The following is a 55,478-nucleotide window of genomic DNA, read 5'->3' as shown; positions in this document are numbered from 1 at the left end:
CCCAAAGCCACATCATCAATTCCATCGCCTGAGCCGGTCCTGGCCCCGTCTCTCCAAAAGAGGAAAAAAAAAAAAAAAAAAAAAACTACGTCACCGTGTGCCGACTTGACAGCGCCTCACACCTTAAATCACCCGCCCAATGGCATGGACGAAGCATTGGCAGCTAGCTGTCAGGCACTTCCAAACACAGAAGGTGTCGTTGCGATGCAAAGCGGGCGTGATCTGACGACTCCGAGACGGGCCCAGGATGTGAGCCCATCTTCATACGGGCACGATGGAGCCGAGCAAGTCAATTGGCCCCGGGGTACCTATAAAGGGGAAAAATTCAATCACCTCGTTTTCCTCCCTTTGCCATGGAGTCCGGGGCAGCAGCAGCCAGCCGTACGGGATATTATCATGGAATAAGCGCCCTTGTCGCCGCTTTTGATGACGATACGCCGGAGCGCCAATGGGCAACGATGGCGACCAAAAAAACGCCGCTTGGGATGCAAGACGACACAGTTCCGCCCTAGCGCCCGCCGGTTGGCCCTGTTGTTTCTCACCTCGAACGGCCAACAACTAGCTCAAAAGAATGAGGCGGGGGAGCTTCTGTCGGATGATGATTGCTGTACATAATACTACTGCACAGGTACGAGCTGCCTGCATCGCAAAACGGCGGAGCAAGGGGGGTCAACTTTCTCTCTTCTGCGTATGGCCTTGTCCGTGGCTCGTGACCCCCTTACTTGTGCCTCGGGGAAAGGAACAGGCCGTTATCAAGCTCAAGCATGATCGAGTTTCGATTGGCGATCCGGACATGGCCTCATTACCCTGCCCGTTATCACACAGAGTTCGAGCAATTCGCGCTCTGCATCTTCTCTTCCCCCCTGGACCATCCTAGCTATGTACTGCCAGCCGGCCAACCGACGGAAATATCTTATTACATTAGCAACTGGTTCGTGAGGCTGCAGCTTAGCTTCTCAACACAACCGCTACATGACTCGTCAAGGAAGAACGTGCTGTGAGATAAGCCTTGTTCTAGAATTCCTCTAGTACGCATGTGCGAGTTAGCAAGACTCAATTATGGCTATGACATTGTGCTTTTGGCTAATGGACACGAGCAAAGGCTTGAGATAAGACGAGTCAAGCTCATCGTGACCAATCAAATGATTTGTTTGTGTGTTGCAATTTGCTGCTCAGTTGAGCAAGAGTTACAAACCCTCACAAAGTAGTTTCCTATCCTTACGTCCTTGTCTTTGATACCGAGGATATCAGTCATGGCTTCAAGCAGTGAGTTTGCGTTTTCGCCATTACATAACACGGCTCCTAGATTCTCCTACTATCCCAATTCAGTAAAAAGGGGAGCCCTCAATTTAACCAATCATATCTCTCCATCGTGACTCTCTATCAAAACCGAAAAAAAAACTAGCTCCATCTTTATCTTATCGCTTACCCTCGTGCACGTGACCCACAACCATCCGCCCGGAAAATCACACACACCGACCCTACCCACACGCATCGCCAAAAAAAATTGCCCACTAGCGCTGTCGAATTTCCTTGTGGGAAGGGGAAAAAAAAAAAGAGACGTCTCTTTCTCTCTACTCCTCCTCTTCTTCGACAACGAAATTTCTCGACGAGTCGACAATTCGAATAAGATGGCTAAGGAAACGCCTGCAAAGACCGGTCTGGCCGTCGGCCTGAACAAGGGCCACGTACGTCAAAACTCGCGATCTCACCTCGTGGAGGATCTCTGCCCCCCCATGATCTCGGCAGACGATGGACGCTGACGTTTTTTTTGGTTTGTGTTTTGCCTCAATATAGAAGACCACTGCTCGTGTCGTCAAGCCCCGTGTTTCGCGCACCAAGGGCCACCTGAGCAAGCGAACCGCTTTCGTGCGTGAGGTCGTCAAGGAGGTCGCTGGGTGAGTTTTTTTTTTCTCCATCTCTTATCGCTGTTTGGTCTTGGGATCAAACAAGAAGAAAGATATATAATTGGAGGGATGTATACTGACGTTGAGTGTGTGTTGCTATATAGCCTCGCCCCCTATGAGCGTCGTGTCATCGAACTGCTCCGAAACAGCAAGGACAAGCGTGCCCGTAAGCTGGCCAAGAAGAGGGTACGTCAAAACAAACTCCCCAACTCCAATGGGCATAACCAAAAAAAAAACACCACATTCTAACCAAAAGCTCAACTTTCTAGCTCGGTACCTTCGGCCGTGCCAAGAGAAAGGTCGATGAGCTCCAGCGCGTCATCGCCGAGTCTCGTCGTGCTCACTAAACGATTTCTTCAAGCGAGTGGGGAGATTTCATCTTGGTAATGGGGAAAAAACAAAAAGACAAAAACCTTTTTTATTCATCAGGGAAATGAATTAAAAACACTTATGGGTTTCGCATGGATTTTGGCGTGGTCATGAATTTTTGATTGAATTCAATGGGGCTTTGATGCGGGCGCAGCAGCGGTTATATAGCTGCGATTTCGTTCATCGAATTTCTTAAACTCTTCAAGACATGCCGTCTTTATGACCCAACCTAGAAAATTTTCTTCTTCTTCCCTGAACCTCAACCGCCCAGCATCATGGGTACGAAATGCCTTGATTAATGTTGTAAGGAGCCTGTGCTGCCTGTCTTGAGTAGTGTGCAACTTCCGTCCTTGCGTCTTTGTTGTAAAATTGCCCGTGATATATGGGTACATTATGCTATTCAGTCGTACATCTTCTCTGGATGCGGAAAAAAAAGGAAACTAAAACAATTCTACTCCTCGCTATTGATTCATCATTTCTTTCCAAGCTTGAACCACTTTGGCATCTTCTTCCCAGAACCCTCTCCCCCGTCTCTATTCGTCGGCGCCTGCTGAGCCTTGGGTGCCACCGATGGTCCATCTTTATCATCCTCAGCCGTCGGTATCTCAGGCACCTTGATTGTCTGGCCCTGCTGGGCAAAGTTGGACTTGAGAAAGGGCCGTTTTCGAACGTCAGCCGGCACACCATCATTCCACACTAGACTGACAAGCACCCTGCCCGAGAGCTTATACGCCCGGATTAGATTGTGCTTGGGGGTGTCGTCGTCCTTAATCACCGTCTTGCTGCCGGGAATGACGAGATGGAAGGAATGCTCATTGCTGGCCATGACGTGCCGCACGGCTTGATACAAGAAGGCACCCGTGTCTGACGGACCAATTTCCCAGTCGCTGCTGGTATTGTCTGGGAACCGCACCTTGATGAGCACGGACTTGACGGCGTCGATCTTGGCTTGCTCGGCGGCCTCTTTTTCCTCGATTTCTCTGTCGGATAGGAGCCGCTTGTTGCGAGAGCTTTCTAGCAGGCGCGCTTGATGCAGCTGGGCATGAGCGACGCTCGGTGTGAAATCGCTGTCTTCAGCTGGGACGAGAGCAGCGGCAGGGGTCGAATTCGTAGGGGCGAGAAATACATTGACTGGTTGGAGGCGTGACTGGGGATCCGAACTGTTAACTTCGGGCAATGTCTGATGTGCGTCGGGTTGTAGTGAGGATGAGTCCTGTGTGGCTTGAGGAGCTGCATGATCTGCTTCTCGGGCTTCAGCCGTATTCCTCACGGGCTCTGCTGGAGCTTCAGCCATGGGCACATCTTGATCCGCAGATGAGCTCTTTGGTGTATCCTCTGGAGCGCCTGATGCCGCGCTCTCCTTTTCCTCTTCCTTCTTCTTCGCCTCCTCCTTGAAAAAGACTCCAATCTGCTCCATCGCCTCGTACAGCGTCTGTTCAGTCCTCCTAAACGTCAGCCGTATCAGGACATTGCCAGAGTTGTGGCCCAACTGCGACAGCGTCTTCTGGAAGTCGGCAAACGACCCGAGCTCCCTCCCCATGATGTTCAAAACCGGTGTTTCGTAGTACAGCTGGCCGGCGCCCGAGTTGTTGGTGGCGACTGTCTGGGCCACGCCCCTGGCGGTGATGTTGATGTTCTTGCCCGCGCTCGCCTCGCCGCTCTCAAACTGTCGCATCACCTGCCATATTGACAAGTCGGAGGGGAACTTTTTGATTAATCGGCCGCCGGGGATTTCTTTGGCTTCGGGTTGGGGGATTTGCAGGGCGATTTGCACAGCGGAGGGAGTCTTTGACTTTAGCACAAGCTCGAGCTTGGCGCCGGCGATGAGGCCCGAGGTTCGGAAGGGCACAGAGAGGTCGACTTGTTTCTGCTTGTGTCTGGGGCGGTCACGTTAGATATGGAGAAGATGCAATGAGAAGTTCGTAGTTTGCTGGAGTTGACACGCACTTTAGCAGGAACTTGTCGCTGTCCAGGCTGAGCTTCTTGCAAGCTTCCTGGAGAACGTCTGATAGGTATGTGCCGGGGTTGACTTTGACGGTTGTGCGCCTCAGATCCGTGGCGATGACGACGACGTGCGACGCCATGATGAAGGTTGGATATGAGAGAGTTGCTTTGTTAGAGAGTTGAGCGAGCTCCCCGAAGGAAGAGACGGGGGTAGAAGCGGTTTAAGTGGAAGCACGAAAGTCTACGAAGCAGTCGCGGAACTCTGCCGGATTGTAGTTCTATGGTGGGGTTATAATAAGGTGAGGTAGCTGCTCGGCGGAGTACTTTGGAACTGGAGGAACAAAGCGACAAGCTCAAGTAGCACACAAACAGGCAGCGAGGTATATGGTGACAAGTGACACCAGCCGATGAATCGAAGAGGTGAGAATGGCACAAAGGGATTGGAATCCAAAATATCTACAAGTCTCTCTTCCACTTAGTATTTCTTGCCCGTCTAACCCTCCAAACTGTCTGAAGCTCAGAAGCCACATTAGATATCAAATCCAGCCCCACCCTCTTCTCGAACAATCCGCAGGCAGCCTCCAAGGCGACGCAGATACGTAACAAGCACCAGCCACAGCGGCAGAAGCTCGGACAGCCTGCGCCACAGCGATCTTGCAGCCAAACGGCCACGCCAGACCATGTTTGCCTGCCGCTTTTGCGTGCCAGTGATGGGGGGAGCTGGGGCTGGTGCAAGCTTGGAGGGAAGCTGTCTGGCAACTTGAACTGACTGCTTCATACACCAAACAACTGAACGGAACTGAACCGACCTGCGCATCTCACGAACGGCCATTGATTCGGACGAGGCTCTAGAGAGATACAGAGAGAAACAGGCTGTGACAATCTCTGGTTGGAGCTCGGAACTCGGTTTACTCGGCCAAGCAAACAGAACAGAAGCATCATGGTATGTCGTATCGTATACCCAACCCAGCCAGCACCACCACCGGCATCCCGATGATGGCACATGCTGACATTACTCCATTGTAGTCTTCTCCCTTTTCGATCAGTCAGTTCCCATCTCCAGCTCGAATCCCAATCCAACCCCGTTCCCCCAACTAACAAAACCCACAGACGGCGGCGCCGCTGTCGCCATGGTCGGCAAGGACTGCGTCGCCATCGCCTGCGACCTCCGCCTGGGCCTGCAAGCCCTCACCATCTCCAACAACTTTCCCAAAATCTTCCAGTACGGCGACGTCTTCCTCGGCCTGACGGGCCTGGCCACCGACGTCAGCACCGTCAGCGACCTCTTCCGCTACAAGGTCAACATGTACCGCCTGCGCGAGGAGCGCGCCATCGCCCCGCGCACCTTTGCCAACCTCGTCTCCTCCTCCCTCTACGAGCGCCGCTTCGGCCCGTACTTTGTGTCTCCCGTCGTCGCCGGCCTCGACCCCAAGACGGGCAAGCCCTTCATCTGCGGCTTCGACAGCATCGGCTGCATCGACTTTGCAAAGGACTTTATCGTCTCCGGCACGGCGTCGGAGCAGCTGTTTGGCATGTGCGAAGGCTTGTGGGAGCCTGATTTGGTACGCTCTCTTCTTAATTACTCTTTGCCCTCCTCTTGTTTACAAAGAAATCATTACTGACATCTGTTTGCTTCTTTAGGAGCCCGAAGCGTTGTTCGAGACCATCTCACAAGCCCTCCTAAACGCCGTCGACCGTGACGCCCTATCCGGCTGGGGAGCCCACGTGTACATCATCGAGAAGGACAAGGTCACCAAGAGGTTACTAAAGGGTAGACAGGACTAAGGTTGATTATGCATGCCACGTATAGAGATGGGGGAATATGACATACGCCTCGGTCTGCAAGGTGACTGAACGTGTGTATGCTGTATGAAATAGAGAGTTTGACTCGAAAACACCCAACGAGTCGAATTACTAATACATGCAAAAAGAAAGCAAATGAAACAAGAGAATAACAAAAAAAATCCTGAGAAAAGTTCCATCCAAGTTATTGCGCCACAGTCTTTTTTTCACGCCATACCTTGGCTTTTCCCAACTTTTGGTCACCGTAAAACTTATCACAGGCGGATGAGGCAACAATCCCAATGCACAGCACTGAAATCATCCAATTACAATAAAGCCGAGTTTGTGATGCCTTTCTTTCCGTCTATATACCTGTATGCATTGTATGTGTATAAATGTGTATATGTTTTCTTCTAAGCTCTCGTCTATTCCTCCTTCTTCGCCTTGATAGTCTTGGCAGCCGGCTTCTGCTGCATGAAGAACTGTCTCTCAACAACCTTGAGAATTTCGTCAAGAAGACTAATGTCTTGTTAGTTTTCCATACATACGAAAGAGAGGATTGGAGTCGTTCAAAACTTACATTACAGGCGCGCTGATAATTGTAACCGCCTGCCATTCCAGCGCATTCAGCGGCAAAATGGCAAACAGGTTCTGCAGGACGGGGGTGTAAAGGAGGGCAAAGTGCAGAGCCATGGACAAGGCGATGGCGTACACGAGCATCATGTTGTTCCACAGCGGCAAGGTGAGGAGCGACTCGCTGGACGACAGGGCATTCATGGCGTTGAACATCTCAATCACAACCAGGATCGACAGAGACACGGTCGAGGCAGACTTGGACATTTCATTGCTGAACATTTCGCATCCAATCTCGGGGAACTCGGTCGAGCAGCGGTGGAAGCTGGATAGCTGTCGGAAGGTGATCTGGGGGCCCTCGGGGTTGTACATGAACCACCAGGCGTAGCCGGCAACGGTTGCAAGACCGACGTAGGTGCCAATGATGAGGTAACGCAGGAACAGCCATCCACCAATGAGGGGCTCGTCTCTCCTACGAGGGTGGCGCTTCATGATGCCGTGGTCGGGAGGGTTAAAGGACAGTGCCGTGGCGGGGAGACCGTCGGTGACGAGGTTGACCCAGAGCAGCTGGACGGGGATCAGTGCCTCGGGCATGCCCAGGGCGGCCGTCAAGAAGATGGAAACAACCTCGCCAATGTTGGAGGAGATCAAGTAGCGGATAAACTGTTGGGTGTTGCTGTAGATGGAGCGGCCCTCTTCGATGGCCACCTCAATGGTCGCAAAGTTGCTGTCGGCCAGAACCATGTCGGCAGCCAGCTTGGAGACGTCCGTTCCAGAACCCATGGCCACACCGATATCAGCCTTCTTCAGAGCGGGGGCATCGTTGACACCGTCACCGGTCATGGCAACAACTTCACCGAGAGACTGGAGGAGGTCAACCAGCTTGGACTTGTGGCCGGGCTCAACGCGAGAGAACAGTGATGCTTTCTTAGCCGCTTCAAGCTGCTCGCTGGGGCTGAGGTTGTCGAATTCACGTCCGGTGTAGCTCTTTCCTTGGAGATCTTCATGCTGGCCAAAGACGCCAATCTGTCTGCAGATGCTCTCAGCGGTGTTGCGGTTGTCGCCAGTGATGACAATGATACGGATACCAGCATCCTTGCACTTCTTGACAGAGGCGGGGACTTCGGGGCGAGGGGGGTCCAGCATGCCAGTCAATCCAAGGAAGGTCATGTTCTGTTCCAGTTGCGCATACTGCTCAGTAGTCTTGGCGTGGCCAAACAACGGGTTTTGGGAAACATCATCGATGCTAGCCAGGGCAATGACGCGAAGACCTCGGTTACCATATTCAACAACTTCCTTGAGCAGGGTGCTACGGAGCTTTTCGTTCAGGGGGACTCGGTTACCGTTGGCGCCGACGACGGCGCTTGTGCAGCGCTCAATGACAGATTCGGGAGCTCCCTTGACAAGCAGCTTCTTGGCAGAACCATTCTGAACAGCAACCGACATGCTCTTCCTGTCACGGGAGAACTCATAAGTGGCGAGCCGGGGAAGCCTCTTCTCGTGAGCAGCGCTAGCAAAGTGTCCACAGTCTTCAAGAGCAGTTCCGGTAGGGGCACAAGGGCCGATTTTCTCAACAAGGACTCGAAGGGCACCTTCGGTCGACTCGCCAACACTGGAGAAGGCAGCAGTGCGTGAATCATAGGCCAAGTGTGCGTCGTTGCAAAGAGCGGCGACCTCGGCCATCTGGAGAATCGTAGAAGAAGTGGCAGTAAGGTTCTCGACAACCTGGCCGTTGAGGGTGATGTTACCCTTGGGGGCATATGTTGTACCCTCGACGGTAAGTTCGGTCAAGTCGGTCCCGGCTTCGTTGAGGTAGACGACCTTGTTAACGCTCATCTGGTTGGTGGTGAGCGTACCAGTCTTATCGGAGCAGATGACGCTGCAGCTTCCCAGGGTTTCGACAGACGGCAGGCTACGCACAACAGCATTCTTAGCCGCCATCTTGCGGGTACCCAGAGCGAGACAAGTAGTGATGACAACCGCAAGACCCTCGGGAATGGCGGCCACACCCAGGGAGACGGCAATCTTGAGGTAGTAGATGGCGCCCTTGGCCCAGCTGCCATGGCTGGGGTCGTTGAAGTTTGGAATGTTGATCAGCCAGACGAGGATGCAGATAACGGTAATGACCTTGGCCAGGTTGTCACCAAAGTCGTTGAGTTTCTGCTTCAGGGGAGTGGGCTCAGAGATTTGAGCAGTGATGCTCTCGTGAATATCTCCAATGGCAGTGTTGGAACCAGTCAGGACGACAATGGCCTTTGCGCGTCCAGTAACAACAGTGGTTCCCGAGAAGAGCATGTTCACCTGATCCTGCAAGACAGCCTTATCATCGTTGACGACGGCGGTAGAATCTTTACCAACGCTCTCGCTCTCTCCAGTCAAGATAGCCTGATCAACCGAAAAGCTGTTGCTCTCGATGGAAACGATACGGCAGTCGGCGGGGATTCGATCTCCGACAGAAACGGAAACAATGTCGCCAGGAACAAGATCGTCGGCCTTGACTCGGGATACGTGGCCACCGTTGCGGACGACGTTGGCTTCGTTGGCAGAGTATTCTTGCAGAGCGGCAATGGCCTTCTCGGCACTGCTTTCTTGGGATACACCGACGACGGCGTTGAGGATGAGGATCGTGAGAATCTACATGTACAACGAGACACAGTTAGCGACCATAGCCGAACGGGTTGAAGCCAAGCATGTCCACTTACGACAGCGGGATCGACGAACGCACTCCAGCCGCCCTCATCTTCAAACAGAGCGAGGACGAAGGAGACAGCGGCGGAACCAAGGAGGATGATGACTAGTTGATCTTTGAACTGTTCGAGAATCAACTCCCAGAGGGGAGTGGGAGGCTCTTCGGGAATCGCTACGCCCATGTTAGCATCATTCATATCAAGTCGAGGCCTGGCCCGTGAGCCTTGATATGGCGGGGTGATTCTGAGGCTCCGGGACTCGGGACTGCGCACCATTGCGGCCGTGCTTGTTTCGAAGTTCCGTGACTTGGCTATCAGTCAAGCCGTTGTGCTCCTCGACTTTGAAGTTGGAGAGGACCGCGTCGATGGGGAGGGCATAGGCGTTGTCCATGATGGCGGGTTGCGCCGAGAGCGGCGGGGCGACGAGGTTTGGATCCTTATCGTGCTATCGTCCGCTCGAGATGAGGCTATACGCAAGACTCGAGGCAGTCAACTCAACAGAGGGTAACGGGACAAGGCAAGAAGAGAAGAGGATGTCAGGGTAAAGAGAGAGAATCACAATCAGCAGGGCCACTTCAGCGATATGCCAACATGGCCGATTTGTCAAGGCTTCCGCAAGGCTCCACGTGGCGGGCAGAGAAGGCTACCCTCTATATTATAGGTCCGGTCCAGTCTGCTAGCAAGGGAAAAAAAAAAGTTGGGGGGTCTCATCGCCGTCGCCTGAAAAAGTTCAACGTGTTCGTTTGGACCGAAGGGGCGGAACTTTGCATTGCCTCGCGCAAAGGGCTTGGGCTTGCCCCTGTACGGTTAGCTTCAGGGCCGTTTTGCAGCGCCCGGCTAGGCGAGTCGGCCCTGGCATGGTTGGACTGGGATCAATTGATGGTTAATCGCACAGTGGCTGCGGCAGGTCGCGGGCCATCGGCGGCGCCCTTTTGGCGGGTGTCGGTCCACTGAAGTGCGGCGGTGCCACAGTGCGATCTCTGGTTGTCGTGTTTGGAGGGCATGGGTTGTGATTGTTAGGTTGAGGTGATGCTACGGAGAAAGCTGGAGGGCTATGCAACACTACGGACTCGGCAAGGCCCTGGCCATGTCAAGCATGATTGATGAAATCGATTACCTGTAATTAATTAATTCATATTAATTAACTCGTACTCTTGATACGGGTAGATGTTGTTCTATTTTGGCTCTTTCTCCCTTGGATGGCAAAACGCGGCAGATGCCTGGCATGCAGCGCATTCAACTGTTCCATTACTAAGATCAGAAGCCACCGTCACTTACGAGACGAGACGCGATTGTCCACCAATCCTGGACAAACCGGCCGTCAAATCGCCGTGCTGCATCTCCACAGACAAAGTCCCTTTCTCCATACAGTAGGGCCCAGCTGAAGCCGCCCAACTCCACAACTTTGCTCCGTGTCGGTCCGCATATCATGGCTCCGATTCGAGGTGGCAAAGCGAAGAATTCAGATCAACAGCTTGAGGTTTTGCCGATATCGTGCTTCAGATCCAGGTATGTCGTTCTTTTCCATGTGCAATGTCACCAAAGACTCAAAGGGCCTGAAAGAGTCTCAAAGAGCCCATTAAATACAGGTAATGGTAATGTATATTTCTACCAGATGCCAAGCATCACCGGTGCTACTATTATCAGTTACATTAGCTGTGTATTCTTCAATATCGTGATGGCATCAAATATTCATACATCACTATTCACTGATTTTACAGTGTTTTCCATTTATTGACTACTGAGCATGTGACCACGATGGTGCAGGTTTATGCTCAGTTATTGGAAAGAGCCAATGCCCTGCCAACCACATTTGATCGTTCCTGGAGCCTCCATTACCGCTATTGCACCCTTCAAGTCCTCCATTCTGTCTCTAACTTTCTCCTCCTCTTTACACGCTCAAATGGTTTCTATGTCCATATTATTCTTTTCCCAGTTTCCGCACCACGTCATGTTTGGGTCTTCCTCTCCTACTTGTCTTTCATCCTTGACGTATTGGAGTCTATTTTGCATCTCCTTTTTGGGCCCCGTCTTTCTGCTTCATTCTTGATTTACTTTCGAAATGGTTCCCGTCGACTCATCTTCGAGTCCCAGCGACTCCAAGTCCAGCTCTCGACGCTCCAGCTGGACTGCTCTCATGCAAAACTATGAAGATGCAGTCGAGTATCCAAGTGATGATGCCGTATATGACGCCGACGACGCCCAAGTGGTTACTAAAATGGCCAACCTTGATATCGAAGCGACTGGGACGATTCCATCCGGCCCCCAAGATACTGATCCGGAGCTTCAGACAATTGTCGAAACTACCACTATGGATATCACCGCCGAGGTGCCCCAACTTATCATTAATGAGAGCTGTGCCCCCGAGACCGAGATAGAGCCAGAGAATCATGAGCAGCTCAAATCACAGGGGCCATTTCATAAATGGATGCGAACGATTCATCGTAGAGCACAGCATCGACCCACACGGTCGGACGAAAGCTTTGGTTCTCTGCGGCCGTCATTCGATCCTGATGTCCACAGTCGTACAGCTCATTGGAGAAGAACACACCATCGACAATCGTCCTCTGAATCTTCCTTCGCTTTTGTTTCGGCGGTCCGAAGTGCTAGTACCAGTCTTGCCAGTGTCAGCGTCAGTGTTGTGGCACGATCTCGAAGAAACGCACCACGCTCACAAGGCTTCTCTACAACGGAGCGCAGCAGCAGAGCATCCATCTCAGGCCCTCGTGCATCTGAAGATAGTGGGCTCCGGGAGAATCAATCCCTAGCCAACTTGGCTGCGATGGAGAGATCACTGCAGCGACGAAGAGTGCTAGAAGAGCTCATCAGTACGGAGGAAGGGTACATTGGCGACATACGATTCCTCATGAATGTGATTTGAGACCAATCCGTGGCATTGTGGTGCATCTTTTTTCCAACTTGTTAACTGGTATCTAGGTATACGTCACAATCTTGGCTGCGTTACCCTCCATATGCGTCGGCCTGCGGTCATCCATCAACCAAAATTTGACAGAAATAGTCAAGTTACACGAGGAACTCCTCGGCGAACTGCACCGAGCAGTTCCACACTCGGAATACACACAAGCCGACGCAACTCCCCCATTGTCTCATGTACCGAATTTCGATTACCCTTATTCTCACAGACGATGGTCTAGTCTCGGTGCCGTGCCGGAGCAGAATACGAAAGCAAGGTGGCTGTTGAAAGCCCCGGGCATGCTGTCAGATCCTCAGGTAGCGGCAGAAGTCTCAAAAGCCTTTGGGAAGAAGGTAGCTACTTGCCACATCATATCAACTTCCCATACTCCGGAACTGTGATTGGACTGACCTGCTTTGCTTCTAGATAAGCCGGTTCTTCATATACGAGGAATACGGAGCAACATATGAGATGATGATCAAAGACATCGCTTCAGCCCAGCAAACCATACCAGATTGGGAGACGTATCAAAAAGGCCTCGAAGCCTTGGCAATGGCGCTGGGGTCCGTCAAAGGCAGCGAAGATGGAGCCAAAAAAGCTCTGACGATAAATGACCTGCTTGTCAAGGTGTTCTCCTTCGGGCAATGCCACTCTCCATGTGAAAATAGCTAACACATACTCCAGCCCATCCAGAGGATCTGTAAATACCCACTCATTTTTTCCGAGCTTCTCAAGTGCACTCCAATATCAGACTGTCCAAATTCTCATATGGAAATCGACAATACCCTAACCAGGCTTCGCGAAGCGACCACGGAGATCAACAGGGCATCGAATGACGAGAACATCAAGTCTACACTCGAAAAAACATGGATACTACAGGATCGACTAGCGTTCCCTGATAGAGTACATTCGAATTGACAGTCCATGATAGGGTCTAAAGAAGCTGACTTTCAGTCTAGAAATTCGATGCCATTTCTAAAAGACAAATACGGTCTTTTGGCCACATTCGGCTTTGCGGAACACTTCACGTATGCTGGCAGACAGATGAAGGGGTCGATGGTCAATATTTCATTTGTCTGCTCTATCGCGATATGCTCTGTCTTGCCTCTGCGGGCAAGGTTGATCCGATCTACACCATCATGGCTTGTATCAATATTGACGGACTCAGGATCGAAAAAGTGGATAATGGACGAGGTGAGCCTTTCAGGCACCCACCTAGCACTCGAAATAGCAGTCAGCTCCGTCGACGAGAAAACTAACAGCTACCAGGGTTGCAGTGCCACACCGCGCCTTTTTCTTGGAAGGTAGTGTTTGAATGCGATCACCAATTATACGAAATCATCATGACAGCTTGTACATCCAAGGAGGAAACGGAATGGAGAACAAGATTATCACGGCCACCGAGCGATGAGCAAGGGGTAAAGGGGCCGGATGTGTTTAGCACAATACATATGAATATAAAGAGTTTGGGGTCTGTCTTTGGAAAGCAGGGTACGCAATACCACATCAACATGAATGAGCTTGTTATATGCTAACTGAGACCCAAGGCACACTCGTTCGGCGAATATCTATACAGCGGGCCACCACTGTGGGAGGAGCCAAATCGCCTCTATGCCAAGTCATCTTAAAGAATACCAATGTACTTAAAGATCACAACGGGAATGCCTCTGCGGCTTCGACCATCAACCGCTCTCAGTCTCTACTAACAACCACAACTCGAATACCGGTGCTTGCGCCGCCCAGAGGTGAGAGAGCTCGACTAGAGGCTCTCTTGTCAGATGTGTGGAGTAGAGAAGTACTCCCGTTTCCCGGAATGACGATGAAATCTCGAAGTGAAAATCTGGTTCGCAATTCGGCATCTACGGTCATGAGGAAACTCAGCGTGGCTAGCTTCGCCAGTACCTTTACAAAGAGATCGGTCTCTTCTGCCCACAAGAATCAATCTTGTGAACAAATTGCTATGGAAACCATCAAGCGCCGGGGTATTCTACGTCCAATGGATTCGATTACGAGTGACGATGCGTATATAAGTGAAGAAGCAAGCAGAAAGGTGAAGAGACAGCGCACCGCCAAGGGGCACGCACTACTGGGGACGCCCGCTCGTAGCATGAAGGAGGTTACGGGAAGCCTTCGACGACGCCAGGCACAAGAGAATGCGCCCTCAAGGTCAGATCCCACCAGCGGCACGTACATGTTTCCCACTCGCATAGCATCCACAGCCGTTCCACGATCGACAAGGTCTACAAATTCCCAGGCCGCGATGCCTCCCGAGAGTATGGGCAGGACGAGAAGGCCAGCAACGGACAAAGCCCGATACCTTGGACAATGGGCCAAGCTTGGTGTGGGGAAGAACGATGGAACTGGCAGTTTCAGGAGGTTTCTTTCAATTGGCAGAGATTTGTAATTGAGAGGATGTTGTCATGCGTGGGGATGGCCAAACAAGCTGTTGGATGCACATTACTTGGAAATGGGGAGCGTGGGACTGTGGGTGGATAGTTGGTTTTTTTGTCTGGCTACTAACAGAATTAAGCATATCTACGGGCTTTGTGTGTGTATTCTTAGCTCCCTGGTTCTACAGATTCTCTGGAGAAGGCAGGGCATAGATGGATTATTCACGTGAGAATAAGATTAAGCAGATCGATTATGGAGTACCGATGGATGGTGATGACGCTATTCCACAACAAAGGTGCTACAACTTGCACTTGCGACAGTACCTTGAGATAATCTGGAGCTAGAGCAGCTGGCGTGTCATCTGCCGTGAGCCACATTAGCAGGGCGAAGTATGCAGGCGAGATTGTGAGACCGTGCCCGTGCATCCATACCTGACCTTGGCCATATCACAGCTTCAGACCAGAGGAGTGGGAGGTGGGACCGAGGATGCAAGTAGAAGGCGGCAGAAGCAAGCAATTGACGAGCTTTGACTGAAGACGGTGAATGTAATGTCAAGAGCTGCCATGGAAATGCTGAATTGTTCCTGGATCGCCGGCTAAGACGATCCACAACTGGTTGAAACAAAGTGCAACTCTTACGTATTGCGTGTGTCGTCAGTGCCGGATACAGGCAATGATGAGGTCATCATGTACCCGTGCAGTGAATCAGCTACGGTGAGCCGGGGAAGCTGCAGCCTTGGTACCAACTGCAGGTGTGCGCAGACGTACACAGTCTGCACGCCACGATGACGTAGTAGGCCGTTGCAGCTCCCCTCTTCGCAGCACTTCTTTAAGACTGCAGCTTCTTCCCAGTTTCGAATTCTTCCTTCTCCATCTTCATTAAACATTGACCTCTAGATAAAAAAGAATAAGAGCAACTCTCTTCTGATATTTTTCCATCATCTTCTTCGTATCTTATACAACTCCAAACAAGAACTTCCTACAAACACTCTATCAAGCTACCTCTCTAGCGCAACGTCACGCGACCTCCCCCAACCGCTTTAAATTAACAAACACACCCCTGTCTTCACGAACAACCGCCAAGATGACTCGAGGAGAATCCACCCAGTCCAAGATTCACTACAAGGGAAAGCAGGAAGACTTCCTTGTCTTCGTGGACGATGTCGACACGTACAAGAAGTGGCAGAGCGACAAGAGCGTTCCTCTAGCTCATTTCATCTCGACTTTCCAGGTGTTTCAGACACATCGGTATGTTTTTTTGCTACATCTCTCCAATCAAAGAAGAAAAAAAGAAAAGAAAAGAAAAGAAATGGTATGCGCAGGCGGCTAACACGATACTCGTCTACAGACAAGGTGCCCAGGGAACCTTTGACTCTGCGTCAAAGATGTCACTAGCGGCCGAGTTTGACACTGAGAATGCCGATGAGGCGATTGAGCGGATCCTTGAGAATGGTACTATGCAAACTATGGAGGTAAGCCACTACACTCACCAGATCTAATCCCGCTCCTGACGGAAGACTAATCGTGGTGGTTCTTGAATAGATGCCTGGTCGGCAAGGAGTTACAAACGAGTCTATGAGCTCGATGAGAGTGAAATAAGGAGTTTTAAAGAACTCGAGGAGCTCAATGAGGCTGAGGTTTTAATGAGGCCGAGGCCGAACTACCACAGCACTTAGTGAGCTCTTTTGAGTGCGTCTCACTCGATGCCTACCGCCTTGTCATCTTTTTTCTTTTTTTCTCTAGCGGTATTATGGCAGCGAGATGGTGGTCCGAGGGATATGGAATATGAGCTGATTGAGCGACGAGGAAGCTTCAGCTACAGCGCTCCGTGACAGAGGTCATGCTGTGAGCCACGCCTGCACAATGTCGCTCTTCTTACGTAATTACAGTAGGAATCTCTTTACAAGGGAATAATCAAGCATTGAATCCCCAACGTCTCTCTGTTCATCTCTCTCGTGCATGTTCAAATCAGGTTAAATGAGAAACAATCGTGACTATAAAAAAGGACAAGGAAAGAATGACGAAATACAGCCCGTCAACGTGAACAACAATAATCATACACTGCAGCATACGCTACCAAATGCCAACTGACTTAAGAAAATTGCAAAGAAAAGAAAACGGATAGAGACGGAGACGGAGAATGAGATGGCTCTCGTGAGGCCTCTTGTAGAGAAGTTCGATTTGGCGGTTTCATCGCGGGATTCCGAAAAAATAATTACTGTACATACAACGCTGATCCTTGACTTGTCCCTTCTTTTCCCTTTCCTCTGCCTTGCTTCCTTTGCATTCCAATGTGTTTCCCTTGGTATTTCTCTCTCTCTAACAAGATGCGAATCGTTCACTGCTCCATTTCCCACCCCCTTTCTTGTCCTTGTTCTCAGACTTTGCCGCCTGAGCTGCCTTTTCGCGGAGGTAGAGTCCAGGGTTTTGCACAAATGATCTACAAGGGGGACCATGTTAGTCTCTTTGAGCATGATACTAATTTAACGAGAAGGGGGGGATTCAAGAACGTACTTCGCCTTCACTGTAAGCCCAGAAATAAGCACCCATCCCGATGAGATAGTACAGGCCGGGGTTTGTCGCCTGATACATGAGCAGGCAGGCGAGGGCGGTGAGGGGGAGGAAGGCGAGGCGGAATTCGATGGATCGGTGGATGCTGGTTCCCGCGATGAGGGGGAGGGGCCACTCCAGGGCGAGCATGGCGATGCCGAAGACGAGGTTGATGGTCTGCAGGATGGGGGCGGGCCGGACGGCGGCGTCGAGCGAGTGTGTGAGGAAGTCCCAGAAGATCTTGGGCCAGATGTAGCCCTCGATGGCGGCGCCGATTTGGTCTGGCGGGCGAGGTGTTAGTTATTGCGCATGTTCGTATTTGTATGTAAGAGGAAGCACGTACAGGTGGCGGCCGTCAACATGATGAGGCGGGCCCAGTGGTTCTTGATAAGCTTTCCCATGGTTGCGGTTTAGAGAATGGAAGAAAATAAAAATTGTCGTCGTGATCCGGGATGCTTGTTTGTATTCCCGTTACTGTTTTTTTTCTCGTCTCAGGCGTTTATGAGAAATTCCCAGATGTTCTCTTCCTTTGTTTTGCTTTTTTTTTCCCTTGGACCCTTGAACAATAAAACCACAGCCAAAATCGGATCTACCGAAATACTCCTCGAAGACGAAGAAAAAAAAAAAGAAAGAAAAAAGGTTAAAATAAAGTTTGATTAAAAAATGAAAACAGGTACCGGACCTGTGTATCAAGAGAAAGAGAAGTGAAAAGAAGAAGAAAAAGGACACCGAGCAGACTCGCAGCTGGGTGACACAAAGGAAAACGAAAAAGAGTGGCCAAGGAAGAACCAAGTCGAGACAGCAGGAGAGGGCAGGGCGGTTCGAGTCTATATTGGAAGCAAAACCCGCCAGAGCGGCTGGGCTGTCCTCCGGTTGACCCTGGTTTGGTTTCTCTTTGGTGCCTGTGCGTCTGGCGCCGATTGGGCAAATAGGACGGTTTGAGGCCTTGTGTCAGGTCCCGGGAACTAGCGAGATGGGCAGCCGAGGGATCGACTGGTCTGCCTCAGCTTGGTAATAGTGGCCGTGCTGGCGATGCTTGTCGAGCTTGGATCATGAACTTTTGGTGGGAGATGCGATGGGTGGCCAAGGTCGAATACGGATAGATGGATATCCGTTTCGAGCCAAGGGGGGTGGAGATGGACCTGAGGCAGATGTCTAACGAGGAGCTTGTTTGAGGTTTGTTTGGCGACGAGGGTTCACGAGATGGCCAGCAGCTCGAAAATGCCAGATCCGGGGGGGTGAGAGGGGGGGAGGTTATTTAGACGGGAGTTTCAAGTTGCTGGACTAGGCGTAGTAGCAAAAGTAAACGAAAGTCGTCGGGCGGTCGTGGTCTCGTGCAGGGGAGGAGAAAGAGAGAGAGAGAGAGAGAGAGAAGGGCCTGCAAAGGGAGGCCGTGCAATCTGGATTAACGCTGGAGGGGGGGGGTATCAAAAAGGACGAGATTTTTTTCTGAAGCAGTGGGAGCAAGAGAAAATGCGGGAAAGGTCGAGTACATGTACTGTAAATGCACCGGTAAGCGCTGGGGGTGAAATATCCCGTCCATTTCCATCTATACGTGTACAGTACAGACAGTCTCAGCCGATCGGACGACAGAGAGCCAAGCCGGCGGGCGCCAGTGGGACTGCAGACGAGCTACTGCTAGGCATGCATCGTCACACAAATGGCGTGTGCGAAAGGGCCTCTTGTCTGTCTTGCTGTGCTGCTTCTTTTGGTGTTGTGCCTCTGGAGAACAGCGGCGATTGGTGCATCGTCGGCGGTTACAGAGTGGCCCAGGGCCAATCAGCGCGCATGCCGCTGCTCCTGTGCGTTGGAGGAACAGGGGGGGGGGATGGTCCACTGGCTTATACTGGACCCCTGCGATGAGACCAAATTCAATTCAATTCAATCCCATGCCTGTAGTCTGGACATTGGACATTGGAGCTTGATGGACGGGCAGTACTTGCGAGATACCACTGGCCGAGCGGGATGATTGCCGTTTCCAGCGCATGTCAACCAAGTATTCCTGCGGTAGAGCGTGTCGAATCAAGTCCGGTTGCTGCGACGCGATGTAATGCGATGCCACTCTCCGCTGCAGCCGCACATTGGCGAGAGAGCGAACAGGCACGTCGGCATGTTGGGTCAAGTGTGTTTTTTTCCCTTGCAGTTCGGAGTTGCGATCCGGGCATCCTGTTGCTCCGCATGCCTTGCATTTGGGATGCCATCAACATTACTCCGTACATGAACTAACGATGTAGCTCCTCTCTCCCTCCCTCTCTCTTCTTTTTTCCGTCATTTCTTCAATACAGTAGCAGAAAGAAAAGAAAAACGGGAAACAGACAAAAGACCCTTTTTTCGACCCCTCGAACAGAGGCGCGACCATGGCAGTCTCACATGGCCCAATTGTGAAGCACGCCGCGTTTGACCTGTTTCGTCTAGGGCAGCAAAAGCCTCCTCCTCAGCGGGACTCGACTCTTCCCTCCCCTGTCCGTCTTCGCGCAAAAAAAAGAGCGAGAGAAGGAAGATTACAAGCTACTGCACCCATGTGCCTGTGCATGATACCTTCGTCCCGGGGGGGTCCTGGAAATAGAAACTTGCGGGTCGCGATACCAGTCCGTCTCTTTTTGTTTCTCTGTGGCGTCACTCATCATTTGTTGCCCTTTGAGATCTTTGCTGTTGGTTGAGCGTCCCCTTCAATTTTTTTGGTGCTTGCATTTTCCATGTCCCGCTTGCCACGTTGGCGGGAGCAGGCGGATGCTACATTGTGTTTGTTCGCCTTTTTTTAATGTTTTCTAGATTTCTTGTTTCGCATGAATCAAGATAAATAAGCTTTTTTTTTCTCCTCGTAGAAACGATCTCTGCCATCGACTTGATGCTTGGTTGTTTATTCGGCGGGACTTGATGGACCAGCCCAAAATCAGCTTCTCTATTATTATTAGCAACTCGATGGCCATACATCACTTATCGCTATCTATACTTGTTCGTCACCTTTTCTCATCACATCAAATCACTCTACATTAGCATGCCTAGAGCAAGCCGAGGGCCCTCCGTCGGATGAATGACAGACCGCTTAAACGGCCTTTTTTTGCTTGACAAGAGAAAGAGAAGAAAAAACCATCTCGTAGCCAGACAGACCGTCGAAAATCGTGGCCCCGGCGCCCTCGCCGGATTACCATGGAATTGCCCTCTTCAGCCTCAGGGCGGCTCTACACGCTCGCTGATTGGCTCCCCTCTCGGTTCCCCCAGCCAACCACCGCCGCCATCACCATCTACTGACCAGCACTAGGTATTTGCCCCGTTACAGTTGAGAGAGCTGTGCCTACTCGTACATTGACCGCCCTGCTGGCCCATTTTCATCAGATTTCTTCTTCTTCACGTGGGCTCGTACTCGTAGCGCATGGATCATGGCCGTGATATTGGCAATGGAAATCTGACAAGCAATCACAGCTCCGTGACGAGATATGTAGCCCGGGACTGACGGTGTGAATGAGCAGGACGGACCGGATGACACGGCCGGGCAGACATAATTGACAGGCAGCTGATTCTGGGTGTCTGTATCCCCGCTCAAGCATCCACTCGTACAAGTACTGTAGTAGGCATCATTCATCAACTGCTTATTGATCTTCTAAAAAAAATAGACGGATAGAAGAAACCTGCCATTCGCCGCAAAACTCGAAGCTCTACCGGTCCCGTTCGTCTCTCTCGCCCTGGAATGGCTGTGCCTGTCCCCAGATGCCCAAACGGCGATTGGCCTCGTGCCCATGCGTGAAGAATGAAATCACCCTGCCGCCCTGCGCATCGCCGAGCAGGTCGCAAATCTTCCTCTGTCCGTCTGCACTAAACACGAGCTGTGCCAAGCTCCCCAATCCCGCCGAAACGTCAGTCAGGATGTCCACATGTTCCCGAGGGAGAGCCTGGCCGTGCACGCAATGCGATGCGAGCCCGCGTATCTCTGCCACCGCATCGGCACGGCTGCGACTGCGACGGGAAACGCTGGCGGTATGGGCTTGGGCACATTGCCGGCGCAGGGCATCCAAGCGTCCGACTAGTTCCGCTGCAGACGACATGGGGATTATGGGGACGGAGGCCATGCCGTGCGTCACGATGCTGGGGGGCTCTTCTGTCAGGGACGGGCGCTTGCGGCAGATGCCCTGCATTACCTACGGAGTACATGTAGGTGCAAGGTCAGGTATGGATGTGAGCTCTCACCTCATCTGCAATTCAACCAAGGAGTCCACACGTCCGCTCTGGTCTAGGAGCAGCATCACAGCTACATTCTTTCCGCCGTCGAGCATGGAGAGCCGTTCGATCTTGGCTTTGGCAGCTGTCGTTTTGGCCTCTTCAGATGAGAGCAGCAAGATCCTGAAGAAGCTCTGATGGTGCTTGCCTTGCGGTGCTAATGCGAAAGAAACATCGTATCCATCGAGAGTTGTCTCTGGCGAACAATTGACATCAGCTTCTGCCTTTTGGGTATCAGGGTCTTGTTTCAATAGCTTTTGACTCGCCTTTCCAACCTGAGCCAGTGGTTCGTGAAAGAGCTGGGACCACTGCTGCCCAATCCTTTCGCTGCCGTAGAGATGAGCAAAACATTGCCGTCGTTGGTTCTCTAGTGACAAGCAAAGTTGACAATTCGGCTGTCTTGCTCTTCAAGTAATTTCTAGTTTCCCTCTCTTTTCAGGGTTCTATTCACGTTGTATGTATGAAAGATGTCCACTGTGATATAGACTACTAATGCTCCCCATGACAGCTGGCATGGGAATGAGCCTCTTCGCTCCTTCCCCACGCCATTCATGTCCAATTCCTTTCCCATTGATCCTTTTTCATATCCATCGACCTTTATTCCACACGCTCTATGTCCAGTATAAGTAAAAAACTGAAGAATAAAATCACATTGCTTGCGACGTTGAGTGGAGTGTTGAGCGGCCCAAAAAGACCGAGTTCAGTCGCCGTACGCTGTTTAGGAGCTGACTTGCAATGACGGCAACAGCGGCTGCTTCGTCTTTGGATCCTTCAATGCCCTGAGAGCCTCCTCGAGAGATTCGAATCGTTGTCTCTGCTTCTCCTCGGCATCTGCGAGCTCCTCTTCCTTCTTCTGGAGCTCTTCGAACCTTCTATTCAGCTCATCAAACCGCTCCTTGTTGGCATCGGGCTTTTGCGACGATTTCCAGTACTCGTATATAATCAATGTTCCCGCCACGGTAAGTATAAACGTGTCGCCAGCAACATCGGCAAACAGGTCGACGGCCTTGGCTTCTGGCAATGGCCGGAATTTACGCCTCCACACGTTTTGGAGCGTAAACCTGGGATAGTTTGCCGGTTCGGGCTCGTTCTTCTTCTTAGCCTTCTGCTTGGCCTCTTCGTCTTTTTTGGCTTGCTCTTGCGTCTTGACTGTAGGCGCTTCGGCAATCTCCTTTGCTCGTCGCTCTGCTTCGGGGTCTCTGAGGAGGGCGACGGACATCTTCATGTTGAGCTGGTGGATCGCCTGGCCGTACTTGGCTGCGAACGCCCGGAATCGCGGGTGGTCATGGGCCTGGGCCTTGATACGGTTCTAGAAGCGGCATGGCATCAGCATCAAAACGACGGCAGCGAAAAGCTTCACAGGGTCCAATACGTACCGCGCCATACTTGGAGACGTGCCGCACAAGAAGAGAGGCGAGCTTGAACAACGGGAGGGGCACCATTGCGAGGTCTGGGGCCGATGCCGATGCCGTCTGCGGGGTTCCCTGTCCGGTTCAATGAGTTCGGGCGGCGTCGTCGCTGCCAATTACTCCATCACGAGTTTCAATCCTGTTCGAGGCGCGAGGTTCAAATATTTGGGCTGAGCATGTGCCTCTCATGGAGGCCTTGCGGGAAGAGCTAGCCGGCCATCGCCATGAATTTGCCTCGAGTCTTGTCCGCACCGGAGCCCGCGATTATTCCGGTGCCCACCGGCGCTGGCCCTCGGGAGAGCATACAGCCCAACTATGTAACTTGAGCCTTGCTTGAACTGATTTGCTGCCAGCTCACACTGGAGCAAAACGCTAAACTGGGTGCCTAGAGTACGGCTATGCTCTGAATGTGTCGAGGCACCAACCACACCAATCTCAATGCCAGCCTGATTCGCCAGCGCCGACTCGTTGTTGACATGACAGCTGTCTAGGCATGTGCTTGTACATACCTTACATTCCTCGCCCGTTATCTGGTGCTTAGTGGGCAGAGCTTCAGTGGGAGCCAGGCGCTACCGTCCGCTAAGCCCTCCCTCGCAACGCCTCCAGGCCCCTAACGGCAGCCAATCTGGCCGCTGTGGGCCCCCCCCCCCCCCAATGGCCCAAATCCCTCGCTACGGCCACTTATCAATCCGGCAATGGCGGTGAGACCCGCAAGATGCCATGCTGTTGCCAGCAGCAACCAGCTCCCACAAAGTACACAAATCACAATATGGGGTCAACGTCAACTTGCCAGGGCTTCTGGGGCTGCGACTGGTCACGCTTGCGCTCACCTTTTCCTGCATCATAACCTCCATCCTCCGGCCGAGCAGCCGCCTGACAGCCATCCAGCATTGCTTGATGCCTTTTGTTGACACAGCTGCGGGCTGGATGCTTTGAAGCTGGTCACGACAAACGCCTTTGCTGCATCGTTGCTCCTTTGCATGCTGCGTGTGTCCAAGCATCCTGTGAGTCGACCTTTTTTAGCATCGCCGGGCTGCTTCGATGCGGCTTATGTCACAAGCAGAGAGCCTCGCCCTATTTTGTTTTTTTCTCTTGTCCATTTGCCTCCCACCTGGTTGAGCTTTGGGCGCGCACCTTTGCCCCTGCATCTCAGCTCTCTTGCAAAAAGGGACCTCTCTTCTAATCGCGTTGAATTTTTTTGCTTAGGCTCCTCACGACACGTTCTCGAGCAACTGCTGAATCCCTCAGCTTGCCCATTCCTCATCGCTACGTAAATCGGCCGGCCCTCTCGTCGCACCAGCAGAGCCTCTGTCGCCATGGCACACAGGCTAGTTCCCAGGGGAGGCATCGACGTGGAGGCGTTGTCCCCTAGGGATGTCAACGCCCAGCGAATGCCCAAAACCACAGACGCCAAGGCGAAAGCGGCCGCCCAGCTCAAGGCTGCCAAAGACAAAGAACACCCGCCCCCTCCTCCGCCAGAGGTCGTCGAGCCGAGCAGCACAGATCGTCCAGATGGCGCCGTCTACCACATTGGAAAATTGCTGGGAAAGGGAGGGTTCGCGATCTGCTACAGCGGCCAGCTGCTACCAAGCAAGCAAAAGTTCGCTCTCAAGATTGTCAAGAGCCAAATGCCCTCCAAAATGGAGCAAAAGGTTGGTACCGTTGCGGTTTTCGCATTGGCTGTTCAAATCCGCTCACCACATGGCAGTTTCAAACCGAGTTGCAAATCCATTCCAAGATGCGCCACAGGAACATTGTTCAATTCTTCAGGGCATTCTCATACGTCAACTGCACTTTCCTGGCGCTCGAGCTTTGCCCCAACGGCTCTCTCATGGACATGGTGAAGCGTCGAAAGGGCCTCACCGAGCCCGAGGTCCGATTCTATGCCGTTCAGATATCCGGCGCTATCAAGTATATGCACAGCAAGGGCATTATTCATCGAGATTTGAAAATGGGCAACATCTTTCTGGATCACCAGATGAATGCCAAGATTGGCGACTTCGGCCTTGCTGCGTTGGTAGTCACTGGCAGGGACATGCAAACCATCCGACGAACCACTCTATGTGGCACACCGAATTACATTGCTCCTGAGATCCTTGAGAAGGGAAAGAAAGGCCATGACCACATGGTTGATATTTGGAGCTTGGGCATCATCATGTAAGAATCAACCGACAATTGGAAGTCTGTATTACGGTTTCAAAAGAAAAACTAATGAAGACGGACAGGTTTGCCATGTTCACCTCGAAACCGCCTTTCCAGTCTTCGACAACAGACGAAATCTATCGCCGTGCCAGGGAGCGAGATTACGAATGGCCAAGTGCAGAGGTATCCCAGAAATACATTAGCCAGGAGGCTAAAGACCTGGTGGCCACGATGCTTGAGGATGCAGACCAGCGGCCTGACCCCGACGCCATTGTCCAGCATCCGTTTTTTACTACGGGCTACATGCCAGCATCCGTAGAGATCACTTCCAAGCTGCGAGAAGTGCCTCCTGACCCGGATGAGTACTATGCCTCGCGTCTGAGCAGCTCTACGCTAGCCCAGTCTCACCGTAACCTCAAGGAGCAATGCCGGGAATGCAATGTTGGACCCTGGAGCTCAGAAAAGCCTTCACACACTCAGATCTGGAAAGAGATGGCTGCCGAGGAAAAGGCAGGCCTGACACCCATCATCCCTCTCGCGGACGGCGTAGTTTATCGACCATTTGATGACTGGCTCAGAGAGCAACAGCAGATCCGCGCAAGGCATGCAGCATCCGTCTCTGCACGCTCAATGGTCATGGAGGGACAGGAAAATGCCATCGCCGGCTCAGAAAGGATGCCTCCTCCCACAGGCCTTCTACGGCAGCCCCCTCAGAGTTTCGCGGCTCAACAGCGATCTCAAGGCCGACCTCTCGCCCCTTCTACCTCTACAAGGACTCGAACCGCTCCCGAGGTCCTCACTGCCTCACAAAGTACCAAAATCCGACCCCGTCCAGACCGACCAGATTCCGCCACTCGAAGGCCGTCACCTCCGTCGAAAGAGGCCCCCGAGCCTGCTACCACTGCCAGAACTATGCGCGTATCAGCAAGAGCTCAGCTCTCAGCAGCTCGGTCTGCACCGAATTTACATGAAAGGGCAGCGCAAGGCTCGTCCGCAAATGTACCATTGCACAAAAGACGAAACTCGGAATCCATTCGATCAGCCACTTTGTTTAGCCCCGCCGAGTCGCCTACGGAAATGCCAGGGTCAAAGCCCGATGATATCCTCGACCGACTGCGCGAACTCCAGACGGAGCTTGAGCGAGCTCTCAACGCCCGTACCATGGCCATCATCTCTTCAAAGACCGCGCCGCCACCACATCCTCATATTGTGGTCAAGTGGGTTGATTACACGAACAAATTTGGTCTCGGTTACATTTTGAACGACGGCAGCGTCGGATGCATCCTTCGTGATATTCCTACCACTGAAGGTAGCAAAACCGCCTTACTCCCTCCAGCAGGTGTCTTCATTCGTAGCGCAGAGAAACATATCATTCGACGACAAGATGACTCCTACATAGACCGCCATCAGCCGGTACCAATGACAGAGCCCATCAAGTTCTTCGAGAACAATGGCGAGGCTGGCCTTTCTCAGGTTACAATCTCTCCCGACCAGTTTCGAGTGACCATAAACGAGGATGGTACAGCCGGCAAGATGGCTCCTGGCAAGGACGTCTTTCAACACCGAAAGCGAGAAAGAATCATCCTGTGGAAGAAATTTGCCAATTATATGATTGCTTATGGCCGGGATGACGTTCTGGCCGAAGAGGACGAGGCAGATAGCACCTTGTCTCCCGGGCAAAAGGGAACGCCTGCAGAGCTAGTAACTTTCTACCAGCGATTCGGAGATGTTGGCTGCTGGGTGTTTGGTGACGGACACCTTCAGGTAAGAAGACTCCTGATGAAGATTTGTAACCCTTGCGGCATGGAATGAGATACTAATGGCTCCTTTACGTAGTTCAACTTCCCTGATCATACCAAGATTGTCCTAGACGCAACAGGAAGTTGGTGTCACTTCTGGCATCTACCTCAGGAGGCGGCAGAGAGGCTCGCCAGTACAGGCTCAATTGGTGCCACCGCGCTGGACGACCGTGCCACGCTGTCGTATCCCCTACAGACTTTGCTCAACTTCCAGGCGAGATCATCTTCGCGAACTGCGACTACGGCATCGAGGAGGCGGCCTGAGATCGAACCGGAGATTCAAGGCATCCCGGCAGCGAACGACTTTCGCCGAAAGGTCGAGTTTATCAGAGACGTTGTTAAGGAGTGGGCTACCAACGGTGGTCTCGGCAACAGCTCCATGGAGAGGGAATCACGTCTGAGATGGACCGGATACCGAGAGACGGTCCATGCAACCGCTCCCCAAAAGCACGTCTGGGTCACCATTGGCGCTCGATGGGGCGACCAGCGCATATCGACATTCGTCGACCCATGCAAACCTTGGGAGCTGGGCGAGGAGGTGGAGAATTCAAAGAAATGAATATACCGCGACGATTGGGGTCTATAAGCTGGGCTATAACAAGGCTTTGTGTTTTTGGGTTAAATCATCAAGAGAGGACAAGGCCACTATGAATAATAAATGTCGAGTATTCAGAAGGCCTTGTTCGCCTTGATTCTCTTTTTCTTATCTCTCTCTCTCTCTCTCTCTCTCCCCAATACATATGCATCGACAGCTATGATGGTAGGCCGGCGTTGAAATGGCGTCGACGGACTTTGGGCTATGGAAGGATTTTTTTGGGAATTCTGGCGTTGGGGAAGGGCAAGGGCTGGCTGCTCATTGTTCGGTAGAAGATGGCTTCTGCTTTTTTTTTCTCTCTCCTTTTTTGTTTGAAATGGGATATAATACCCTGTTTGCACATGTTTGATACGTGTTGATATTGGTTTGTGCGAATGAATGATTGAATGAAAGACTTTGAGTGTTTTGGTTGGACACTAGGGCAAAAAAGACGAAAGGAGAGAAAGAAGAAATTCATGTTGAATATCCTCCTAATAGATAATAATTTCAAGGAAAAAACTAGAAATTACCGAAATCACCTGTGCAACAAGTCATCAACAAAACGTGCTTATTATTATCGCTCTGGCGAGCACAAGGGAGACATGGTACAAATAAACCGGCGTCGTCATAAAAAGATCTTTCCCCCCAGAACTAGGGCTCAAATCAACAAAAAAAGCTATGTACGGCAAAAAACTTCATCGACCATTCAATCCATCAATCAGTTCAGTCCATCAGACTCAATCAATCAATCGCCTGCCTCATTACAAACAAATCCGACGCCCAAGAAAACATCTCTCCTCCTCTTCCCTTCATCACGCTAACGTCCCTCCTCTATGTAGCAAATCGCGTTTCGTTAAAAGCCCATCCGTCATCTCTTTCGCCAAGTGAAAAACAAGGGGGGAAACAAAGGATGGTGGTACAATAGGCGAGCTCTCTCTCTCTCTCTCTCCGAGTCATATGCGCAGGTGAGCTTGTGTTGTTTGTATAAAAATATGCGTATGTGACGATATGTATTCCATTATTCCAAAAAATAAAGATAAAGTATAGAAAGGGGGGTCCGATATTATTAGTTTTCAGGTCATCATATGTCATAATGGCTCAATCATGCGTCAGAGAGGTACTCTTCGCTGTGGTGGCCAGGAGGAGGCATGGCCCAGCTATTGGTGTTGCCACCAACGACGTTTTCTCTCGATCCCCAATAAGCGCTCTTCACACGCTTGTCGCGCTCGAATTCGGCCCATCTCTTCATCGTAATCTTGCTGCTGTCAAACTCTCCCTTGCTCTCATCATGGCCTCCCTTGCCCTTATCGCCATCCGTCTTGCGGGTTTCACCCCACGAGAAGTCATCAAACTTCCAGAAAGCATAGGCTGGGAGGATAAAGTTCCAGACGGGGAGAGACAAGAGGTAGATGAACATCCAGACGACATAGGACCACGAGTGCGCGGTGACAATGATGAGAACACCGGGAAGACCAAGAATGAGACCCAGAAGCACCAATGGGATGATCTGCGGTGGCTGGTGGATGATAGACGTAATAACTGTAAAAGCGATAAGTCAGCGGCTGAGGTATCTAAATGCGAGATAACCTTTTTTCACGGGGTTCAACAACTTACCAACATAGAAGGTGAAGGCGATGGCTGCCGGAAGCACAAGAGTACCGATTAGCTCGACGAAAACGACAAACTGCATACTGAAGCAAAAGGTGCCACAGAGATCGCGGACAAGAACCAATTCCATAAGATTGTGAATGGTCGAGTTGATCCAGCGACGTCGTTGGGACAGCAGAACCATAAACTCATCTGGAACCGTGGTCTTGCAGACAGCCTGGGGAACAAAGACCTGTTTTCTTTTGGGGAAAGTTCGCAACATGAGCGTGGTCAGGTAACGATCCTCGCCGAGAAGATAGAGGTTCTTCTCGTGAAGGGTCTCAACCACGTTTTCAGAATAGTGCTCCACAATGTCAGGATTGGCCAGAATCGGCACCCAGTAGTTTTGTCCTCCCTTTGGTGCTTTGATGCGGTACATGCAGAAACATCCGGGCAAGCAGGTGACACCACCAAAGACAGACTCAAACGATTTAGCGAGATGGTGAGAGATGAAGTACTCAAACACCTGAATAGCTGACACCCAACTAGCTCGTTTGTTGGCAATCTTTGTCTCGCCACAGAGTCCCATGATATCCGGATCCTTGACCATGGCAGACACCATGTGGGTGAGACTGTCTGGGAAAACCTTTGTATCGGCGTCGACCATGAGAATGATTTCGTAGTAATCGGGCGAGATGCCAGTGACTTTCCATAATCCATTAAACATTTCGTATTCAAGCTCCGTCATTCGCTCGTCGAACATGACCTTTTGAAGGAACGACATGAGGATGATTTGACTGTCACGCTTGCCTCGGTTACCGGGTTTGGATGCCTTTTCCTCAGCGGGAGTTCCGCACTTGACAATGGTAATCATGGGCACGCGCTGTTGCTTGTCGGCTGGAATTCGGGACGAGGACCCATAGTCGTAGAACCCGCAGTATACCTTGGCCATGTTGTGTCGTTTTGATCCACTCGCTACAGCAACGTACGAGAACGGCTTCACCATATCGCGAGGAATAGAGAAATCCTTCATCATACTCAAGCAGACATCTGGGGTAGACACAGTCTCGCCCGCACCCTTGATGATACCATCACAGATTACGACAATAACCTTGTGACTGTTGGGGTAATCCGTGGTAGCAATAGAATCAAGGGTGGTTCGGACACCTTCAGCTCCCTCGGAGTAGGCCGTGACCAGGCACATGGTATGTGCGAGAGGGAATCCGAAGGGCATCCAGTCTGAAGGAGGCTGGGGTACGACGGCCTCGTGAATAAAGCCAGCGGGGCCGGGGCCTTCGGAAATGGGCGCAGAGCCAAACGGGTCGGATCGAAGGAAACTCGCGCGGCTGTCATTGCCCTGCTTGTACATCGGAGAGGGTGGATACAGAGAGCTGGAGCCGCCTTGGCTGGCCATGGTTGTGGGAACACGGCGAGATGAGGAGCTTCGATCTGGCCCATACACACCAGAGAATCGGGAAGTAGTGGGGAGGAATGAAGATGCTCGCTTGCTCCTATCCGAGGTTACAACAGTGCTGCCGTCGCCGGGGAGCCTAACAGGGGCGCGGTAAATGTCCTCAGACCAGTCTTCAATCTGGCGGTTACGCTTTCTCCGGTCAGAGCTTTGAGACGTCTTGGCGGCGGCATAATTGCGGCTGATGAACCATTGGAAAACAAGAGCCAGGGCGAATCTGGCACCGACGACGGAGAGAATCAAGACCAGAGCGCAATAGAGCACAACCTTGGAAGCAATGCAGCCAACAGTCTCGGTATCAATGGAGCCAACCTTGATGATGTCCTGGAAGCACTGCATATACTTCTTGTCTGCCGAGGATTGGAACATTCGCGTCACATCGCGACCACGAATCGCCTTGTTGACGTCGGAATCCGTGTCTCGCAGCTCCTTGAAACGATCAGGGATCTGGACCTGGCTTTCGTTGAACCAATTGAGGAGGTTGAGGTCCAGGACGCTGCCGGAATAAGCAATCAGGTTGCGGGAGCTGTTTTTAATGTCATCCCAAGTAAAGTACACATCGGCCGTGCCGTGAAGGTCGACATAGAAGGCATTTCGGGCATTGACCGAGGTGTGGCAGGCATAGCCAAGGTAATACGGAATAGTCAGGTTGGGTTGCGAGGACCCATCTTGGTTGAAGGTTGTGCACGGGAAATACCAAGCCAGGTCGCCGGCGGGATCAGTTGGGACATCAGAGCCTTCGGCAGCAGTGATTAGGTTCTTGCAGTTGCCGTTTACATTTTGGAAAAGAAAGCTGCCGTCTTCTCCGGAATGCTTCTGTGGAAGGTCGAAAAGGACATTGGCGCCGAGGCCATCCTGCCTCAAAGGAATACCCTCAGCCGGGGGGTGGTGAGAGTTGGCCAGATTGTAGGCTACGCCGTGGAAAATCATGTAACCGCCAGAGACCTCGTTCACACGTAGTCTCACAGGAGGAGCACTGCAAACGGCAGCGGTGAAGCCAAACGTCAAGAAACCGACAATGGCCATGATGGCCAGGATGATGCTAATCAATCCCATCTTTTCTCTCCATGCACGACGCTGGGCTCTTGTCGGCTTGCAGCATCCGAGGATAAAATCAGGGCACCAGAAGGTCACAATAGCGCAGTAAACATTCCAAAAGCTGGGCGGCCGCAGTTCCTCGGTCGGCTTGGCCTTGCGTTTCGAAGATCGCTTGCTTTTTTCCTTTGTGATCTTTCCCGACACGCGGCGCTGTTGAGTTGTGGCGGCATTCTTTTCGTGATCTCCGCTGGCGGTTCGGCTACGAGACGGGCGTGGAGTCTCGTCGGTGACACTTTCGGTATTGGCAGATCGTTCCGTCGACCCGGCCAAATTCTCCAACAGGGGGTCATTTCCAGTGGACGAGGGCAGGACGGTCATGTTGGCGGCATGGCGGTGATAGTGGTAGTTCCTGTGGTCTCTATCGATGCGGTTCCTCTCCGGCCTGATGAGGCTTCTCTTGCGGGTGAAGGCAGGGTCAGGAGTCCTGCCCGACATCTCGGTAGGGGACAGAGGCATGCTCTCTGTATTCACATTAGAGTTGGAAATAGTTTCGGCGTATGAGGAGACGGATTTCCCACGATGATGACCGGCAACTGAAGGTTCGTATGCGCCGGTTTCGACATCCATGGGTCGCGTGCGTCGCGATGCCGGCGGACTTCGATAGCTCGTTCGGCGATCGTAGCTGGGGCTAGCCCCGGGCCTCTCAGGCAGAGACATGGCTCTTATTATATCAAGAATGTCAGTGACCAAACGTCTGGTTGCTGCGGCAGGGTGGCCGTTGGGGACAGCATTCCAAAGGGACAGACAAGCAGAAGCCCGCCCTTGCGCTGCAGGCGATGATTCAGTGGCCGAAGCCCAGGGGAACAAAAAGGGAACAAAAGAAGAAGAGGGAGAAGCCCAGCCGTCACTCTTCTGTTTTGCTATTTGAGGGCAGAGAATGGGTGACGAAGGTGAAGCGACCACGGAAGGAAATAAACATGGACAGTTACTCACCCGGTGCGAAGTCAGCGCAGCAAACAAACAATGCGCAGCCAATTGGCGAGAGGCGGGTTGTTTGGGAGACGGGCGGTGGTCTGTTCAGCCTGCCCAAAACAGAAACTGCGCTAGGGCGTCGCAGGTGGGGAAGCGAAAATATGGAGGCTGTAACCACCCAAGGCCAGCGAGTGAGCGCGCTGTCTTAGCGGTCGCAGTGCTCCGTAGTGCCTAAGCAGGTGCTAATCAAATCAAATCCAGCTTCCACCACGACGGCCCACTCGCAACGAGCTTGTGCCGGCCGTTGAAGGACGAGTAATAGATGGATGGATTCGATGAAAGTCGGACTCGGGGCCAAGAGGGGAAAATCGATCGAGGCAGACGCAAACGATCGATGGTTCCCAAGGGTAAGAATAAGGCGCTCAGCAGCGAGGTAAGCGAAAGTAGAGGCGGTGGCAGCGAGCGACACGAGCCCAGCGGAACCGTTTCGGATAGAGCGAAAATTGCAACGGACGACGCAGGTCGCGATGGGAACAGGCGCGATGGACGAAGTCGTGCCGGTTGCGAGAGGCGACGCGCAAGACAAGACACGCCGCGAGAACGAATGGAAGTCCCAGGAACTGAACGAGAGACGATGAGCGCGGCCTCGTCCCCAGCGCTCGCAGAAGAGATTCTGGTTGGGTTAGGGGGGAAGTTCGTCCAGGCGAGGAGGAAAAAGCGACCTGGAGCTGTACGGCGCCCTCCGTGGCTATTCTTGTCGCGGACCAGCCCCGAAAGCAGGCGCGGGGGGGCGACTCGGGGAGCACTTTAGGCGGTACTAGCCCGCTAAGAGGCGCCGAGCCAGATGGCATGGCCTATTGCGTTAGTGATGGGCGGATACGATGTGCGCTTGACTTGCTCGCAGGTGCTAATTCGTTGTGGTGCTAGCACCAGTGGAGTGGACATCTGCTGCGGAAGGTCCTGCATGGCCAAGGGGTACGGGCTTGGAGCCCTGGCTTTGCCCCAGACGGCATGTACAGGCGTGGCGTAGGGTACCTTCCTACCTGGTCGAACCAGTCTCGCTTGCCCGGTTCCTGGATGTCAACGCTCTGGCTCTCACTCCTCTGCGGAGAAGGGAGCAGAGCTTTGCTTATTGGCTCCTGATGTGTGTTCTCTCTGTCTTTTTCTTGATTTTTGCTCTTTGTTGTTGATCTGCTTCTCAGTCTTACTGTTTCCAACCGCATGCACGGGCGCATTGCTCCACAAACGTAATTAAAGATGATCCTAATCTGTTGATTACCTATGATTAATATGGACGTCTACAAGCAACACTGCTATGCTACGAGTATGATAAATGGGACATAGTAGGTACCTAGGTAGTATGATCTGGACACCCGCCCCCCACATGTATCCTTTTTTTCCCCGTCTGAATACCATTTTTAAGTCTAGGGTTAGACTACGGAGTAGAGCAAAGCATCGTTACTCGCATGTGGTCAGCGGCGGAGAAACGAAATGTTTCATACATCCATCTATTGCTACCCGGGAGCTGCCAAGAAGAGGAAAATTGACATCAATGTTTTTTACTGCTTCATGATTACCATCTACTGTATGCGGATGCGGATCTCGATCTCTTCAGAGTTTCGTATATCTATGGTGACAGTTTTTGAGTGGCTTGAGAATCCCTTCACCTTAAAATCAAGCGAGTTACGCCACGGCCGCCACTGCATGAGCTGCCGTCGGATTGTTCCTGCCAAGCTTAGTACAGGCAGGTACTAATATGCTTCGTGGAATGGCAGGTACATGGGAAGTGCATACATCAATTCATCGCAGCCTCCACATCATACTTAAAGATACACAACGTCGTCTCTCGCTTAGATTTTCTCTCCTCACCATCTCTCTACCAATCCCGTCGACATCTTCGCATCACTATCATTCACTCGATATGGGCCCAGTACCCAGCAAGCACCCATCTTAAGTGTTAGCCCACCGCTGCTGGAGAGCTGACCAACAAATCAATTCTAACGTTGCATAGGTACATGAGCTGGCCGTTATTAGCGTATCCGATACTCAGCCCCAGCCAGGTAGCTTCTCTGAGCTGCGGAAAAAAAAAGCAAAAAACAACGGCCAGATTTGACATTTCAAATCTATTGTCTATCCATGATCAACCTCATACCACGCGCAATTGACAAATCAACACTGCAGAACTTGACACAGACCTGTTCAATACGAAACACTACAACTGACTTCGCGCCTTAGTTCATCAGGGTAAGACAGCCGAAAACCCGATGAGAAAATTGCCGAGTCACCAGATCTCACGACTAAAAGCGCTACCTTAGTTGGGCCGTCTCACCGCGCCATAATCGGAGCAGTCGTTGACATAGCATCCCATGGCCCCGATATTACCATGTGACGTTTCGAAACCTTAACACTTGGTTAATATGTATGTCGTTTATACATTTTTGGCGGGCGGGTCGAAAGTCAAGCTTCAGTCCACGGTAGCGACATCACCAAGACTCGACCAGCGTGCCTCGTACTTCGTATTTCTCGCATCTGGATCGCCACTGCTGCCTCTCGACCTCGACATATGTTGAGCAACTGAGTACAAAGTCAGTGACTCGGGGCTTGAGCTCGACTTTCCTGAGGACACATACCATCACCAATTATGATCGATGTCGTGCTCCTTACTTGCACGTGTGCTTGTCCCTACCTAGAAGCAGTGGTACGGCTGGATGTTGCATCGACACCTGGACCCTGACCGGCGTTACAGTTGGCGCACTGCCCGGCGCTAATCCGGACGAGGCCTAGATTTATATCACTAGCATTGAAACCGACAAAAAGGCGAGCGGCGTCCTAATGCACTCACTTGCGACAAGCCTGGTCTATCTTTTCTCGTCCTTCTTCCAGGCCAGGCACGCATTCTACTCGTCCAGTTGTCGCCGGCACAACTAGCAGACCAAGGATCCGTCGTATAAAGTGGCGCACCATAAGCCGGCATCTGCATAGATAGCGCAGAGAACCAGAGCTCTCCCAACGGCCGCGCTCTCAAACCCGAGATATGACGTTGAAGCGCGGGCTGCGGACGAGTACAAGTCTGTACATACAGGCGGAGTGATGTGCAGCAGTGGGGACCACAAACCGACCCATTGATGGGCGCTCTTATTCCGATGTGCTGGGATGGGGACGCCAAGACTTTTGCCCTGTTAAATACGAGGCCACTTGGTGGTATGGCAAAAGGGGACTCCGCCGTATCTTGAGCCCAGGGCAAGTCGGCTTCGGCAAGTCTGCTGCCACGGTGAGATCCCTTGCACAGTATTCGCAAGTGCACCGTCTCAAAGTCAATTCTCGCCCATATCGCCCCCAAGAAGAGAAACCTTTCACTCACGGGGTCGACATGCAGGGAGCTTGGGCAACTACAGTATGGATCCAAAATGGGCCCCCATTCCAACTGATTTTAACACTGGCCACACTACGTTGTAGTACAAGTGCTACTGGGCAATAGTATCAACGGAGTCGGGTTGCTATTGCTCCATGCTTGTACGAGTACATGCTCGGAGTGCTTTGGATCCTAATAAAGCCAAAGAAAGGAGGCTATTGTTCAGCGAGCGCCCAGTTGTTTGTTGTTTATCTGCATGAGAGATGCACATGAAGGGGGCAGCTGGACGTATTCATAACAGACATGGGTCATTTCACACTCTTCACCAATCCTGAGGAGATTGCCGCCGTCATACCGTATGCCCCGGCTAACTGTAAAAACCCTACTGCAACAGCAGCCCAGAACAGATTCACGATCGGAGACTTGACATGGATGCTTCATGAAAGAGTCCCAAGGCTAGCCATGCGCCTTTGCCGCTCACTGACAAGCCGTAGGAACAGGCAATGGCATGGACCTGGAATGGCTAAGAGGCTATTGAGTGAAGCGCTGGCTCGGGAGTTGAGGACGCTGGTAAGATGCTCTTGGAGCATGCAAGGCGCTGGTTAAGCGGGCCGGATGCGCGCACCCCCAAAGAAACATCTCGACAGGATTTGACATGCTGTAGCGCCGTTGAGTGCTGGCGCCAAATGATCAAGTCGTACTTACAGGCGCACTATCAAGATGGCGCTTGGGACCGGAGTCCATCTATCCAGGGGAATTGTGTCTTGTTTAGGGCTACCGTGTTGGCATTTCGTCCAAATTCGAACAAACAAGTGGTGCCAACAAGGAAGAAGCCAGTCGTGCCGTTTTCACTATGGCTTGACGGGATCACGAATGGCAAATCAAGAGTGCGGGTGGCAGCCTCGCCTCGTTTTCGGCGGCGTTCCGTCATGATTCTTCAACTTTCTTGCCCGCTCTTGGAGGTCCCTTCAGGCAACTGTAGCCAATGATTGGCTGCAGGGACTTGGCGTCAAGGATTTTCCAGATGAAGCAGTCTCCGATACTATTTCGTCCCATCTCCACACTGCCACGAGTTGACACGAGTGGAAGCAGAAACGAGAACTAAAAAAAGAATGACAAAGGTCAAGAGAGGAAAAGGAAAAGCAAAATGCAGGGACTCCAAGGTGATCCATTGGGGAAAAGTGGGAATATGGGGGGCAAAACCATCTTGTTCTTTGTGAAAACAGACAAAAGACGAAGCAAAGCGGCAAGGCCAGCATTGGCTTCCAGAGCGCCAGCTGCCGTATACCGGCAGATCTCGGCCGTAAAAGGGAGGTAATACGGATCTGTGGGCGAGTGCATTCTCTGTACGAGGTTTGGTAGTGTCGGATGACCAGCGAACTCTGGATACGACGCGGCATGATACCACTATGCCATGCGATGCCATGTCATGGAAAGGGGGGCATATTTCTGATGTAATGACTGGGAAACGGCTCTTGGCAGCATCTCGAAGCAACCATGTACTTCCAGTGACTCCGCTGGCACCATCCAGAAGTCTGGTGTTAGGACAGGGCGGGATACGGCGTCTGGAGATTGCTGGAGTCCGCACTCCATTTTCGGGTGCAGGCAACCCGCCGTTGTGCGTTCTGGATGGATGGACGCTGTCATGTTGCCCCAACCCTTGTGGCTGGTCAGATCCAGCGCAAAGCCGACTTCCCGAACCAAAGAGGAATTTACTTGCGGTTGACTGCATTGCGTCCGTACTTTCCTACCAAGGTACTGCATGTATTACGGCTACGGAGCACTCTGTACTTTGTACGAGCACAAGTACGATATGGGGGGTATGCAAGCCCAGTGTGCTGGCCTTGGGACGTTGCATGACAGGACAGCCGGCAAGAGAAGGTTGCGAGTCCGGGGTCTGGTTTCGTCAGACGTGCATGCGTTAGGAAAAGGCTGTGTACGAAGTACGGGGATCCGACGCAGGGCCCGCGCTTGTATGGGCCTCGATAGGTTCTGGTGCTTGGAATGCCCACAACTGCGCTTTCAATACGCTCGTATCCGCTAGAGCCGCGACTTGATTGACGGCATCACTCACGACTTCGATATCTGCGAGCTTCTTCCCTCTTCGCGGCGCCGATTGCTTCATCGTGCTAAGGCCGATGATGTGGGCTCGAGATATGGAGCTTGGGCTTGGCATTGACGCAACAGCTTTGTCTGGCGCTGGGGCTATGGCCCGGAGCTGATGTGCAAGTTGAAGCTAGAGCTAGAGGCCAGTTGCTAGAGCATGGAGAATCGCTAGTTGTTAGTCGAAGCCTAAACAGCAAGGCTAGACACTCGACGCCATCGGCAGGATCTTTGGTGTTTCGAGCACATATGCAAAACCGATATTTCGATCCCTCTTGTGAGAGGGGCCACGTATCAAGGGCACGGAGACGGAGCCCAGCCAAGGCTCAATCGCACTCAGCTGCTTCACGCTTTGTTTGTCCTTGGACTTGAACGAGGCTCTTTGTCTTGCTCGTCCTTCCTAGCTCGGCGCTTCGGTTTCCCCTCCCCTCCCCTTAGCGGGATGATGAGGCTCTCTGCTCAGGAAACCCCACTGCTCTAGCCTTCAGCTCTGCTGGATAGCAGCGGCAGCACCAACCAGAGTCGCGACGGAAGCCTTGGAGCTGAACTTGTGTCAATGGCGTGCATTGACGAGATTTTCTCGCCTTGTTCCTTTCCATCTTGGAGCTGGTGGGCGCTGTTTCGGGAGGTTTTGTGCCTGGCTTAAAAAACAAGATTAAATCCCGTCCCCCCAAAATAGGCACGTTCAATTTGACGACTCAACAGCCATAACCCCCCGACGACTGGACCGTTGCTGGAGGCGTCCACGAGCCCGCTAGCAACGCCCGCCCACCGAATCGCCCGCTGGCAAATTCAATCCAGATTTAGCTGAGGCTGCTTTGATTGATCAGTCGTTCGGCCGACAGGAACTAACCTTGAAGGTTTGGCCGGTACCTTGCCTGGGCTGAGGTACCTGTAAGAGCTCTCAACCCTTCCACATGTTGTATGAACCTTGCCCACTCCGTATTCCATGCCCATCACCTCAACCTTACCCCCTTTCTGGCGCTACTGTATTTCACGCCACCACATGCCATGGGTGCTGACAGAAGGATCAAATGCTAATGCCAACAGCGATTGAAAGCATTTGATTTGATTCATTCAACGAGTGCTCGGTCAACGGCAGTGACTGCACCGCTTGGCATCTGTTGCCCTACTACCTATCCCTTCGTGCCGATCTATTGATTCAATATCAATCAATACTACCTCACCTGGTACTTGGTATAGTCTGGTACTACAGGTGTGGCCTGCCACTGCACCGGACCAGACCAGACATCACCTCAAGTTGCACGCCCGGAGTACCGACTGGACCTCAGCGGTTGCATCCACTGCAGCTGCTCGTACAGGCACCTGGGCTGGGGCTCAACTCGTAAATACTGGACAGTCGATACCTGGCGGTACTTTGCCTGGACGGCCTGGCTGCCTGTGACCTGTAACCTGCGCGTCTCCCGCACCTGCTAGTGCCTGTACCCTCGCTGAGCCGTAGCGCTCCCTCCACTTTACTCATTTGGTAGGTACCAAGAGCGTACCTTGTCTTTGCCTGTCTCGGGCTGTGGAATTTTCCCTCCTCGCTGAATATCGTCGGCCCTCTCCCCCAACTTCCAGTCGCCTCTCCTCCTCCACCCCCCCCAGCCAGCGAATTTCCAGCTTCCTCCGTGCTGCTGCTGCCGGGCCAATTATTATTATCACCGCTGTCCTCTCGCTGAATCCCTTTGCCTCGCAGTTTTGTGCGCGCCTCTTGCTCACATCCCAGTGCAGTCTTCGCCGTCGCACGCCCATCAGTCGCTCGCTTTCTCCGCTGTGCCCAGACGTCGCATCAACGACCACAGTTGCGAACCTTGGCGCGCAATACAGCTGCGTTCGGCATCGCCAAATCGCTTGTCGCCGCGAGAAGGGAATATATCGATTATATCAGCTTCGTCATACGGCCAAGTTCAAAAACAGAGAAAGAGAGGAGATCGCAGCGGCAACGCTCGCAGCGCCTTTGCATTCGTTTCGCCATTCGCTAGTTAAACTGCATCATTTAGCGGTTGCCTCTCCCACGGCTTGACGCATCTTATCACCACGGAACTCTCTATTTTCCTTCTACCCTTGACCGCCCGCCGAGGCCAAGGAGACGACGAGCTCATCGCCGTGCCGGCCTCTCCGCCGCCATCATGGCCGCAGCCACCGCTTCGCCGCCCCCAACTGCAACTTCTCCCAGCTCGCCAAGTCAACGAGACTCAGTTTCCATACCCCAGGCTCTATCGCCACCGAGGAAGCCGGTTGCAGGGACCGTGCGGAAGCCCGTACCGCCAGCGGCTCCTGCGGTCGTTTCTGCAGAGGTAGCATCGCCGCAGGAAGCTCCGGCGTCTCCTGGCCAGACACACTCGGCTCATGATAGCTGGACTCAGCCACTTGACCTGAGCTTCAACTTGAATCTCAATGATGCGCCTCAGCGACCAGAGGTCGTGACTCCCCCAAAAGAGCAAGAACCGTTTACGGGGCTGCTGAGCAGCCCCGTCTCAGGTGCTCTCGACTTACAGCTTCCGTTCCTTGAAACCTCGAAGCAACAGTCGTCCCAGGATGACGCCTCTAACCCGGCTGCTGCTGAGAGCAGCCTACCCATACCTGACCGCACCCCTCCGCCTGTCCCACCTGCCGCCACGGCTGATGGAACGGATTCGACTGCTACGAGCCCTCGGGATCCTGTGCGAAAGGAGGACGTGGACAGAAACAGCCGCGAGTCTGATGAGACAACCAACCCCTCCCAGGAACCCGTTTCTTTCAAATCTTCGGCAACAACGAGCGCAAGCTCATTATCGGGTATAAACGAGGGACCGGAATACCTCCCAGACGAAGACTCTCCCGGCAGCTCCATCATCGAGGGTAACTTGCCTCGAGGCACGTCGATGCAGCAGCTTCAGTACCGCAAACAGGAATATCCACCCCGCGTATCAAGTGTTCCGAACGATGGCATTCGCACTCCCTCTAACCCGGAATTGGTGGACAGCGCAGGCAATATCAAGCGCCACCTGACTCCCACGTCCAACAACATGAGCAGAAGCTCCCTGCCGCGTCCCCAATCTGCCTACTCTGTGCTCTCGGAGGGGCAGCGAGGGCGGTCGCCTGCTTTGATGCCTGGTGGCTCGCATATGCGCGCTCCGTCAGTCCAGTCGCGAAAGTCGCCCGACGTCCGCAATTCATCATACGCTGAGCTTCTCAATGTTCCTTATCCCCAGCAGGCTCCCCCGCCCATCACCATGGACAACTCGGGGCTTCGCACTGTCGTGGGCAACAATGCTTCGCTGCTCAGTGTACAGAAGACCCTCGAGATGTACCGCCAGAATGTCAAGAAAACCAACGATTTTACGGTTCAGTACTCTTTCGCCGTCTTCTTGATTTCCGTGGCCCAAGAGCAGGGGCTGGACTTTTCTGATCCCAAGGGCCGCAAGAACAGCCCGCAGCCGTTCCGCGACCTGGACAGCCCCATTGTTGAGGCCACCGTGGCCAGCCCTACTGAACTGGTCCGGGAGGCCAAGCAGATTTTGCAGCGCCTGGCCAGCGGAGGTTATCCGTTTGCGCAGTACTATTTGGCCGATGGCTTTGCCTCTGGGCTCTTTAACAAAGGCAAAGAAGACTACAACCAAGCGTTCCCTCTCTTTGTCCTTGCTGCCAAGCACGGCCATGCCGAGTCCGCGTATCGAACTGCTCTTTCTTATGAGTTTGGCTGGGGCTGCCGAAAGGACCCTGCCAAGGCGGTTCAGTTTCTACGCACGGCTGCTTCTAAGAGGCACCCGGGAGCCATGACCCGCCTTGGCAAGGCATGTCTTTCAGGAGATTTGGGTGAGAAGAGGTATCGTGAGGGTATCAAGTGGCTGAAGCTGGCCGCAGAGTCTGCTGATGCGCAGTACAACGCCGCCCCTTACCAGCTGGGGTGCTTGTACGAGACGGGCTATGGCGACGATATCTTTCTTGACCTTAACTATGCGGCCGAACTGTACACTCAGGCTGCAGAGCTGGGCCACCCAGAGGCCAACTTCCGCATGGGTGACGCTTATGAGCATGGCCATCTCAACTGCCCGCGAGACCCGGCGCTTAGCGTTCACTTTTATACTGGTGCTGCTGAACGTGGACACGCTCCCGCCATGATGGGCTTGTGTGCCTGGTACATGGTTGGTGCTCCGCCAATGCTAGAAAAGGACGAGGAAGAGGCTTATGAGTGGGCTCGCCGGTCTGCCGATATGGGTAAGTTGAAAGCTTTGTTCTTCCATCATCTTGACCTTTTTTTTTTCGTCAACCATGACCGCTAATTACATTACTTCATCGTTTAGGTTACGTCAAGGCTCAGTACGCCATTGGATACTTTACGGAGATGGGCATTGGCTGCAGACGAGACATTCTTGAAGCTAATGTGTGGTACGTCAAGGCTGCAGACGCAGGTGATGAGAGGGCCAAGCAGCGGTTGTCCATCATCCAGGCAGCTGTGAGCGGCCAGGGAACTCCCATGGAAGTTGGCGCCCCGAGAAATGGCAAATTAGCAAAAGGAGGCAAAGACGACAAGGACTGTGTTGTCATGTGAGAAGCTGGGAAGAAGCCAAGAACGAAGGGAAAGAAAGAAGAACGAAAAGAAGGGAGGAAAATTGATTACCTTGCACTCAAATCACACTCAAGCGGAAGAACGACATAACACGAACAAAAAAAAAAAAGAGCAACGATTAGGCGGCCGCGGCATGATTAATACGAACGAGCGAGCTTTGGAAACTTTCTGACGACTTTTCTCCTTGGATGTTTTGAGAGATGGACTCCCGTCGAAAACTCTCCTTGATAACATTTTTTCCCGCCTTTTTTTTATACTTATCCTCTGCATCACCGCGTCGATTTTTGTCCTGGAAGCTTTGATATTCACGGGCGTGACCTCACGACGTTTATGCCAAGTTTTGATCTATGTCTAATTTTGAGAGCATATGCTGCAATTCTCTGTTTTATTGATGCAGGGCCTTTTAGAGCACCACATGGAGAGAGGGAACAGGAAGGGTGGGAAACAAGGTCGGATTTGACTTAGAGGACACTGTATTCCCTCGCAAAAAATCACATTATTTTCCTGGCGAAGGGGAAAACAAAGAAAAACCAAAAAAATTCTTCAAAAGGGTTGATACAGCAGGCATTGTTAAGTTGACTGAATGCTTTTTTATTTTCATCATTTTATTCATATATACATACGACCAAGGCGAGGCTGGGGAGAGGGGGAGAGGAGGGAGAGACAGTCTCCCCATCGCCTTTGGGATTAATGTCTTGTTTTCGAAGGGGAATGAGAGCCTACCACTGCACTTTCTTCTTCTTGTTCTTCTTTTGGATGCCTTTCTTGTTCTTGTTTGCATATTTGAGAAGAAATTGCAGAGGGATGGAAATTGGACAGAGTTTGCGCTGCCGCTGTGTTATTTTCCTTTGACTCTTGTTTAACCCCTTTCTTTTTTTCTGTTTGGCTTTTTTTTTGTGTTTCAACTGCTCACGGTGGCGTTATGGGAGTTGCATCATTCAGTGTGTGTTGTTGGATATTGGCTCTGCTTTTTCACACTGTTTTTTCTTTTGCGCGCGCGCGTTGCTGTGTAGAGGGAGTTGGCAAGTTTAAGCGGCACAAAAAAAATGCATCCTGCGTGGGAGCAGATAATATGGGCATTTGCATGCTGCGTCTTTATTTAGAGAATGAAAAACTGAAGAGTGAGATTCTTGTCTTTTGCTTGGTGATGCTTTGATGGCTTGTAGCTCTGGTAGATTACGTGGCCCCTTGGTTGCTTTTGAGATGGAGATTTGATGGATTGGAGTGATGGGTAATTGGGGATGGCTGTGGCATGTATTGATTATACCCTGAACACTATAGAATTACGAAGAAACATCCAAAGAAAGAAGTTACACGGCGAATCTTCTTGCATAAGATTCACTGATACACGGCCTTCTTTCACATCTGGATTCGACGTTCAAACTCCACGCACACGGGGGTGCTGGATAGCTGCTCCCTAAGTTTTAGAGTCATTACTACCCTGTCCCGGGCTGAATTGGATGTATATTTGCATCTTGGTTGGCCCTCGAAAGATGACCGCAGATGTGTATGGATCTTCTGTAATATTTGCATTGCATTTCAGGGGGACATCTTGTAACATGGGATCCTGCAGTACACGGAGTGACACCGAGGCGAAAAGAAACACGAAGGCAGGGGACGATGAACCAACTGGCCACGCTGCGTAAACGTTTGGTTGGCGGGATGAGAATGAGATTTCACAGTGAGCGAGCATTTGCGAGGCGGGTTGCTTTTTCTTTTTCTTTTTTTGGCATACAAACAGCTGGTTGGCTCATCGTCCCGCCAAGTATCACGTAACATGTCCGCCGTGACGGCCTCGGTACGGATCGAGCTTCCCCCCGAGGTTACACCAAAAAGTTGATAGGTTCTGGACTCAGTCAGTTGATGCATATCCGTCTGTGTAACCGTCAAGGCGCATGCGGGGGAGGCCTTTTTTTTTTTCGGTGACACAAAGCATGCAAACAAGTTGGTCACTCTTTGGCCAAAAGCCTCCATTTACCCTCGCACTCAATCTGCGACGAGGCTAGAGATGAACATATCGAAGCTCGAAGTAGCCCGGATATCTGGTCGACGGAGCCGATCAACACATGTGTCGTCACCGGAGCGTCTCGATTGGACAGATGGTGAAACGGGAGTGCCTGGCAGACACATGTGGGCTATATTGACATCCGTGACGATAGTGTCATGCGTTGCCTGGAAGCAAAGACTAAGGCTGGCCCGGCGCTTTTCACAATGACACGTGCGGGCTATGCAGCTTGGCCCCCCTGCGAGCTCCACAGAGCTGAGACCATCATGGGTCGATCTTTTTGCAGTTTGCAGTTGAAAGTTCAAATTGCAAAGCCCCAATGAATGCCTGTGTAGAGGCAACTTTGCATGTGATTCTCATTAAAAGTTGGGCAACACACTCGAGATGCTTAGGAGATGCCATTGCATGAGCCATTGGGAATACTCGTGGGATCTCGACATCGCTCACCCATCTGCCAGCCGTCCAATCACTCGGAATGTACTCGTACTGTATCGTGAGTAACTCAACATTTCGTTCCATGGAGAGGCTTCCATTCGTACGGCCATGTTTCTGCCAAGGGTCCCCTTGACATGCTTGTGGCTGCAAGCTCTTAAGCGGAATATGCATTGCAGGGGGGCTGGTCACTCGGCCCACTGAACCGCGATGCATTATTGGCCAGTGTTCCCAAGGCTGCGTCATTAATGGGGCGTGTCAAAGCGCGTCAGACACGCGTGGAGGCGCGTTTCAACCGTCACCAGCATGGCTGAGGCGGGTATCGATAATGACTCTGGGTCTGGTCGAGCCCCCTCACGATGTGAGGCAATTCACGCTCACATGTGCCAATTGGGGCCTCAGTGCGGAGATGAGGCCGAGTTTCGACGAGACTCGATCAGATAGGCCCCTGGATTGGCTCGCGGCGGCTGTGTAGAGGCCGGTCCTTGGGGCACCGAATGGCAAGCTGTTCTTGTTCGGATGCACGGCTCTTGGACAGGCAATGGCGGGCTGATGCCAATGACTCGGTACTAAGTTGGCTAGGATGGTAGTTAGCAGAGCAGAGCAGAGCAGAGCAGAATACCGCCGAGCTGACCGTGAACATCTGAACACGAGCTCGTCGGATATGGGTATCGCCGGAGCCAATAGTTGCCAGCTATTGGCACTCAAAGAAACACCTGCCCTCCCTCCCTTCGGGCTTCTGTCAGCTCCGAGTGTGCTTGTCATCCCAAGCCACGAACAAGCAAACAAGTAATGTCTCTCAGGGATCGTCTTGCGCAACCATGACCTCTACGACGGGCAACCCAGACAGTAAGCCAAATCATTGATCAGCTGGAAAGGATGCCTCATGATGGAAAGGAGAAGAGGGATCGAGATCGCAATGGCCTTGACTTGACTCCTTCCAAGGGCTCACGGTCTACTCGGAATGACTATTGTATACCAGGGCAGGGCAGGGCACGCAACTCCCATGTAGAGGGAGGCACAGACTTCATCGATGACGCTACTGGCATCGTGCACATCTCGGTCTTGGGGAACCATCGAAGTCGTTATCATCATACAGTACGAGAAGCCGGCCGGAATACACGGGCAAGACGAAGCGAAAGAGGTAGAGGAGGAACAAGAAGCTGTCAGTGGCGCATCATGCCGGAATCTGGCCCGGGCTCCGCACGTTTTCGGGCACAAAGAGCAGATCCCATTCGCAGCGGACATGGGGGATGCTGGGCTGCATGGCGTACTCGTAGAGCTGTAACAAGTCCATTATACTGTACTGTACGAGCAATATCGCAGTTGTCTCTGGATCAGACTGTGCTGGAATCAACGGAGGAGCTATCGAATCGTCATTTGACGCAGCGTTTCCAATTTCATCTGGTCTGCCATCTCTTGGCACCGTTGGGTCTTCCGACAGCGCCATCTGTTCCCCTTTGCTGTAACTCGATGGAAAGAGGAGTTGAACTAACAAGGGCGAGCCGTTCCTCTTGGTCCCGTGCCACTAAAGATGGGTTGAAGCTGTTAAACTTGGTGCTACTTGCATTAAGTAGTGTGAGTGGAGAGAGAGGCGGAGAGAGGGCGACAAGAGAATCTGTGAGAAATCGTGCAGGTGTGTGTGACTGAGACAGAACAGCTGCTGAAGAAAAAAAAAAAAGAGGCGAGAGAGACAGAGGCTCCCTCAATGGACCAAAACTAGCAGCTTGGTCAAATTGCCTTTCTGCCTCCTCTTTTTCTTTCTCGCATGGCTCCAGTTGTCAGGGCGTTCCCGTGAGACCAGATTCAAGACAGCCCCCCCCGCAATGCTTTGCAGATGACGACTTGACTCTCGGCAGATAGCAATCGCAATGGGTTGATCCAGGCAGGTCTAGAGGGCTTGGCGAGGGAGAGCAAAAGGGCTTCGCCAAACGAGGGACAAGGCGAGACAGAGATTCGCAGAAAAAGAGGTGCCCAACGTCCGTGTCTGCATGCGGCACAGTGTTGAAGCCAGCCGTGAGCCCGGATAGAGCCCGGAGCTCGTACTGTAAGCTCCGCCGAATGTTGCACCAAGCGATTTTTCCCTCATGGCCCTGCAAGGCGCGCCTAAAGTGCTTGCATGAGGAGCTTGGGCTGACTTGGGCGGGTGAAGAGACACGAGGCCACACAAAAAAATAGCAGAAACACGAGGCCCAAGAGCGAGAGATTGCGGGGGAGGCGGTGCAGCGGCACGTTGGCGAGTCGATTGAGAAATTCGTTGGGTTGGTAAATTGTAGTATTTTGTACGGGCCCGGAATTGTCAAAAGATTTGTGGAGAGAGAGCGGGCAAACAGAACAGGAGTTCAATTTGTCACTGGACATCAGGTTGAATCTCAGGAGAGGTGAGAGAAGATGCAAACGACACTAACACTGGAGTGAAGCAAGCAAGTCCCGTCGCCGCATTTGGACTGGTGAGCTTTTTTTTACTGGCAGAGACTGTGTGCAGAGCGCCAGAAAAGCACCGTGCCGTCTTCTCCTTCGTAGGTACCCGTGCCGTACTGCTGCCCGTGCGAAAACAGTCTCGTTTCAAGACACTCTACGCGCAACTGGTACAGCAGTAAGTACTCGGCGGCTACCCATCCGCTACCTCGGACCCGCGCCAGACGTCAATCCGCATCCGGCTACCACCAACCCCTGTCCCAGGGCAGCAGCCGGACCCTCCAGAACCCTCCAGGCCGTCAAGGCCCCCTAAAGGACGACCCCCCTGTTGCTGAATATTGGCGCCTGGTGCTGAATTTTTCCAGGCGTCGCTCACACGGTGCCCGCCGTTGCCCAATTCTTGCCTGGCCGGTGCCCTTTTCGACCCTCCCGCTGCCAACTGTCTCTAGTGCCTGAAGGGTCCTCTGCGAACGCTAACACTAACGCCCAATGTCGCATCCTTGATCCCCCCAGGCACCGCCCAGCGCTCATATTACCTGCGCTTCGCCCTCCCGCTCCCGCATCTCCAAGTTTCTGCAACAACAATAACAACAGCATCATTCCTTTGAACAACGACGAAATTCGCCCACCCTCGGCTGCGCACATCCGCTGTTATCCATTGCGCCGTTTTATCTTGCAAGTTACAACTGTGCAATCAGCGTCCATTCACTTCCCTTCTGTCGCCTCAGTCAATCAAGTCTGCCTGCTAGGCTTGTGAGAGCGCGAACCCTGGAACATCCAAGTCGCGACAACCACAACCAAACATCCAAGCGCAGCTGGGCGCAAATACTCAAGAGGCGTTTCTCCCAAGAGACCCCAAACTATAGAATACTACAATCACCTGCGAAGGAAAAAGAAAAAAAAAGAAACAACACCATCAATCAACATGCTTCTCCCGTCCGCGTTCTCCTGTGACGGCGGATCGCACGCCGCGCCTCAAGCCAGATCACAGGCCGGCCGCTTCGTATCGCCGCCCTCCAGCCCCTCGACTCTGTCTGCTCAATACTCCATCGACAACATCATGAACACCTGCCGCTCCCTCCAGTCTCTCATCTCCATGACCGCCTCCAACACCGACCACGGCGCGCTTGCGCCCGCGCCCACCCTCACGCAACTCCCAACGCCGCCCCTCGCACATGCCCCGACGCCCATGAAGTTGCGCCTGCGGTCGCGCGCGGCCAAGACGGACGGCAAAGGCGACGAGACTCCCGTGGCGAGGAAGAGGATTGCGAAGCGCGCGCCCCCGAGAGGCGTCAACAAACGCCGGCGCGCAGACAGCGACGACATGGGGCGCAACGACGAGTCCGACATGGACACCGAGGCCGAGCTGGATGCCGATACGCTACAAATCCCGCCCTTGCCATCATCGCCGCCGCAGGCGCCGTCGACGCCCAAGCGCGCGCGCATCTCTCCCGAACAGCTGCCCCTGGGCCTCGAGCGCTCCGACTTTCACAACGTCCACCTCCAGGAAGGCAGCGCCCTTGACGAGGAGACGGAAAAGCCCGGCACGGACGTCCAAGTCGAGGCGGACGGCACCGAGTGGAGCGTCGAAGATGATCGCGTCCTCGTTGAGCTGGTGCTCGAGAAACTGAAGCTGTCCAAGATGGAGTGGAAAGACTGCGCGCGAAGTCTGGGCAAGGACCGACACAGCGTTAACAGGCGCTGGAAAAGCCTCATTATGAACGGCGACATTGGCGTCAAGACGAGGAATCGTCGAGCAAGACTGCACTCGACTTGGCGATGAGCCTTGCCATCGTTCACTTGCAATCCTTTTTATCACTACACTTATTTTTCCTTGTGTACTTTTGTGGGGGAGGCGTCGAATGTGATCAAGCTAGCGGTTGTATTGTTTACTACTAATATGTCCGTCTTTTCGACAACTATCTGTTTTCCTTTGTCAGATGGTTTGTTACCCTTTTTTAATCCTGTCAAGCATTGTACCAACAGACATCCTACTTTGTCAATTCATCATCTACCTGTAAACAGCGCATATTTTCCGGGCACTGGCGTCGAGGGGAAAAACACAAAGGAAATGGGGAGACTCACTTACTACAAAGTACTGCCGCCTACTTTTACTTGTACGCTTTTCTTTTGTTTTTATTGAGGCACACCTGGATTTTGGGTGCCGTGGATATCATTTCTTGGACTACTACAACAACTATTACTACGGTACTACTACTACCGCTACTTATTACTTATTACTATTACTAGCTGGACAAGCACAATTTGAAAAAAAAAAGGAAGTCAAAATAACTGTTATGAGTTTCTACTTCTCGTGACTACAGGTAGTTTGTAGACGGGCGCCCTCCAAACGTCATCAAGGGACCACTCAGAGATCGCCACGATCTACCGATGCAACCACTTTAACGAATCCCTTGAAGAAAAATAAATAGCCACGTTTTGTTTCAGACAAACCAAATCCACCGAAACAAGGCATCCCAAGGATCTACGCATCCAGCCTCCTCGCCCCTTTCAGCCAAGGGAGGACAAATACACTTGACTCCTTTCACAGATTTACGTTTTCTGCAGCATCTACATTTGGCACCACCTGGATGTATTCGACTTGGCATGTTCATGCTTTGAGAAGAGAAACCCGTAGTGAATCCAGTGTGTTGTCATCTCGTATGTCAAACCCCGTGAAACCTCGTAAACATGTATAACCAGCATCAGGCAAAACCTACTCTTTACTTCAACGTGGATTTGATACAAGAGTCGAAAACAACAGGAGTACAATATGCCCAGCAAGGGCACAAACTTTTACAAAAGAGAGCCAAAGGGAACAAAAACATCACTAAAAACGACTCAACCTATAAAGGGAAACCCATCTAGAAACCTCTCAGTCACAAAAACTCCAGCCATCCCAACGCCGTGACTTTCCGTATAAAGGGAGCCCTTCAATATGGCAATCGGCCCTGTCTCTCTTACTCCCTTCAGTTTGTAAGCTGAATGATACTCTTTCAAGGGGACCTCCTCCTAACAGGTAGTAGACTTGAATGGTCACTTGACTTAATCGATCGATCCAGATGAACATCTTTACTGCAGATACAATCACCTCGCTGCATGTGCTTCTTCCCCTGTTAAACATTGGCATCAACGTAATCTCTTTTCGCTTTCTATATGTAATTACTACCTTATATCTCCCAAGCCATTCGTCCTCTTCCGCTCTATTCACCCTCTAAGAACGAAACCCAAAAATAATAAAGCTCGTAAGTAGAGGACAAAGTTATCATGCCATCTCATTCTGAATCGCAAAGCAACATTATACCAGCACTGTATCATGCGTGTGCGTTGGTATCCATGCTCACCAATCACGCCCCATCGCATAATTGGCCGACATATAATCCATACAAAGTCAAGTAAAATATAAACAGAAAAAGAACGTAGCAAAACAGGCTCATGATGTTAAAGCTAACGCATGCATTTATGCATCTTGTTTATCCTCTTGCTCTCAATTCTTTCAACGCTCCTTTTGATCATGCAGCTCTTCCAAAATGCCATTCATTAAGATGATGCTTATAAAAAACACAATAGAAGAAAAAAAGAGAAGAAAACCAAAGTTTCGGCAATGTTTAGAACGGACTGCCATCACCGGCCTACGGGGGCGTCATCTGCTCTTCCATCATCTTGCGAACTTCCTGCTCGAGGTTCTTGCTCGCGTCTGCGGCGTCTTCCTCAATCGCACCGGTAACCTTGTTTGCCAATTCAATCTTCTTTTGGCAGGCCTTGTATATCAATTCCTCGATGGTGTGAGCCGAGATGAGCCGGATAACCTCCACATCTCGCTTCTGTCCCAGGCGATGTGCGCGATTCTCCGCCTGGATGTCGTCTTGTGGATTATCCGACTGGTCAAAGATGATGACTTTGTTGGCCGACGTCAAGTTGATGCCGGTGCCGCCCGCACCCGTAGTTAGCAAAAAGACGGGGATGCTAGTGTCTTGGTTGAATTCGTCAATCAGCGTCTGTCGTTCTGACACATTGGTGTTGCCCATGAGCACGCGATGATCGATGCTCTTGCGCGCAAGCACCTCCTGCAAAAGCTCAATGATTCGTGAAAACTTGCTAAAGACCAGGACTCGATCGCCATTCTCCTGGTACTGTTTGATAAGCTCTAGGAGCTTTCTGATTTTGCCGCTATCAAGCTCTGTTGTTGGGGGGATGTCGAATTCCTTTAGCAAGCGGGGATAATCGCGGCACCAAAGATGAAGCTCGAAATCGGACGAGTTTTTGAGCTCCTGGATGAGATGCTTGATATCCGGCTGATGAAGCTCTGATTGCGGGAGCCTGTCCATTAGTATCTTGGCCATTTCTGTGATTTTCTCGTCTGTGAACTGGCGGCGGAAGAGGAGAGGGTGCAGCGCCGCCTTTCGCAGCTGTATCCAAACGTTGTTCTGATCGTTTTGGCGACCGCGGGACCCTCGTGCGGTGCGCTGTGCTGGCTCCATCTTGAACAGTTCTTCATATTCATCGTACACCTCTTTTTGCTCCTTGGGCATGTCGCAGTGAACAACGGTGCAAACCTTGCGAGGCATATCGGACAAAACCTGGTCCTTACGACGCTGCAGGATAAAGGGCTCGAGGATTGTCCTCGCGCGCTTGACTCGCTCGCTGTACAAGAAAGCGCCATTCGTGACGTCGCGGATTGTGACTTTCTGGCTGAAAATGTATTGGATCTGGTTCATGTAGCCGTCAAAAAGTCTAGGGTTGATGAAGTTTAGGAGCGAAGTCATCTCTAGTAAGTTGTTCTGAACGGGAGTGCCTATATCATCATACCATTGTTAGCTCTCCGAATCCCTTCATCTCTCTCCTTGCGTCATATACATAGAATTTCCTCTATAATTGAGTTTGGTGGCGCCTACCTGTAAGCAGCATCTTCCAAGCGGATGGAATTCTTCGAAGGTCCTTGTAGATCTTTGTTTCCGGGTTCTTCATCTTGTGTCCCTCATCAAATATGGCTGCGTTGAGGTCAAACGACCGCATGGCGGCAATGTCCTCTTCAGAATTAATCTGCGAATATGTGGCCAGGACGACATGGTAGGAGTCAGGATCTTGCTCGACCATGTAACCAATCTCGGCACGTTCTGCTTGAGACCCTCGATACCCTATCACGGATAATCCAGGCGCAAATTTCTTGAATTCGCCGAGCCAATTGTTGTATGTACTGGGTGGTACCACAATCAAGTTTGGCCATGGCCGTCTGTCTTTGGGTTCTCTCTCATCCTCCTCTACGAGGTGACACATGAGTGATATAACTTGGCAGGTCTTGCCGAGACCCATTTCGTCGGCAAGGATGCAGCCGATATCATAGTTGTAGAGGACCGACATCCAGTTTAAGCCGTAGAGCTGGAACGGCTTCATTACGCAGTGGCCGTTCATCATTTTTGGCTGATGAGGGACCAGTGGTTTTGAATACTTGATACTGCTCAGGCTTGTCGGCGTTAGGGGAGCATCGTCATCCGAGGGAGTCGACCTCGTGCTGCGTTTGTTCTGACCAAACATGTTGAGGTCCCATGAATCGACGACTCCTTTAACCGCCTGGCCTTTGATCTCGCACTTGGCCACGACCTTGTCAATGGCGGTAACGGCGTCCATGAATACTTCGACAGCATCCACCACAGTCTCTCCGATGCTGACCCTGGCGGATTTGCGGGCGCCAGGCTTCTTGTTGACGCTAACTCTCCTGGCCTGCGACAGGTCGTGGAAGGGACGCTTGTCGATGATGGGTTTAAGGAGATCCTCCTTCATGCCGGTCATGGCTGCCAGCTCCTGGACACTACTCTCATTGATGCAGTCAAGCACCTTGTCGTCATCTTCCTGAGAGGCTGGCGGAGATTCCTCTGCCTCGTACGATTCTTCTCTGCCGTCGTCTACCAGGTCTATGACTAGCGGATCGTCGCTCGAGGCCAGCTTGGGCAGTTCTTCCACGTCAGGTTCGAGTGTAGAGGCCCGTCTCTTGCGTAGCCCTTGCATGAGTCGGCGCCTGGGCGGCGGGGGTTGTGGTTTGGGAGGACTTGAAGTGACAGGAGTGACGGAAGGAGAAGAGGCACGAGACGCGGGCTTTGAAAGTGAAAGCATCTGGCCCTTGGATACCAAGCGTCGGTTGACAGGAGGCTTCGAAGGGGGTTTCGAAATCCGGGTCTGACTTTGAGTCTGAGTCTGGCGCGGTACATGGCGCTCGAGCCATTCTATTGAATCGTCCAAGTCGTTTTTACACGTCCTAAGAGCTTCCCTAACCTTATCCGACGGGTATCGATCGCCAAAAACGTCAAATATCTGCCGTAGCTTCCTTGCTGTCTCCTTTTCGTCGATGGAAGATGCGGGTTGTTTGTAAGCAAAGGCTGCAATCTGTGCTTTAAAATTGGTAGGGCGGATGTTTCCTCTCGGTGGCGTGAGATCGTCCTCGTCGTCCGAGATGAGATTAATAGGCTCTGGCGTCGGTCTCCTCTCAGAGACTGGCTGTGGTCGAGGGGGGCGGAAGACGGTGCCGGCCGGTGCCAGACGAGAGCCCAACCGCGTCTGCTGCAGCTTTGGCTGAAATGGCGACGATGCAGGAACCTCAATTACGCTCGGGGCAGGGGAGGAAGACCCGGCCATTGTAAGCCCAGGGCGGCCAAGGACCTGCGTCGCCTGGGTGGTGTCGTGATCTTTCATGAAGACTGACGGTGAGCAAGGGATCGTGTCTCCAGCCAGTTCATCCATGTCTTCCGCCTGCGGTTGTAATCGTCCTCGTCCGAGAGAAGGCGTTCGCGGTACGATGCCGAGATGTGCAATTGGTGGCAGCGGCGATGAGCTTCGTGCCATGATGAGGAAGAAGAGGAGGAAGAAATTCTTCCTCAGGGGGCGAGGGTGGAGGAGCCACTTAGTGAAGAAAAGCGATTTTCGTTCTTTCAAAGACCAAGCTAAAACCTCCCGCCCGCAGCCCGACGCAGAGCTGAAATAGAAGTGAGACGAAAGTGAGGAAAGGATAAAAAAAAACCACTTCAGGTCAAAAAGAGATCTGAAGCACCCACCCGCCAGATGACCAGATCTGAAGTGACGCAGCGATCGTGCAAACGGGGGGAAAGGTCGAGGAAGAAACTGGTGGCGGGTGTTGAAGCGCAACAAAGTGGCACTTTTTTTTGCAACAATTTTCGTGACAAGCCGAGACGCGCCGTGCCTAGAACACCAAGTCGCGAAGTCACATGACCACTTTACATACTTTACTCTCGATCCGGTGGCTGGAGGAAGTTTAGAAGGACATTTCAGAAATTCGGTAGCGGGGGACGACAGGCTCAAGGGCTCTTAACAAGGACGAGAATTGGAGACGAGACCAAGTTTCAACAAGGAGAGAATAGACAACAAAGCCTCGGAAGAGTGAAAGCAAGCACGGGCAGGCACAGATTGAGATTGGCATTTTGCCCCAGCCACTTTGACGGGGTAGCGTCGATAAGAATAGCTGGGACCCTCCTCTTCCGGCGAGAGCTCCATCAATCTTTGTTTCGTTAGTACATACTCGTACGGGCCTCATCTCAATCTCATTTCATCTCATCTAAATCTCAACCCCTTCACTCCAACGACCAATCACCAACTTCGACACCCATCAACAATGGCCACCCGCCGCATCGTCAACTCCGAAAGGACAATCCTCGAAAAAGATGACACGGAGGAAAAGTCCAACATCAGCCCCGCCGTCCCCAAGTGAGCACTCTCAAACTCGAGAAAACACATATGCGCATTTCAACTAACTCCTCCCCTCCTCACAATCACCAGAGACGTCATCTACAAACTCCTCGGCTTCTCCGCCGCCATGATCATTATCCCCATTGGATCATATTTTGCAACCGTCCATACGGTCTTCAACGGTAGCGCCCTTCTTCGTTTGACGTAGACCAGCGCAGATCTAGTGACTGATTTGCCTTTACATGCAGGGAATTCGTCGCTCGCCGGTGGCATGGCTGCTGTGCTGGCCAACGTTGTGCTTATTTCATACATAGTGGTAGCCATGAAGGAAGATCAGACAGATCTAAAAGAGGGCACAAAACCGGAGAGCAAGAAGACACAGTAAATAGCCAGGTGTGCGGGGCGCAGCATCATAGTTGTCCATATCACCTTTCACAAGGCAAAACAGGAAGCAATCTTGTCCAATTCAGAGAAAAGAATTCAAAAATAGAAAAAAACACGAGAAAAAAATAGACATCTCCTATTCATTATGTTTGTAGAGCCTGTCATCATCAACATGCGGATTCCTGAAATCTTACTCTCAGGAGACCACGTC

General features: G+C 52.1%; 15 protein-coding genes across 15 annotated transcripts; 8 read left to right on the top strand and 7 right to left on the bottom strand.

Moving 5' to 3' along the window:
- Positions 1-1,631: 1,631 nt before the first annotated feature.
- On the top strand, positions 1,632-2,254 carry Triagg1_9879 (uncharacterized protein; the record flags this gene model as incomplete). Its single annotated transcript, XM_062904885.1, has 4 exons — positions 1,632-1,688; positions 1,798-1,898; positions 2,012-2,093; positions 2,177-2,254. 4 exons carry the CDS (start codon positions 1,632-1,634, stop codon positions 2,252-2,254), a joined length of 318 nt encoding a protein of 105 aa, XP_062751221.1.
- A 494-nt stretch (positions 2,255-2,748) lies between these two features.
- Triagg1_9878 (uncharacterized protein) lies at positions 2,749-4,360 on the bottom strand (the record flags this gene model as incomplete). Its single annotated transcript, XM_062904884.1, has 2 exons — positions 2,749-4,153; positions 4,224-4,360. 2 exons carry the CDS (start codon positions 4,358-4,360, stop codon positions 2,749-2,751), a joined length of 1,542 nt encoding a protein of 513 aa, XP_062751220.1.
- Positions 4,361-5,160: 800 nt separating this feature from the next.
- On the top strand, positions 5,161-6,005 carry Triagg1_9877 (uncharacterized protein; the record flags this gene model as incomplete). Its single annotated transcript, XM_062904883.1, has 4 exons — positions 5,161-5,163; positions 5,247-5,265; positions 5,331-5,782; positions 5,862-6,005. 4 exons carry the CDS (start codon positions 5,161-5,163, stop codon positions 6,003-6,005), a joined length of 618 nt encoding a protein of 205 aa, XP_062751219.1.
- A 422-nt stretch (positions 6,006-6,427) lies between these two features.
- On the bottom strand, positions 6,428-9,653 carry Triagg1_9876 (uncharacterized protein; the record flags this gene model as incomplete). The annotated part of the gene is made up of 4 exons (XM_062904881.1): positions 6,428-6,521; positions 6,583-9,209; positions 9,278-9,435; positions 9,536-9,653. The coding sequence occupies 4 exons, from the start codon at positions 9,651-9,653 to the stop codon at positions 6,428-6,430; spliced, it is 2,997 nt and encodes a 998-aa protein (XP_062751218.1).
- A 1,671-nt stretch (positions 9,654-11,324) lies between these two features.
- Positions 11,325-14,580, top strand: Triagg1_9875 (uncharacterized protein; the record flags this gene model as incomplete). Its single annotated transcript, XM_062904880.1, has 6 exons — positions 11,325-12,134; positions 12,200-12,529; positions 12,603-12,803; positions 12,861-13,079; positions 13,136-13,370; positions 13,724-14,580. 6 exons carry the CDS (start codon positions 11,325-11,327, stop codon positions 14,578-14,580), a joined length of 2,652 nt encoding a protein of 883 aa, XP_062751217.1.
- A 1,070-nt stretch (positions 14,581-15,650) lies between these two features.
- On the top strand, positions 15,651-16,065 carry Triagg1_9874 (uncharacterized protein; the record flags this gene model as incomplete). Its single annotated transcript, XM_062904879.1, has 2 exons — positions 15,651-15,814; positions 15,915-16,065. 2 exons carry the CDS (start codon positions 15,651-15,653, stop codon positions 16,063-16,065), a joined length of 315 nt encoding a protein of 104 aa, XP_062751216.1.
- Positions 16,066-16,943: 878 nt separating this feature from the next.
- Triagg1_9873 (uncharacterized protein) lies at positions 16,944-17,517 on the bottom strand (the record flags this gene model as incomplete). The annotated part of the gene is made up of 3 exons (XM_062904878.1): positions 16,944-17,006; positions 17,081-17,397; positions 17,460-17,517. The coding sequence occupies 3 exons, from the start codon at positions 17,515-17,517 to the stop codon at positions 16,944-16,946; spliced, it is 438 nt and encodes a 145-aa protein (XP_062751215.1).
- A 3,255-nt stretch (positions 17,518-20,772) lies between these two features.
- Triagg1_9872 (uncharacterized protein) lies at positions 20,773-22,773 on the bottom strand (the record flags this gene model as incomplete). The annotated part of the gene is made up of 4 exons (XM_062904877.1): positions 20,773-21,252; positions 21,319-21,658; positions 22,072-22,640; positions 22,708-22,773. 4 exons carry the CDS (start codon positions 22,771-22,773, stop codon positions 20,773-20,775), a joined length of 1,455 nt encoding a protein of 484 aa, XP_062751214.1.
- Positions 22,774-24,056: 1,283 nt separating this feature from the next.
- Triagg1_9871 (uncharacterized protein) lies at positions 24,057-27,240 on the top strand (the record flags this gene model as incomplete). The annotated part of the gene is made up of 4 exons (XM_062904876.1): positions 24,057-24,392; positions 24,449-24,897; positions 24,966-26,646; positions 26,719-27,240. The coding sequence occupies 4 exons, from the start codon at positions 24,057-24,059 to the stop codon at positions 27,238-27,240; spliced, it is 2,988 nt and encodes a 995-aa protein (XP_062751213.1).
- Positions 27,241-28,357: 1,117 nt separating this feature from the next.
- Positions 28,358-32,068, bottom strand: Triagg1_9870 (CAZyme family GT2; the record flags this gene model as incomplete). Its single annotated transcript, XM_062904875.1, has 2 exons — positions 28,358-28,794; positions 28,870-32,068. The coding sequence occupies 2 exons, from the start codon at positions 32,066-32,068 to the stop codon at positions 28,358-28,360; spliced, it is 3,636 nt and encodes a 1,211-aa protein (XP_062751212.1).
- A 460-nt stretch (positions 32,069-32,528) lies between these two features.
- Triagg1_9869 (uncharacterized protein) lies at positions 32,529-33,174 on the bottom strand (the record flags this gene model as incomplete). Its single annotated transcript, XM_062904874.1, has 2 exons — positions 32,529-32,996; positions 33,058-33,174. 2 exons carry the CDS (start codon positions 33,172-33,174, stop codon positions 32,529-32,531), a joined length of 585 nt encoding a protein of 194 aa, XP_062751211.1.
- Positions 33,175-39,910: 6,736 nt separating this feature from the next.
- Positions 39,911-42,315, top strand: Triagg1_9868 (uncharacterized protein; the record flags this gene model as incomplete). The annotated part of the gene is made up of 2 exons (XM_062904873.1): positions 39,911-41,981; positions 42,068-42,315. The coding sequence occupies 2 exons, from the start codon at positions 39,911-39,913 to the stop codon at positions 42,313-42,315; spliced, it is 2,319 nt and encodes a 772-aa protein (XP_062751210.1).
- Positions 42,316-48,113: 5,798 nt separating this feature from the next.
- On the top strand, positions 48,114-48,971 carry Triagg1_9867 (uncharacterized protein; the record flags this gene model as incomplete). Its single annotated transcript, XM_062904872.1, has 1 exon — positions 48,114-48,971. One exon carries the CDS (start codon positions 48,114-48,116, stop codon positions 48,969-48,971), a length of 858 nt encoding a protein of 285 aa, XP_062751209.1.
- A 1,849-nt stretch (positions 48,972-50,820) lies between these two features.
- Triagg1_9866 (uncharacterized protein) lies at positions 50,821-54,025 on the bottom strand (the record flags this gene model as incomplete). The annotated part of the gene is made up of 2 exons (XM_062904870.1): positions 50,821-51,983; positions 52,084-54,025. The coding sequence occupies 2 exons, from the start codon at positions 54,023-54,025 to the stop codon at positions 50,821-50,823; spliced, it is 3,105 nt and encodes a 1,034-aa protein (XP_062751208.1).
- A 784-nt stretch (positions 54,026-54,809) lies between these two features.
- Positions 54,810-55,268, top strand: Triagg1_9865 (uncharacterized protein; the record flags this gene model as incomplete). Its single annotated transcript, XM_062904869.1, has 3 exons — positions 54,810-54,901; positions 54,974-55,065; positions 55,132-55,268. 3 exons carry the CDS (start codon positions 54,810-54,812, stop codon positions 55,266-55,268), a joined length of 321 nt encoding a protein of 106 aa, XP_062751207.1.
- Between the last annotated feature and the right edge of the window lie 210 nt (positions 55,269-55,478).

This window comes from Trichoderma aggressivum (assembly GCF_033847375.1).
Source record: "Trichoderma aggressivum f. europaeum strain CBS 100526 chromosome Unknown scaffold_060, whole genome shotgun sequence".
Classification (NCBI taxonomy): Eukaryota; Fungi; Ascomycota; class Sordariomycetes; order Hypocreales; family Hypocreaceae; genus Trichoderma; species Trichoderma aggressivum.
The sequence above is the reverse complement of the archived record's forward strand: the minus strand, read 5'-3'. Positions and strand labels throughout refer to the sequence as shown.